The 64,598-nt window shown below is 44.7% G+C and overlaps 2 protein-coding genes across 2 annotated transcripts; one reads left to right on the top strand and one right to left on the bottom strand.

The window, feature by feature from the left end:
- Nucleotides 1–3,619: 3,619 nt before the first annotated feature.
- Nucleotides 3,620–13,689, bottom strand: LOC130889144 (gametocyte-specific factor 1-like). Its single transcript, XM_057792707.1, has 8 exons — nucleotides 13,632–13,689; nucleotides 11,619–11,670; nucleotides 8,445–8,542; nucleotides 8,137–8,257; nucleotides 7,704–7,802; nucleotides 6,180–6,246; nucleotides 4,354–4,415; nucleotides 3,620–3,662 (listed from the first exon to the last, which is right to left on the bottom strand). Exons 3-8 carry the CDS (start codon nucleotides 8,535–8,537, stop codon nucleotides 3,649–3,651), a joined length of 456 nt encoding a protein of 151 aa, XP_057648690.1. The 5' UTR covers nucleotides 8,538–8,542; nucleotides 11,619–11,670; nucleotides 13,632–13,689; the 3' UTR covers nucleotides 3,620–3,648.
- Nucleotides 13,690–14,315: 626 nt separating this feature from the next.
- Nucleotides 14,316–58,732, top strand: Nckap1l (NCK associated protein 1 like). Its single transcript, XM_057791627.1, has 31 exons — nucleotides 14,316–14,454; nucleotides 15,475–15,585; nucleotides 16,583–16,675; nucleotides 21,058–21,114; nucleotides 22,633–22,775; nucleotides 24,375–24,465; nucleotides 24,551–24,688; nucleotides 26,106–26,154; nucleotides 26,252–26,408; nucleotides 31,962–32,018; nucleotides 32,285–32,381; nucleotides 33,828–33,937; nucleotides 34,077–34,209; nucleotides 34,548–34,629; nucleotides 34,797–34,855; nucleotides 35,060–35,205; nucleotides 36,552–36,684; nucleotides 37,073–37,192; nucleotides 39,493–39,638; nucleotides 39,854–39,985; nucleotides 42,743–42,961; nucleotides 44,315–44,445; nucleotides 47,532–47,629; nucleotides 47,716–47,809; nucleotides 47,942–48,024; nucleotides 48,254–48,334; nucleotides 50,663–50,756; nucleotides 51,926–52,042; nucleotides 52,733–52,842; nucleotides 54,420–54,509; nucleotides 58,298–58,732. The coding sequence occupies exons 1-31, from the start codon at nucleotides 14,353–14,355 to the stop codon at nucleotides 58,427–58,429; spliced, it is 3,405 nt and encodes a 1,134-aa protein (XP_057647610.1). The 5' UTR covers nucleotides 14,316–14,352; the 3' UTR covers nucleotides 58,430–58,732.
- Nucleotides 58,733–64,598: the final 5,866 nt, after the last annotated feature.

Consider the following 64,598-nt stretch of genomic DNA (forward strand, 5'->3'; position numbering starts at 1 on the left):
TTTTCTTTTCAGAGATCTGGTGCAATTTTTGTCACTGTTGCTATGACCCACCCATAAGTACTTTTCATTTAGATACTTACAGATTGAAGTTTCTGAGAAAGCTGAGAGCTTGAGAGAATGGGAGCAGGGAGAACCTCAAGTAGGCTTTCCTGCAGTCTGATGCCTTCCTTGTCACAATGGCAGAGTTCTCAGGTGACAGCTGCTGCCTTTAGCACCACCGGACAAGCCCACTGACTCAACAAACAAAGGTAAAGCTGTCCTTCAGTGGTGACTTGGAAATAAAGGTGCACCACACATCTGTCCTGTTCTTCAATACTTCGTTCATTTTCTTTCAAGGCAAAAAAATTTATGCTTTATCTGAGGTCCCTGCTGAGTTTTCTTTCAGGCTGTTTTTTTTTCTGCCTAAGTTGATAATATTTGAAAATGGAAAAACAATGAGACCAAGTAATTTATACCAGGGTTATTCTAGGAGTTAGCTGAGATTATTATGCAAAATTGAATATATATCTACACACACAAATATGTGTATATCATAAACAAAAACCCCAAACTACAACACATTGAAATGTGTAATTCCTTAATTAGGAAATAAGAGCAAACTGAGTACAGTTGGAAATGTCTATAGTCCCAGACTACTTGGAAGTGAGGAGGCTCACTTTAATTTGAGCTCAAAATAAGGTTGGCTAACAAAAACAAAGTGGCAAACAACTGTGATTCTAGTGCTCAGGAAGCTGAGACTGGAGAATTTAGAGTTTGAAGCTAGCTTGTACTATGTACTGAAAATTCTCAAAAACAAACAAAAATGTTAGTTATACAAATTTAAGGGTGAGCATCAGTAGGTCTCCTTTGTGTAATGTATGTAGGAGGACATGGGGTATTAAATAGCTAGTTCAGCTTCTTTCTGGTTTTGCCATAATTGGAGAAAAAAGATCATTTGAACAGACTCTAGGAACCTTGTGCAGGGCTGAGCCTCAAAAGGCGGTAGGTATTCATTTGACAATGATAATATTTTTTTCCTGGGGCAGGAGATTCAAGACAGGGACCCTCTGCATAGCCTTGGCTCTCCTCTAACTTGCTTTGTAGAGCAGGCTGGCGTCGATCTCAGATCCGCCTGCCTCTGCTTCCCAAATGCTAGGATTAAAGGCGTGCGCTACCACTGCCCCCACGCATATTTTTAAAAACTTATTCTTTGTGGATTTTACATCATGCATCCTGATCCCATTAATCTTCCTGTCTCCTCACCTCTGCCTTCTGCCCCCAAACAAAATTTAAAAGTATAGCCTAAAAACAGAACAGTAACAGCCCCCCAACAAAGAAAAAAAAATAGGAAAGAAATAAAGCTTTGGCATGGAAGCTGTAGTGTGGTCCAGTGAGTCACACCATATACACCTAAGTCCATTCATCTTTACTTATAAGTGTTCTTTGCAATGGATTATTGGTCTGGCTCTAGGCTTCTGGTTCTGTTACTCTATTGATACTGGGCCCTTACTGGGACTCCTTCTGGGTATCCTGTTGTTCTGTATCAAGGGGTTTCTGTAGCTTTGGATCTGTAGATCCAGCCCCTTCACATGCTCCAACAATTCTTAGCTGAGATGGATGTTTGGGTGGGCCAATTTATAGCCTGGTTCTGGGCCTGAGTGCTAGCTGGGTTGCTCAGCCCGCCAACTGTCCTTCATCGTTGTCACCACCAGGGTGAGCTCTTCAGCACTGCCCCAGCTAGCTCACCCAATGTAGCAGGCAGCAAGGCCTAGGGCCAGTTCTCCTGCTCTGCCAGCAGCATGTTTTTAAGTCTGACTAGGTCTAGATTACTCAACAAACTAGAAAACCCAAACTAAAACAAACAAACAAAAACTCCCAGTGTCATTATTTTTAAAAGATGGGTATTCAATAATGAGATACAGCTGAGCTGATGGCTCAGAGACCTAGGGTAGAACCAAATATGACTAACCCTCCCCCCCAAAAAAAGTCAATGTAATGATTCCTAGCGATATTCTGGATACCCATAGATTGGTGCCTAGCCCAATTGTCATCAAAAAGGCTTCCTTCAGCAGTTGATGGGAGCAGATGCAGAGACTCACACCCAAACATTAGGTGGAACGCTGTGGAAGAGAGGAAGGGGGGATTGTAGAATCCAGAGGGGTCAAGAACACCCGAGAGCGCAGCCACAACAGAATCAACTAAGTAGGGCTCACAGGGACTTACAGAGACCAAGGCAGCAATCATGAAGCTTGCATGGGTTTGCGCTAGATTCTCTGCAGACATGCTAGGTTTATCTTGGGGTGTTTGTGGGACTCCTAACAGTGGAAGAGGGGCTGTCTCTCTTTTGCCTGCTCTTGGGACCTTCTTCTTATTGGGGGCCTGGTTCAGCTTTGATGTGAGGATTTGTGCCTTGTTTTATTGCATCTTGTTGTGCAGTTGATATCACTGGGAGGCCTCTTCTTTCCTGAAGGGAAATGTAGCAGTGGACCTGGGTGAGATAGGAGGTGGGGTGAGGACTGGGAGGAGTGGAGGGAAGGGAGGCTGGGGTGGGGATGGATTGCATGAGAGAAGAATAAATTAAAAAATATTTTAAAAATACAGTTTAAAAGAAGTCGATGTTGGCTTGCCACCCTGGATTACAATGGGACCTTGTATCAATAGAAAAGCCAGCATTTGGGTTTGTTTTACACACAGTACCAGGCAGATGCAGAGACTCACACCCAAACATTAGGTGGAACCCTGTGGAAGAGGGGAAGGGGGGATTGTAGAAGGGAGGGTTGTATGGGAAATACAAAAAAAACCCCACACAATTCGCACCTTTCTTGAGATTGATGGCATTAAGTAGGTAGAAAGGAGAAAATTGTCTAACTGCCATGTTAGAAATCACTGAAGGAGGGCTGGAGAGATGGCTCAGCGGTTAAGAGCACTGCCTGCTCTTCCAAAGGTCCTGAGTTCAATTCCCAGCAACCACATGGTGGCTCACAACCATCTGTAATGAGGTCTGGTGCCCTCTTCTGGCCTGCAGGCCTACACACAGACAAAATATTGTATACATAATAAATAAATATTTAAAAAAAAAAAAGAAATCACTGAAGGAGACAGTGACAAAGGAGATGGACTTGAAGAAATCCGGAGCAGGGTTTTGACTAAAGGGTGGAGGGGGACATTTAAAACTGAGCAGAATGAAAAGTCAGGAATAATAAGCTGAAAACAAACTGAGCTGGCAGAGGTAGGAAGGTAGATTTAGAGTCATGTTCCAAACTCAGCTTGCCATAAAAACTGTATCCTTTAAAAGCATGGAATATCTGCATAGCAGATTGAAGAAGGGTGACTGGAGGGTCACGATATGTGACATAAGTGAGGAAAAACTTGGGGAATGTGTAATCTAATTGTGGAATAGTTTCAGAGCCCACAGACTGATGGCAATTCCCCTTCTAATAATAGAAATAGGCAATTGAGCTCTGTAGCCTTCAGGTGACTTATGCATGCAGATATGAAAACAAGGATGAATATAAAATTAAGTAAGTTTGTCAAAAGAAAATATTCTTTATTTAGATAAAAACATGTTAAGATGACAAACATAAGAGTTTATTTAAAAGTTGAGATTTTTCCTAACGTTTAAAAACAACTTCTATTTGTTTGCTGGCGCTTTAATTTGCAATGTCTCCATCAGTTTTTCTGACCTGTAGGGAGAAAGAAAAAGATTGAGATAGTGTCATTTTCACAGCTTGAGGTGTGGCAGAAGCATTTAAAAACAGCTTTTCACAGCCTTTTCTCCAATGTCTGATCTGAAGTCCCTAGGACTTTCTCTGTACCCTATTGTGGGTTGAGGAGGAACAGAATAATATGATTTTTTATAGGTGTTGAACCTGTACCAAGTGTATATGAGACAGGAGCACAATCATTGAGCTGAATCCCCAGACCAATATTTTTTTTAATATTTATTTATTTATTATGTATACAATATTCTGTGTCTGTGTATGCCTGAAGGCCAGAAGAGGGCACCAGACCTCATTACAGATGGTTGTGAGCCACCATGTGGTTGCTGGGAATTGCACTCAGGACCTTATGCAGAGCAGGCAATGCTCTTAACCGCTGAGCCATCTCTCCAGTCCCCCAATATTTTAATAATTTTTTGAGATGGGGTCTTATTGTGTAACCCGGACTGACCTGGAACTCATTATGTAGACCAGGGTGGACTTGAACTCACAGAGCTCCGCCTGCCTCTTCCTTCTAGGTTTGGGGCTTAAAGGTGTGCGACTATACCCAATAGCTTTTCTTTCTTTCTTTTGAAGAAAGGTTTGTCTAAGAATCTTTGAAAGTTTAGATCACAATGCTAAAACTTTGATATTAACTTGACAAAGGTTACATTACCTCTTCCCCAGGACTTGTAGCTGCTAGGATACTTATCAGCCTGTTGTAGGTCTCTTGAGTCACTATAGGAGAGAACCACAAGAAGCAAGTTAACAGGGAAGCAGGAATGGGGAATGAACGGATATATCCAGTTCCAGGCAATCAGAGCAACATTATCCAGCATAATTGATATTACTCAGGGTTATAGTAGGAATCATTTAATTTCTGTCTTTTGTTTCATATTGTCCTTTATGCCTTCACTTCTCATGTGACTCCACCAGTGGCCTCTGGAACCCTAGCTTGCTTGGCTAGGGACACTGAGCTGTTTGTGCAGAGCTGGTCCCCTTAAGTCTGAGAAGTTGGTCTTCTATTCTTTACACAATTATTTTGTATATACAAGGCCTTGATTGATTATAGTCCCAGGTGAACTATTGAGAAGGAAAGTACCCAGAACCATGCACATATGTGTGTATGTGGTAATATGTAATTGTATGTGTGTGTGTGAGCACATCTATGTGCTACAGATCAGTGTTGGATATTTCAACTGTTTTCTACCTTGCTTATTTAAAAAAATGTAAAATTTGATGTATATGGGTGTTTGTCTGCATTTATGTCTGTGCACCAAGTGTGTGCTTCATGACCATGGAGGCCAGAAGGAAATGTTTGATTCCTAGAATTGGAGTTACAGATGGCCGTGATCTGCTGTGGGGGCCGGGAATCAAACCTGGGTCTTCTGGAAGAGCATCGAGTGCTCTTAACTGCTGAGTCATTGTTTGTGTCTGTGTGTGTAGGTCAGAGGAAAACTTATGGGAGAGTTCATCTATCACTTGGCTCTTAGGGAGTGAATGCAGGCTGCCAGGCTTGGCAATAGGCACCGTGTTCATTGGAACATATCACTAGACTACCACCTTGTTATCATTTGCTTTTTAGATACAAGATCTCTTTTTTTTTTTTTTTTTTTTTTGGTTTTTCGAGACAGGGTTTCTCTGTGGTTTTGGAGCCTGTCCTGGAACTAGCTCTTGTAGACCAGGCTGGTCTCGAACTCACAGAGATCCGCCTGCCTCTGCCTCCCAAGTGCTGGGATTAAAGGCGTGCGCCACCACCGCCCGGCCTAGATACAAGATCTCTTATTGAACCTGGAGCTTACTGATTTGGTCAGGCTATCTGGCCAGCAAGTTTCAGGGAACCTCCTGTCTGCTTTCTCAGTGCTCTGATTATAGGTGTACACTACCATTCCTGAGTATTTTACATGGGTCTGGGATCTAAATTCAGGTCCTCTTGTTTGGACAGCAAGCATTTACTACCCGAACCACTCTATAGCCCTGATCACCAATCTTTTAAGTTAGTGACTAAAGGTCAGGCATTTTGAGTCTATGGTCTAATGGCCATCTTCTCTCTCTCTTTTTTTTAAATATTTATTTATTTATTATGTATACAATATTCTGTCTGTGTGTATGTCTGCAGGCCAGAAGAGGGCACCGGACCTCATTACAGATGGTTGTGAGCCACCATATGGTTGCTGGGAATTGAACTCAGGACCTTTGGAAGAGCAGGCAATGCTCTTAACCACTGAGCCATCTCTCCAGCCCCGGCCATCTTCTCTTTAAACATTCATCTTTGGGACTGGTGAGATGGCTGAGTGGGCCAAACCATATACTCCCAAGCCTTAAAACCTGAGTGTAAAACCCAGAATCCATGAGGTGAGTGGAGAAAACTGGTGGCAACAGGTTGTCCTCGGGCTTGCCCACAAATACCCTGGCCATTCTAAACAAGCAAGCAAACAAAAAACATTTTCAAAAGTCAACTTATTACCTTGAATGATGGTGATAGCATACAGTCTGTCTTACCTTTCACAAACCAGCTTTTTCGGAGCAAACGTCTCAAGAACAAATGAAGGAGAATGATGCATATGATCTAGAAAGCGAAGAACGAGGAAGAAGAAACACAAATCCTGAGCATTATCAGCTTGTTGGTAGCAGGACTTAGTCTCCCTTATGTAGTTGTTGCTGGGAAGCAGCTGCTCTTCAGGGACCACAAGTCCACCACCTTACTTTTACCAGGGGAATGTAAACAGAAGTATCTTCTCAAACTAGGTAGTTAAAGACAGTTGTACCTTTCCATTCTCCTTTGTGTCATCTTTGGAAGCTAAATTTGGAATGTTGACAGCAGTAAGTTTGTATTCTCATGTTGTTATCCACTGAATTTCTGTCTTAGGGTTTTTATTACTGTGACAATGAACAAAATCACCTTGGTGTAATTCCCATTACATTTCCAGGTGACAGTATACCAGCGAGGGGAGCTGGGACAGGAACCTGGAGACAGGAGCCAAAGCAGAGGCCATGAAGGAGTGCCACTTGCTAGCAGACTGTACTCGCTCTCGCTCTCGCTCTCGTTTTTGAAGACAGGTTTTCTATGTGTAGCCCTGGCCATTTTGGAACTCTGTAGACCAGGTTGGCCTTGAATTCACAGAGATCTACCTGCCTCTGCCTCCTGAGTGCTTAAACACATGTACCACCACTGCCCGGCCTTCAGCCTGTTTTCTTATAGAACACAGAACCACCTGCCCAGGAGTGGTACCACCAACAATGGGCTGAACCCTTCAACATCAATCACTAATCAAGAAAATGCCCTGCCGGGCGGTGGTGGCGCACACCTTTAATCCCAGCACTTGGGAGGCAGAGGCAGGCGGATCTCTGTGAGTTCGAGACCAGCCTGGTCTACAAGAGCTAGTTCCAGGACAGGCTCCAAAAACCACAGAGAAACCCTTTCTCAAAAAAAAAAAAACCAAAAAAGAAAATGCCCTGCAGGGTCACCTACACTCTGATCTCATGGAGGCATTTTCTCAATTGTAGTTCCCTCTTCTCAGACGATTCTAGCAGTAATAACGTTACCGTAGCACAGGCTGTGAACCACACGGGGAGCAGGTGGGAGTGTCTCCAGCTGGGGATGTACTGGTTTAGTTAGGGTCAGTTTGTGGTAATTTCCTAGCATGCTATTTGCATCATGTGACTGAAGGTCGTCTAGCTCGGCCAGTGACACTAGGACCTTAGTGTGAGCTGCTGGGTCTGAAACTCCCAGTTGCACAATTTCTGCTATGCGAATGAGGAGGTCGTACAGAGTATGGCCACCTTGGCTGATGAAGCTCAGTCCTGGTCAAAGGCTGCGGCCATGGGATGCTGGCCTGTAGCTCAGTGAGACTACTGTTTTTAAGTGGGCCACCCCTCTAGAGACAGGTCTTAAACTTAGTAATCTAATGTAGCGAAGGGTTGTGTGATAAGCATAAAGATTTATTACTCAGGGTTGTGTTTACTGCCTGCTAGTTCTAAAGAGTACTTCTGTTCACAGCTGTATTCAGTTTCACCCTTGCTCACCCACATTCCAGACGTCAGGGTCAGTGATCTGATCACCAGCACTGGAGTTTTCATTTCCTTCAAAACTTGGGGGAGTGACCTTTGGAAGATTAAAGGGCTCTGAAACAAAGCAGAAAAGGTGCTGAAGTAGAATAGACAATTTTTAACAGCTGGGTGGTAGCTAAGGCTTCTAAGTAACTCTGGGCTGTGGGTGTAGGAAACAGAATCTGGTATTGCCTACACGCTCTCGAATGAAAAGCTCACCGTCCGGCGGTGGTGGCGCACGCCTTTAATCCCAGCACTCGGGAGGCAGAGGCAGGCGGATCTCTGGGAGTTCGAGTCCAGCCTGGTCTACAAGAGCTAGTTCCAGGACAGGAACCAAAAGCTATGGAGAAACCCTGTCTCGAAAACCCAAAAAAAAAAAAAAAAAAAAAAGAAAAAGAAAAAAGCTCACCGTCATCAACTGCACTTCTGTTGACACAGTTGGCCTCATGTTCCTTGAGCCTTTTGATTGGGACCACATGACAAGCGTTATACTTGCAGTTAGCCATCTTTTTAGCTATCTTCGGATTTTTCTAGAAGGAAAAATTCATGTTATATTTTGCCTATATTCTATCCTCCACTCGTTTCTGAAAATGCTGAAGAGATATTATGTCTCAGCTTTAAGAATGATTAGTTTCTAGTTGTGAGTGGAAGCAAAAAACCAAACCAAAGAAAAACTATTCTGAAAAAATTTCCTCAGCTTTTATTGAGGAAACTTACCTTTTTGCATGATGCCAGATGGTATTGTAACCTGCTAGCTGGTACCCTGTGGTTTGGGTCATAAGGACAGAGTTCTGTGGCTTCCAACTCCATCGGTCCTAAAAGGTAGGCGTCATAGGTTGGAAAAGAGAAGATTACCACTTGAGGTTGTGTTGTCTTGACATAGACCTATTTTCTATTCTTTGGGTTTTTTGTTTGTTTGTTTTTGTTTTTGTTTTTCGAGACAGGGTTTCTCTGTAGCTTTGGAGCCTGTCCTGGAACTAGCTCTTGTAGTCTTGTAGACCAGGCTGGCCTCAAACTCACAGAGATCCCCCTGCCTCTGTCTCCCGAGTGCTGGGATTAAAGGCGTGCGCCACCACCGCCCGGCTATTTTCTATTCTTAAAAGCAATGTGGTATGGGGGCTGAAGAGATAGTTCACAATTAAGATTGGTTTCTGCTCAACATGAAGTTAAGGAGTTCAGATTCCAACACCCAAACTGGGTGACTGACAAATGCTGGTAACGCCCATTCCTAGGGATCCCACACCTTCTTACCATCTTGGGATACCTATGTGTGTGTGTGTGTGCATGCACACATATACACACCACTCACAAAGACATATTTGAATAACAAAAGCAATAGTTTAGCTGGTTAGACGATGGATTAAACTCTCTGCTTCCTTGTTTTGGGAGGCCAAAATTTGACATTCTACATACTAATAGGTTGCTTTAAATAGAACGCTTACTTCACAAATAGACTATTAAGCAGGTAAGAATCCCTGGAAACATCACAGACCCGACTATGATGAAATTCAACATTTGTGCACTATTTAATCAAGATCTGGGTAGCTGGTTCCTTTAGTGTTCCTCACTCTCCCCCACGCCCCCTCCAGCTTTTCTAAAGCTGAGCTACTTTCAGTATAACCACTGAGAAAAAAATCAGAAGAACCACAATATCATATCTGAGCTTAGGCCACTTACATTTACCTAAGAATGTTAGCCTGAAGTGTCTAAACTTATGGATGTTAACTCCTAGAAGTGAGCTAAAAATAAACCATCTCAAAGCTGCTGTGTTTTACTGCCAATAGGAGGCCCACTCTCCCCTATGGCTAGCTGTCTTTAGCTATCTAAGCAGACATTTATTTCAAGGGCTTCCAGGTTTCCAGGCAACAGTTATAGCTGAGATTTCTGCAAAACAGTGATGTATAGTTTGGTGGTGGTGGGTGTGACGGAAAATAATATCAAGGCAGAGTGGCATAAGCAATAGGACTAGAAAAGTGCCCAGAACAGCCCGTTTTAATGTGACTGTGCGTCATGCCTAGAGCACGGGCAGACAGAAGGCACAGAGCTAGACTGTTAGACAGCAGATTTTCCTGACAGCATTTTGGCGATTAAATCAGGGATTTAGACTTACGTAGTTTTGGGGAACACAAACCAAAGTGATTCTTTATGCCTTCACTGCTTACTAATGATGTTATTTGAGCCACAGATACTTAAAGTTAGTAGACTTTCTGGAAAATTAAAGCTAGTAAAATTCATTACTGTATATGATTATCTTCAGATTATAAAAAGATAATGGATTTGGGAAGTGGTGGCACAGGCCTTAAAACGCAGCATTTGGGGGGTAGAGGCAGGTGGATGGAGACTAGCCTGGTCTACAAAGGGGTCTACAAACAGCCAGGGCTGTTACATAGAAAAATCATGTCTGGAAGGAAGGGCGGGAGAGAGGGAAACAATAACAACAAAAAGAAAAAAAGAGAAAAAATAAAAATAGACGGATAATGGAAAATGTGTCTTAATATCTATATGTAACCTTCAGAAAATCTGTTATTTCAGCCAGTGACCAAGGAAAAGTATGAATTTTGGTCACACTGATAAGTCTGGTGTCAATAAACAAAGATTGCTGGAGGATTCAGTGTCAACAGCTGATATTAGTTTGTTCATTAACCAAAACATTTCCCATAGAGGGTGGCCATGAGCGTGATACAGGTAGACTCCTCAAAGCTTCCTTCGTACTTAAACCTGGTAGAAGGACAGTGAGACTTACCCAGTTCTCCAAGCACTGTCCCTCAATCCCAAGGGAAGTATCAGTGAAAGAAGTTTGAAAAGACAGAAAGCACAGCACTCTCCTCCGGTTACCCAGGGAATCAGTTGCTGTTCAAGCCTTCTGCTCAGTACACGTTTCTCAGCATGTTGGGAAGTTTTGATGTCATAGTAAAGTCTCAGAGAAGTGGTTCTCAGTCTGGTTGCCACGTGGGAATCATTAGGAATTTTAAAGGGACAGATCCTTTGGGGCCATTCCAGAACTATTGGATCAGAGTCTTCAGAGTGCAGGTTGGCTGACTGTGGCTTTAAGAGCTCCTCAGGGAATTCTGGTTGATAGCTACTAGGCTATGCTCACCATTGCTAGGCCTTGCTCTGGGATAAATAGATATTTTTGGAAGGGTTCTTCAAGTTCACAGAATCTTTTTGATATGTCCCCAAAGACTACCTGTTGCCACAATAAGTCCTATCTTTTAACGTGCCCCTTTTCTTTATGTGGAGCCAAATACAGAATTCTGTAACTGAAAGGGCAAGCTCAGCACACTTTCAAAATTCAAAATTTGAGTTTATTTTTGTTATGCTGAATCTAATCTACTAGGCCCTGGGCTAAACATACACATGTAACAAATCATTTAATCACTTCCATAGTTGTATAAGGGATTATCATTTTTATATATTTTTATTGATATTTATTGAGCTCTACATTTTTCTCTGCTCCCCTTCCCGCCTCTCCCCTCCCTGCTTCAACCCTCCCCCAAGGTCCCCATGCTCCCAGTTTACTCAGGAGATCTTGTCTTTTTATACTTTCTAATTTCCATGTAGATTATATTTATCTAAGTATCTCTTAGTGTCTGCATTGTTGTCTAAGTTCCCTGGGATTGTGGTTTGTAGGCTGGCTTTCTTTGCTTTATGTTTAAAAACCACCTATGATTAAAAACATGCATTACTCTTCCAAAAGACCCAAATTCAACACCATCACCCTCATCAGACAGCCCATAACTGCCTGTAATGCCAGCTCCAGAAGGACCTCACTCCTGCACTCACTAGTGCACATACACACACACACACCTTTAAAATGAATCAAAAAATGCTGAATTTATTTGTAAAAGTTTTTGCTGGTAAGGCCTTGAACTGTGCTTAAAGAGTTCTTACCTGAGGTTAATTTCCTTTCAGAGTCACTGTTTCCAATAAAAATATTCACTTTCTGAAAAAAAAATCCACTTATGAGTGAGTACATGTGATAATTGTCTTTCTGTGTCTGGGTTACCTCACTCAAAATAATGTTTTCTAGTTCCATCCATTTTCCTGCAAATTCAAGCTGTTTTACAGGCTTAGTGCTGTCAAGCAAAACTCTGAAGTTTGAATAGGATTTGGTTTAGAATAGGAAAAGCATATACAAGTGAAGGCAGAGACAAACATAGCGCACTCTCAGAAGACAGAAACCATGGTACCCATTTGATTAGGGAGTATATATTAGAGGTGGCAGAAAACAAGATTGGTTTGGCATAGAGAATCTTTATCTAATTTGTTTGGACAAGGACAGAAATATAAGTGAGAAAGAGACCACAGAAAGATACTGACCCTGTGGAGGCTGTGGCTGGGCTGCTTAGCTGCCTCGGACAGCCTGTTATTTATCCTTCCCTGTCAAGATAAAAGACCAATAGAGGCCAAAGACTTCTTCAGTAGAACCTGGGCTTCCTTGGTAACATCAGGTGGTTTAAATCTTCAGGGCCCTCATCGTGTTACTCCAGGCTCATAGCATTTGAGGCCCTTCTAAATAAACGAAGACAGTCTCTTTTCTAAAAAAGCAAAGCCTCCCTCAGAGATGTTTGAAATTTCATATCTTAAGCACTTGATTGTTTCTTCAAAACAAAACCTTTTCTCAGGAGCAAGCATGCTAACTTCTTTGGATGATAAACGTTGATCATTCCTGACTCCTTTCCCTGACCCCCACCCAGAATTTCGGGCACACATGAAAGCTCTGGGTATGGAACTAAATGGGATTATTAAAGAGGCAGAGAAAAGGCTGCAGGAAGGAAACAGGTGCAGGATACCTGACCTCGAACTTCCCAGAATCTTTTACTCTCTAGGGTGAAAGAAACTTGAAGTAAGTTGAAAGCTTCTTTAGGTAGAGAGGTTTGAGGGTTGGTTGGGATGTAAGAATTATCTCAGTGCTGAAATTTATCCAAACAGCTAAGATTCAAGAATCATTGTTAATTTTCTCTTGCTAATTAATCTGGTTTCTCATTGTGGGGCTTATTTTTTTAATCTAACTTGATAAAAAAGATTAAATTGTCTTAATAATTCAATACATTTTTAGTGTTATATCTGAGACAGGTTCTGAAGGGCTCTAGCAGGCCTGCTTATGGCAAACATGGTACTGGCAGGCCTTGCCTTTTACCTTGCCCTCTCATTATAAACCATAATTACACCCTAAAGTTAGCCATCAGGGTCTATTCCCTTATTTGGATACTTTGTGTGTGTGTGTTTGATACAGGGTTCCACTGAGTACCCTAATTGTCCTGGAACTCACAGAGATCCACCTGTGTTTGCCTCCTGAGTGCTGGAATTAAAGGTGTGTGCTACCACCACCTGACTAAGATTTTGCATATTTAGTATGTTTCTTTTAAAACATTTTATTTTTTGTATAATCTAGCAAGTTTCTAAGGTGCTCCTGCTGGATCACACTTCCAGAATCACTGAACTAGATATTACAAAGGGTATCAATATTAGGTATCATACCTATCATTAGGGAGGAGCATCTGATGTGGGTGGGAGAGAGAAGGCATATGCTTAAAAATATAACAAGGAAGCTAGATCTGATGGTACATGACTGTAATCTTGGCACTCTGGAGGTGCAGGCAGGCAGATCAGAGGTTGAAGGTCATTCTCAACTACACAAGGAAATAGATTGAGTATAGCCTGGAGTTCACAAGACTTTTTTTCAACCCTCCCAATCATGTATATGTTGTAATAAGAGCGGCCGGGCTGCGTCCCTGGCACCCGGCCGCCCGCATGGCTTACTTATGCCCCGAAATAATTACATGGAAATTGTATTCTTTTAATCATTGTCTGGCCCATTAGTTCCAGCCTCTTATTGGCTAGCTCTTACATATTGATCTAACCCATTTGTAATATTTTGTGTAGTACCACGAGCTGGCTTACCAGGGAGGATCTTAACCTGTATCTGTCTGGAGTGGGAGAATCATGGCGACTCTTCACTCGGCTTTTTTCTCCCAGAATTCTGTTTTGTTTACTCCACCCACCTAAGGGCTGGCCTATAAATGGGCTAAGGCAGTTTTCTTTATTAGTTAACCAATGAAAGCAACAGATAAAATACAAGAACCACCTCCATCATGTATATAAATAGATTTATGCATAAAATAGAGTAGAATAGAACACAAAATTGAATGGAATAGTTAGAGATGGGATCTGACCCAGGTCCTAAAGGATGCTGGGCCCTAAGGGTCAGTAGCAAAGAAGAGGCATTCTTGATAGGGATATAAAAGGGAAAGTGCAGAGGTGCATGGGGCTGGCAATAAATATCTGTCTGGGTCACTTGGGGAGGGGTAAAGTCAAACAGCTGCTTTGTGAGAAGCCTTGAAAGCCTGTTCCTTTCCGCAGCCTCCGCCCACTGCTTACCAAAGTGCTGCACAACCAGAAAGAGGAAGTCTCCTCTGCTGAGGGTGCAGGAAGCACAAGAGGCTGTGAAGGCCTGTGAGCCGTCATGACCGCTATTCCCCATTAACCAATTGCAGAGGCACCCGGAAGCCCGTTACACCAACTAGACTGGGTCCTTCTACAAAAAGGGCGGTGCCATCCAGGCTGAGATTATTTGGGGCGATTGGGTCTTCCATCTGGATGTTCCTCTTTCTCGGTGGCCATCATGTCTTTGACCTCTGCCTACCAGCATAAATTAGCAGAGAAGCTCACTATCCTGAATGACCGAGGTCAGGGGGTTCTCATCCGTATGTACAACATCAAGAAGGTAAGTACGGGTCATTTTATTGAATCAGGGTAGGAGCCTGGAGGCCTGCAGGCCCAATAGTCAATCCTGTTTCTCCTCCACTGCTTTAAGTGGCTCTCAGCCACTCAGACAGTATAGGTCCCTCAGTCTGGGGAGACAGAGGGAGGCTTCTTTTTAAGGCTAGCCCTTTCTAGGTATGGCTTTTTCCTGTTCGAGAGCATCATCTTCCCCTAAGGACTGAGGGAGGGGTGGGGATGGGGGTGAGAGCATGTTTTGAATGACTTGGATAAGGTCTTGGATTTAGAGTTTTGGGTCTATTTATTGCTAATTCTTCTACTTTTTGAGTTTTCAAGTTGGGTTTCTGTTTTTGTGGAATCATTTCCCTAAATGGATGTTTTTAAAGGAGGTAGGTGTCTTCTAAGGTACTTTATAGCTATACATGCTGTGTGGTGCATGTGTGTGTCTGTGTTTAGGGCAGAAACTATGAAACTGGGCAAAACAGATGTTGAGAAGTGAGCCAGGGGCTGGGCAAGCTGTAGGAAGTAGAGATATAGGTATAGATAATTTTGAGACTCTCCTGTGAGAGAGAAGGGCCTTATGGGAAAGGACATTTGTGCCCGTGTAGTGGCACACCAGGAATGTGGTTTCTATGTCCTCATGTCATCTATAAAAGCCTCTTGGGGCGAGCCCCTCACATATTGGAGGGAACTGTGACACTGAGCTTTATATAAAGTCCAACTGAGCAGGCACTTTTTTTTTTTTTTTTTTTTTGTGATACTTCCGGCTTCAGTGCAGGGGTGGGGAAGCAGCTTCCTCTCTAGGTTAGAATCAAGCCTCTGTTAAGACAAGATGACAAGTTGTTAGCTCTTCAGGGTGCTAGTTTGCTGTCTGGAACTTGGTTCTAACCTACGCTCATGCTTTTATAGTGAATTCCCAGACAACCATTCCCAAGAAAGATAGTAGGAATGAATGATTCAGATAGAGGTTTGTATCTAAGTGGAAATACAGTATGGTGGTTATATTTTGTTTTTGTCTGTGCAGACCTGTTCAGATCCAAAATCTAAACCACCTTTCTTACTGGAAAAGTCCATGGAATCAAGTCTCAAGTACATCAACAAAAAATTTCCCAGCATAGATGTCCGAAACAGCACGGTGAGAACTTGGGCCCGTCCCCCTGCTGTGGCATTATTCTTGCATGGCTCACATTCTCCACTTTCGGCTGCTTGCCTTCAAGTGTTGCCATCTCTTAGTTTTCCTCGGCTCATATACAGGGCTTCAGGTATTGAGGATTGTGAGCTCAGATGGGAGTCTCCCATGGGCACAGCCTTGTGAGCCACGTTCATGAGGACACTGGTGCTTACAGAGAGGCAGCTCCATTAGCCTCACAGGGTACATCTTTTACTGTAGCTCTTGATACTCAAGCCTTGTTTCTTTACTGCTAGAAGCTGTGCACCCAGTGGCAGATCCTATACTTCTCTCTGTCTTAGCCCTACTTTCTTACAATCTATGCAAAGTATTTTTATAATCTCTTTTCTTTTCCTATTGATTTATATAGCAAAAGGGAACTGGGACTCTCCTTTCAGCTAGCCTTCTGCTCTAGTCAGAATCACATGTGGCCATCAGTTGAGATGGAGAGTTTCTGTGTAGACTGGAGAACACGGGCAGCTTCTGATTCCTCCCCAGCAAGTGTTGTCTTTTTAAGAATGATTGGGAGCCGGGCGGTGGTGGCGCACGCCTTTAATCCCAGCACTTGGGAGGCAGAGGCAGGCGGATCTCTGTGAGTTCGAGACCAGCCTGGTCTACAAGAGCTAGTTCCAGGCCAAAACCACAGAGAAACCCTGTCTCGAAAAAACCAAAAAAAAAAAAAAAAAACCAAAAAAAAAAAAATGATTGGGGAGCTGGGTGGTGCTGGCGCACACCTTTAATCCCAGCACTCGGGAGGCAGAGGCAGGCGGATCTCTGTGAGTTCGAGACCAGCCTGGTCTACAAGAGCTAGTTCCAGGACAGCTGGGACTGTTTCACAGAGAAACCCTGATTCGAAAAGCAAGACAAAATAAAAAATCAACCATACAAAAAAGTAATGAGTAGTACTCCTAATTATAGTTACTTTTTTATTTTACTTGTTTTATTTCATTTGTGTTTCTCTCAGCAACATTTAGGACCAGTACATCGTGAAAAAGCTGAGATAATTAAATTCCTCAACAACTACTACCAGTCGTTTGTGGATGTCATGGAGTTTCGGGTGAGTCCTTTGTACCAGTGTCGACATGGGCCTCAGAGATTCAGCCTTCTTAGCAGTCGTTCATTTGTGTTGCTCACCTACAGTTCTTGACAGAAAGGAGGAGTGAGGCACTGACATGTAATGATGTCTAAGTTGTACTGTTGATGAGCCGTATATGAAATACCATATTTTTACTTCAAGAGTTACAAAAGTGGATGTGCTTGGTGGCATGTGCCACCACTATCCAGCATATTCTTTTTTTTAAAAAAATATTTACTTATTTATTAGGTATACATTGTTGACATCAGATCTCATTACAGATGGCTGTGAGCCACCATGTGGTTGCTGGGAACTGAACTCAGGACCTTCAGAAGGGCAGGCAGTGCTCTTAACCACTGAGCCATCTCTCCAGCCCCCAGATCTTGATTTTAATTCTTCTTTGAGATATCCATAAGTGGAACTTATCATTACCATGCGCGTGAACGTGGGTGCGCATTCACTGTGCTGTGTGCATGGGGGTCAGAGGAAAACTGCGGAACGTGGTTGCTGTGTTTTCTTTTTCCTTTTCCATAGTGGTTGTACATTTAACTGACTACCAACAGTGCATATGGGATATATTTTATCAGCATTCTGATATTGTGATTAACAATTGCTGCTTTTTGCCTTTTGGACAGTGTCAAACCTATCACAAATCCTAGGCAAAGCTCTACCTCTCAGCCACACGCTTGTTGCTGCTGTAATTGATCTTGCTAATTGGCAATGCTGAGAGCCTTTTATTATATTTGTTTGCTGGTTGTTTTTAAGTTTTTCAAGACAGGGTTTCTCTGTAGCCCTGTCTATCCAGGAACTCATCCTATAGACCAGGCTGAACTCAAACTCGGAGATCTGTCTGCCTCTGCTTCCCAAGTGCTGGGATTAAAGGTGTGTGCCACCATTGCCCAGTTTCTTTTATTGTTTTTATTGGATATTTATATATCTTCTTTGGAGACATATCTCCTTTAAGTTCTTTGTACATTTTAAATCAGTTTTGTTTAGTTTTTGCTGTTGAGTGTTAGGAGATTTCTATATAGGCCACACCTTTTTTACATTAGAATTTTTCTCCATATTTTATTATAAACATATTAAACATTTCAAATGTTAGTCTGGCATGGTGATATACACCTTCAATTCAGATCTCTGAGTTTGCGGCCAGCTTGGTCTACAGAGTGAGAACCTGTCTGAACTATCACCCTTGCCCCCCGAAAAGTAAATGTAGTACTGGTTGTTTATCTCTAATCTGAAAAGCTGAACTCTGAAATACCCTAACACCTGAAACTTTCCGAGCATTGTCATGACTACTTAAGCCTTTGTGACCAGTTACAGTCAAAATAGAAGACTATAAAAATTTCATAAAGTTATCTTTAGACTATGAATTTTCTATTGTATGATAAGACACCATGAGCCAGGCAATATATAGAAGATACTGTTCTAGAGGGATAATCCATGATAGCAAAGGAGGAATGGCATTGGGGGGAAGGAGCAGGAAGCCGAGAGATCACATCTTCAGTAATAATCTCATTCAAACCCACACAGGCCATGGGCATGAGCTGTGCATGAAACATAAATGAATTTTGTGTTTAGATTTGGGTTCAGTTCCCAAGATAGTCTATATATACATGTAAACATTTCCAAATATGAAATATAGGAGGTATGAGACACTTTTGGTTCTAAGCATTTTGGATTCTGCATCTCCTGATTGTTACTATTTGGCCATATTTCTTTTCTTTTCTTTCTTTCTTTCTTTTTTTTTTTTTTTTTTGATTTTTCGAGACAGGGTTTCTCCGTAGCTTTTGGTTCCTGTCCTGGAACTAGCTCTTGTAGACCAGGCTGGCCTCGAACTCACAGAGATCCGCCTGCCTCTGCCTCCCGCGTGCTGGGATTAAAGGCGTGCGCCACCACCGCCTGGCTTGGGCCATATTTCTTGTCACTCACTTTCTTCCAAACCATGCTGCTTGTTTGCGGATATCATGACATGTCCTTCCCAAAATATTCTAGCATACATCTGCTAAGGACAGGCATATTTTCTTATATAATCTTAATACACTTATCCTGCTTAGGAAATATTATATTCTGTGATATTATTGGGTAATACAGAGCCTATATTTGCACTCATTTTCTTATAATTCTTACTTTTGTCTTTCATGACCTGACCTTTTGAAGAGTCCAGAAAAGTCGTTCAGAATATGTCTCAGTTTGGGTATTTCTTGTTAAAAGCTTTTGGTAGCTGTAGCACATAAGTGATATTTTGTTTGTATTTTAAAGGATAATCATTTACTTTTTCTGGAAATTAAGGAAACATTAAAAATTATTTCAGATAGCATTCTGAAATGTAAATTGATTATGCCGTTCAAAACTACAAAATTAATATGTAAAAGTACTTCTAGAACTTGTCTTAAAGAGACAAAAGTGCAAAGTTGTTTGTAACAGTGTTAATTTGATAATTGGTATAGCCAATAAAAATAGAGATTCAGTTAAAAACTCAGGATATATGACTGTAAGCAAATATTATGCAGTTGTTTAAGATGATAATGTATGTTTACATTAGTTGTCATTCAAAAACATCCTTTATATATTCTTTAATGTTAAGAGAAAATTACAGTGCAGTTTAAGATGTAATCACTCTCTAAAATAGTATATTTACATAGATAAATAATATGCATATACAGAAGATTGGAATTACTGAATGATAGGATTATGAGAGTTTAAAAAAAATTGGTGGTAGAAGGGGCTGGAGAGATGGTTTAGTGGTTAAGAGTGTTATTGTTGCCGGGCGGTGGTGGCGCACGCCTTTAATCCCAGCATTTGGGAGGCAGAGGCAGGTGGATCTCTGTGAGTTTGAGGCCAACCTGGTCTACAAAGGGAGTTCCAGGACAGGCTCCAAAGCTACAGAGAAACCCTGTCTCAAAAAAACCAAAAAAAAAAAAAAAAAAAAAAAAAAGAGAGTGTTATTGTTCTTTCAGAGGACCTGGGTTTGGTACGCAGCACTGTAACTTCAGTTCTAGGGGATCCAACATCCTCTCTGGCCTCCACAGATACCTGCAAACATATGGTGCACATAATACACTCAGACACACACAAACACAAAGTGTTGTTTTTTAAAGGGGGAGGGGAGATGGCTTAGTGAGTAAAGCTCATACAAACCTGGGCACCTGAGTTGGGATCCCCAGAGCCCAGGGAAAGCCCACACTAAGCGTGTCTTTAATACTGACGTGTTACAGCAACACCACCATCCTTATTTAGAATTAAGCTTGTCTGTAGTTTCTAATTTTTTATGTTGAACATGTGTTATTCTTTCTTTCTTGCTTTCTTTTTTCTTCTTTCTCTTTCTTTCTTTCTTTTTTTTTTGACAAGCTCTCTGCATAGCTCTGGCTGTCCTGGAACTCCGTCTATAGACCAGGCTGGCCTCGAACTCACAGAGATCCAACTGTCTCTGCCTCCTGGATGCTGGGATTAAAGGCGATGCACGCCTGCCTCTTGTCAGTTCTTACTTATCCTGTACTCCTGGTCTCGGGCAACTGTTAATCTGCTCTCTAGAATGTGGAGTCCAGTCAGCATGTGTCCTTTGCATTTTGAGATTCATCTATATTCTTCCATGTATTAAAGATCCACTGCCTGCTTTTGCCGAGAACTATTTCATTGTGCACATACAAACAGTTCGTTTATTTCCTGCTTTCTGGGTTGCTTCCAAATTTGAACCAGTTGTATAAATTGCCACTAAAGACCATTTAATCTTTGTAAGAATTCAACAACAAGGGTTTAATGTTTCTGAGCTTTTTTTAATTTTAAAAATAATTAATGTACATTATACAAATGTCTGGGGTATAGTGTGATCATTTGATAATGCATACAGTGTACTGTTGTCAAATTAGAATAATTAAGCAAATTAGAATAATTAAATAAAAAAGCATTCCTGTTTTCTTAAACACTATCATGTCTTTGTATGGAACTTTCAAATTCCTTTTTTCTTGTTCTTTAGAAAAGAATGTCAGTTTTATTTTTTAATGAATACCAAAGTTTTAGCTGGGCGTGGTGGTGCATACTTTTAATCCTAGCACTCGGAAGGCAGAGGCAGGTTGATCTCTGTGAGTTCAAGTCCAGATGGCCTACAAAATGAGTACACGGACAGCCAGAGCTATGCAGAGAAACTCTGTTTTAAAAAAAAAGCCAAACTCAGGGACCTGAAGTCAGACTTTCTGTTCATGAGCATCAGTGCCTTGTGCCTGTGGCCTGTGGGACCAGCAGGTGTCCTGACGAGGGTCACAGATGGCTTGTGAGGAGAGGTCGTTACCCCACTTCCTGTCTTGGCAGCACAAGTAAGACAAATCACCTGTCTCCCTCATTTTCTTTTTCACATCTGCCCCCAGGATCACGTCTATGAACTTCTCAACACCATCGATGCCTGCCAGTGTCATTTTGATATCGTAAGTGCCTTTGTAATGTTTTTCTATTGTAGAAGAAAATGAAAGAAAAGGCCTAGTGCACACCGAGACAAGGAAGGGTGGGACAGAGTGGACGAATGATTGTTTATCTGTTCCTTCTCAGGTCTACGATTCTTTTTTAAATTAAAATATGTGTTTATTATTTATTGTGTATATTTAGGTGGGAGGGTGTGTGTGTTCATGTGCTACAACACATATGTGGAAGTCAGTCAGTTCTCTCCTTTTAGGTAGCTGGGCTTGGTGACAAGTGCTTTTCACCTACTGAGCCACTTTGATGGCCCTACTAGGTACTTTAAATTTTTTTTTTTTTTTTTTCGAGGCAGGGTTTCTCTGTAGTTTTTTTTTTTTGGTTCCTGTCCTGGAACTAGCTCTTGTAGACCAGGCTGGACTCGAACTCACAGAGATCCGCCTGCCTCTGCCTCCCGAGTGCTGGGATTAAAGGTGTGCGCCACCACCGCCTGGCTTAAATATTTTTTAAGATGTGCTAAGGTTAAATGTTTTTCAATAGTAAGTTGATCTTCAATGTGATTTAAATAACACAAAATTATACAGCAATATTTTTACTTTCCTTCCTTTAATCCACCAATAGTACCTTATTTCCTAGTTTCTTTGTATCCTTCTTTGTTTATTTTTTTTTTGTACTCTAGGGCCCAGAACTCTGCTACTGACTTAAATTCTTCTATTTTTTTTAATTTTTATTTTTTTCAAACACGGTTTCTCTGTGTAGCCTTGGCTGTCCTGCAACTCACTATGTAGCCCATGCTGGCTTGGAACTCAGAGATCCTTCTGCCTCTGCCTTCCCAGTGCTGATATTAAAGATGTGCACCACCTCTGCCTGGCTCCGACTTCTATTTTTTAAACTTCTTTCTTTCTCTCTCTCTCTCTCTCTCTCTCTCTCTCTCTCTCTCTCTCTCTCTCTCTCTTTCTCCTTCCTTCCTTTCTTTTCTTTCCCCTCTCTTTTCTCTCTTTCCTTTCTTCCCTCCCTCCTTCCCTCCACTCCTCCTTCCCTCCCTCCCTCCTTCTTTTCTTTCTTCCTTCCGTTTTTGTTTTTGTTTTTTTCAAGATGGGGATTCTCTATTTTACCCTGACTGTCCTGGAACTTGATTTGCAGACCAGGCTGGCCTTTAACTCAGAGACCCACCTGTCTCTCTGCCTTCCAAGTGCTGGTTTTAAGGGTGTGTGTCACCATGCCTGGCTAAGCTTTATTTTGTAAGAGTCTCACTAATTTGTCTAAGCTGGCCTTAAATTTGTAATTCTCCTGCCCCAGTCTCCTGAGCAGCTGTGGTTATGGGCTAGTGATGTTCCAGGTTCCCCAGGATCTTGAACTCATCTTTAGCTCCTAACTTTTGTTTCAATTTTCTTCTGAAAACGTCTACTGCTGGTTCCTCCTTCTAGTAGACATTGAGTCTGTTTAGTGCTGTAGGGAATGGTCGGAGAAGCAGGGCTGGTCCAGGTTAATTGGCCATATTGATTTTGAGATTCCTTGTACTTTCCTTGTAGAATCTCAATTTTGACTTCACTCGGAGCTACCTGGACTTGATTGTGACTTACACTTCAGTCATCTTACTCCTGTCGCGAATCGAGGACCGCCGGCTACTCATCGGCATGTACAACTGTGCCCATGAGATGCTGCATGGGCACAGGTGAGTTGGGGAGGTAAAGAATCTCATATGTGGTTCTTTACCATGGTGGCACACCCCTTCATTCCCATCAGGGAGGCAGAGGCAGGCAGATCTCTGAGTTGGAAGCCAGCCTGGGCTACAGAGTAAGTTCCAGGACAGAGAGGGCGACACAGAAAAACCCTATCTCAAAACACAAAAACAAAAACAGAAAACAAAACAAAACAAAAAACCAACTAACCATCCAACCAAACAAGCAAAAAGAACCTCATGTGGTGCTGTAAGAAGTGGGTGGTCACAATCCCAGAGAACCTGGGCCACAGAGAGGACCCTAAGAGAGACATACATGGATCTAATCTACATGGGAAGTAGAAAAGACAAGATCTCCTGAGTAAATTGGGAGCATGGGGATCATGGGAGACAGTAGAAGGGGAGGGGGGAGGAAGGAAGGGAAGTGAAGAAAAATATATAGCTCAATAAAAACAATAAAAAACGTAATTGGTATTATATGATAGCACATGACAGTCAAATGCAGCCTCCTTATTTTGGGAACTGCTAAGCAAGTGCCCTTCCAATATGCTCAGCACCCAGTGGTTACTATGTGAGGTCATGCATGTGTCAGTTAGCTTTATTGAGCCATTCCACAGTGGATACATACTGGAAAACATGGCACACATGATAAATATGTATAATTTTGTCAATTTAAAAAATAAAATTGTATTAAAAGAAAAAATAACAATTGAAATAAAAAATAAAAAATACTTGCAATAAAAAAGTGAACGTAGACAAAGGTATTTGTTATCATGATTTCTCATATGAAAACCTATAATCCATGTTGTATCCCACGTAAAATAAGACAGCCTTTCACATACAGTTAACTACTGAATGCCAGAGGATTATCCACTCTGCATCATCTCTGATCTATTTATATTCCTGGACTGGCCTCCACTTTGCTTTTCAGTTATTATAAAAGGCAAAGACAATTGTTTTTAGTATTGGTAGGACAAATACCAGTAAGGTTAAGCCATTCGAGGTAAGAAATGTACAATAATTCCTATTAAGGATAATTGTAAACCAAATAGAAATGGATTTTGGATTATCTGCAATTCTGTCCTCCATCCATGTCTGTATGTGTCTCTTGACACAAGCTTTAGCCAATGGATAAGCTTTGGATGCTTAGCTCCCCTTTGGGATTTTCAAAGAATGGATCCAGGCATATTTGATACAGAGTAGCAAATGCAGAATTGTAGAGTAGCTACCATGTGTCCAGCTCTGTCTGCCCACAAGGGAGAAACTTTCATGGATCTGTCTAAAACCATGTCGTCTGTCCATTCTTCCTTCCTTCCTTTCAGTTTTTCTTTTTCCAAGACAGGGTTTTCTCTGTGCATCCCTGGCTGTTGTAGAATTTACTCTGTAGCCCAGGCTGGCCTCCTGAGTCCTGGGATTAAAGCAGTGTCACCACTGCCTACTGGTATGCCCATAGTGGGGCGTCTGTATGTGTGACTCCCAAGTTAGCACTTCAGTGGTTGGAGGGGCAGGGAATGTCTTCTTTGCACACATATACACTATCCTCTACATATTTATGGAAAATCCCATAACTCCTCTCTCTTCTGCTTCTTCCAGTGACCCCAGTTTTGCTCGCCTGGGCCAGATGGTATTAGAGTATGACCATCCTCTGAAGAAGCTGACTGAAGAATTTGGACCTCACACAAAGGTGAGCTCCCCGAGAGAGAGGAGAATCATTCAGGCAGAAGCATTCTTTCCATCTTTTACATTAAGGGTTTATTTTTTCCTCACAGGCTGTGAGTGGAGCCCTCCTCTCTCTATACTTCCTTTTTGTTCGGAGGAATCAGGGTGCTGAGCAGTGGCGCAGTGCCCAACTTCTAAGCCTCATGAGTAGCCCCCCAGCCATGATCAACCCTGCCAATTCAGACACAGTGAGTTCCCCTTTCCTTTCTCTGCTAAGGCCCTCTATCCGGAAGGTGCGCCCCAGGGCTGTTTCAGCATTCGTCTGGGCTCTGTTCTAGGTTGGTCCCTTTCTAAGCTAAAAAGTCATGACTGATGCTGTGCTTCTGATTGAGCCAGGGTTTGTATGTACATGAATTGACAAATGGGCGAAACCGAGCCAGTGTGGTGTGGTGGCTAAAATACTTATGACCCTGGCTCTCGGGAGACTGAGGCACGAGGACTGTTACATGGCTAGAGCCAGCTCTGCTGCGTAGCAAGTACTCAGCCAGCCAAGGCTCTAGTAGGGTTTTTGACTCAAAACCCAAACAAAAAAGAAATGGAGTCGTTAGGCATAAGAAGGAATTTGCATTAGGAGTGAATTGATTAATGAATGTTATTCATCTGTGATAGGCCTGGCCCCTTCCCTCAAAGAATTTATAGTCCTAAAAGAAAGATATGGAGTATTCTGTAATCTCAGCACTTGGCAGGCAGAGGTGGAAGAACTGTCACAAGTTTGATGCCAGCCAGGACTATATAGTGAGAACTTGTCTCAAAAGACCGAAAACAATGAAGCATGTGGGGGTGAGGTGTGGAGAGAGGATTGCTATGCAGATGTGAGGACCTGAATTCAGATTCTTAGCGACCGTATGAGAACTGGACACAGTGTTACGTGTGTAATCTCAGCACTGGGGAGTGGAGACAGGTCCCGCTGGAGCTTCTCGTCTGCTAAGCCAGTCAGCCGTGAGTTCTGTGTTCAAGGAGAGACTCTGTCTCAGAAATATAGAGAGTGATATGCACAAATTTACAGCTGAGGCTGAGAGGTCGTGGGTAAGTTCCAAATGAATATTTGCACTTCAAGTGTGATTAGTGTGCACAATGGAAGAAGAGTGAGATTTTGAAGATATCTCAGTATTGGTGAGATGTCATGTCGTTCATTTTATTTGTTCTTCCTTCCAGCCCAACCTTGTTCTTTGCCTCAACTATGTCCTCTGTCTCTCCATCCCCTTCCAGGGCCTCCTTTCCTTTATGGCAGGTTTCCTAGCTGTTGTCTTATCAAAGTGCCTTAATCCACTCTTGTAAAAAAGAATGTTTTTGCTTGTTTTTAGTGCTGGGGAATTCACCTTGGGCCTTGTGCATGCTAGGCATGAGTTCCCCCAGACTTTTATTTTAAAACATTTTAAATTACATTTTTATTTACTTTGTGATGTGTGGGTGGAGCACAAGTACAGAGGTCAGAGGACAACTTTTGGGGGTCAGTTCTGTCTGTCTGCTTGTGGGTTCTGTGCATTAAACTCAGGTTGTCTGGTTGGCAGCAGTCTCCTTTGCCTGTTGAGCCATTTTGCTGGCTCTGTCCTTACTTTTGACATTCTAAACAGCTACTTGGTTCTCTCTGCCTGCTTCTCATAGATGGCCTGTGAGTATCTGTCCGCGGAAGTGATGGAGCGATGGGTCGTAAGTGAGTTGTGGGCGCATCTGGGACGGGCATGCGGCACTGCTAGGACGGGCATGCGGCACTGTCTAAAAGCCTTCCTTCGTTTCCAATCCACTTGCAGTCGGGTTTCTTCTTTGTCACGGGTGCCTCAACTGCAACAGCCAGTGCCAACAGCTGTGGAAGCTGTGTCTTCAGGGCTCCCTGTACATCACCCTCATCCGGGAAGATGTGCTGCAAATCCACAAGGTCACTGAGGACCTCTTCAGTGGTTTGAAAGGGTGAGTGACTTGCAAACCAGTCTTCTAAGAGTTATAGCCTCCCAAAGTATGAGTGGTAAGGAGTAATTTTAACTTTGAAATATTTATCAAATATCTTCTCTTTGTTGGTGCCTCTCGGGATATTAAGGATAGATGGATTACTAAGATATGTGAGGCTAGACTGTCTGGTTTGAATTCAAGAGCCACTTTCTAGCCGTGTGACCCTGGGGAGGTTACTTAGTGTCACCGTGCTTGTCTTGATTTACTCACCTGTAAAATGTAAATAAAGCACTACCTCCCATCTGGTTATGGTCAAGGAGCTGGGAGCAGGAGAACCAAGAGTCTGAGGTCAGCCCTGGTTTGCTCCACAGTGATTTTATTTATTTATTGAAAAAAAAATTTTTCCCACTTCCTCCTCGCCTCCTATTTCCCTCCCCCTCCTCTCGCCCCTCTACCCCTCCCCCCACTCCTCTTCTCCTCCCTCTCCAGTCCCAAGAGCAGTCAGGGTTCCCTGCCCTGTGGAAAGTCCAAGGTCCTCCCCCCTCCATCCAGGTCTAGGAAGGTGACCATCCAAACTGCCTAGGCTCCCACAAAGTCAGAACATGAAGTAGGATCAAAACCCTGTGCCATTCTCCTTGGCCTCTCGTCAGCTCTCATTGTCTGCCATGTTCAGAGAGTCCGGTTTTATCCCATGCTTTTCCAGTCGCAGCCCAGCTGGCCTTGGTGAGCTCCCAATAGATCGGCCCCACTGTCTCAGTGGGTGGGTGCACCCCTCATGGTCCTGACTTCCTTGTTCATGTTCTCCCTCCTTCTGCTCCTCATTAGAACCTTGGGAGCTCAGTCCGGTGCTCCAGTTCCACAGTGATTTTCAGGCCAGTCTGGACTATACAAGACCCTATCTCAAAATCAAAGCAAAATCAAGTAGGCACAAACAAAACACCAGACCACAACAAAATGGTGTCAAATCTGTGACCTCATAGTGTTCTGAAGAGTCCCAGTATGTAAAGCATATGGAAAAAGATCTGGTATATTGTGTTATACACTTGATTTTTTTTCTAATGTTTTTAACTGAGTTTGGTGGCACATACCAGTAACCCCAGCACTCAGCATCTGATCAACAGATCAACAGGTGTTACACAGTGAGACCATATTAGAACAAACAGTAGCAGCTGGTGAATTACTCTTTAACTTCTTCTTTTCTGTTTTTAATGTGCTTTCCCTAACATTATGAGCTTCCCTACTCTTTCCCTGAAGTTTAGTCTCACTCCTTTTGCCATGGGGTTGCTTGTTTACTGTGTGTCTGACTTCTAACTCAAATGGCCTGGCATTTTCTGTTCCTCATACGGCTTTCCTCCCCGTAGCTGCTGAGATTTACAGCTTGCCTGACTTGTTCCCCCTCCTGCTTCTTCTTTTGCCTTCTCCTCTCTCTAAAACCCTAATAAAGTTGTCCTTGACCTTAAAAAATAAAAGTTTGCAAATTGTTGGAAAATAGGCAAACTTGTGGTACAGTAGGGTAGGGGTTGTGATACGTGAGCACAAAGTATTGTGTAAGCAGGAAGGGTGTGAAGGGCATTTGCACTGGCTTTGTGGGATCTAAAGAAAACAGACAGGCAGATGTGAGTTAAAACAATTGCAGCAAAGAAACTCATCTCCCCCCACTTTTCTCTCTCTCTCCATGTTGCCATCTCTCTCTTTTTGAAGACAGGGTTTCCCTATGTAGCTCTGGATACCCTGGAACTTACTGTGTAGACCAGGCTAGCCTCAAACTTAACAGAGATCTTCCTGTTTCCTGAATGCTGAGATTAAAAGGTGTTCACCTCTCTACCGAGCTTGAAGCTTATAGTCTTTGAGGCAAATGAACAATGCGCTTAGAGGTTCAAGTTGCTCAGCTGGGACAGCGTGGGTCACGAAGGTGGGGCTGTGAGTCAGTTTGGAGCAGTGAACGGGAATATCATAAGCTCTGCCCTAGAGTTTGAGTCTGGGCTCCAAAGGATCCGGAGCCACTGAATGAATTCAAATGAGGTAGTTGAAAGGATCAGATTCTCATCTTAGAGAAGATTTCTGTTCCAGGGGGAAAAGAGATGGGCAGTGCTAGAGACAGGGATTAATTTAGTAAATGAGGAGAAATTGAGCTCTCTGGATTGAGCATCTGATATTCCTTAGGGTAGAGGCATGAGAGCTACAGTAAGTGTGGGGAAAGACTGTGATTCAATTTTTAGACTTTTAGTTTATTTTTATTTTATGTGTATTAATGTTTTACATGAAAATGTGACTGTGTACCAAGTGCGTACCAAGTGTACCAAGTGTACACACTGCCCTTGGAGGCCAGAAGAGTGTCAGGTCTTCTGGATAGGAGTTGGAGGTGGTTGTGAGCCTGTATGTGGGAGGTGGGGCCCCCCAAATTGCACTGCTCTAGCCCTGTGGATTCAATTTTGAACAGACTGAATTGGAAATGTATGTAGGACACACAGGTTATGTATGTTGGGCCTCTTGCTATGTGATTTAGTAACTAATCATGCTATCTGGACTAGATGACAACTGGTGACGTCATAATCAAAGCTCTGAGAATGAATAGGTCTGATTGTTTAAGAAAAGGATTGGGGACAGAACTTTTGAGAACATTGATATTTAAGCGTCAAGCAGAGGCAGGAAAATCAAGCCACTGGAAGAAAGTGTGCAAGAAGGAAGGACCGGCATCATGTGCTGGACGGTGTGACGAGAACAAAGATGAGGGCTGGAAAACTCACTGGGCTTGGCCACAGAGGCCGTCTTTGCGTGCTGTGAGCAGCATCAGCTGAGTGGTGAGACTGAAGGTTTCGGTAGGTGTAGGAGGAAGTGGGAGCGAAGGAATGAACTCGGTGTCACTGTGAAGGGAGAATGAGTTACAAGAGGAGGAAGGTACAGGATTAAGGGAAGGATTGGGTTCCTACATTTATTTCTGCTGGCAAATACTGCACCTGGAAATGTAAAATAATGAAGCCTTACCCCCCAGAATGGTCTGATGTGTGTGCTACGTGTGTGTGTGTGTTTGTATGCGTGTGTACATATACATAAGTATGCATGTGTTTTCAACCTTATGTAAGAAGTTTTGGGAAAGCGTTGGCTCTACATTCTACTTTATATCTACAGATTTATTTAATTATTACTATATTTTAGATATCTTTGAATATCAGTTTATAGAGACTCTCTTTTATTGTTTGTGTGAGAGAGGTCTGACTTTATAACTCAGGCTAGCTTCAGACTTGTTGCAATCTTCCTGCCTCAGCCTCTGAATACTAGGATTCAGGAATGAGCCATGGCACCTGGCTGAGACTTATTCTTTTTAATAGTTGAGGGCTGGAGAGATGGCTCAGTGGTTAAGAGCACTGGCTGCTCTTCCAGAGGACCTGGCACCCTTATGGTAGCTACAACCATCTGTAACTCCAGTTCCATGGTATCTGACATTTCTGGTCTCCTTGGGCTCCATGCACACATGTGTTACACAGACATACATGCAGGCAAAACATCCATACACATAAAAATAAATTGAAAAATTTTGAACAAAATTCCATTATGTATTTATTTACCCAATCTTTCTCTGTCTTACACACACACACACACACACACACACACACACACACGAGTTTTTTGAGACATGGTTTCACTGTTTAACTCTGGCTGGCCTGAAATTCCCAAGTATACCAGGTTGGTCTTGAACTCACAAAGCTCTGCCTGCCTTTGCCTCCTGAGTACTGGCATTAAAGGTGTGTGCTTTATAGGGCTTAAATTTCCTATTGTGTGTGTGAATATGGTGGATGTGGTATGGGAGAGGTCAGAAGACAATTTCGTGGTGTCTGCTCTCTCCTTCCACCTTTGCCTGATGGGTTCCAGGGACCCATCAGAGGTCACCAATCTTGACGAGCAGGCTTGAGCAGTTCCCTAATTTCCTGTTGATGAACATTGAACTGTTTCCATTTAAAGAGATCATTTTAAACAAATGCTTTTTGTTTGAATGTTTGTTTTTTGAGATGAGGTCTCTCTATGTTTCCTGGATATCCTGGAACTCTCTCTGTGTAGACCAGGCTGTCCTCGAACACAGGGAGATTCCCTGCCTCTGACTCCCAAGTTAAACAAATGGTCTAGAGACTATCCATTGACATATTTTTGTGAACATATTCAAATGTTTCTGGAGGGTAAGTTCTCAGATGTGGAAGGCAACACACTTCAAACTTTATTTCTTTTCCCCATCCCCAAGCTAGGGAACAAACCCAGGGCTTTGCTCATGCTGGGCAAGCATTGTACCTCTGAGCTATATCCCCAGTCTGTTTCTTTTTTAATCTTTTTTTTTTTTGACAGGGTTTCTTTGTGTATGAAGCCTGTCCTGGAACTAGCTCTTGTAGACCAGGGTGACCTCGAACTCACAGAGATCCGCCTATCTCTGCCTCCTGAGTACTGGGATTAAAGGTGTGCACCAGCACTGCCCAGCTAAATCTAGATTTTGTTTTGACTTTTAATCTTGTTTCTGTCCCTGTACTAGATGGAGGTTGAAGTAATTATCCATTAGCAGTGCTGTAGAGTTGAATCCTGATTTAATTAAGATAGTTTTCAATTTCAAATGCCTTTAATTCTAATGCTGTTCAGTATAGGAGAGGCTTGGAGAAGGGAAGCGAGAGGTTCTAGAATCTCCCCGTCGCTGCCAGTAGCTGCCAGAGGATGAGGAAGACAGTGGAGAGCGGAGGCCACTTCCTGTGGGATTCTGGGTGCAGGTCTCTAATAGGAAAAAGATATGGTCAAGTATTGCAGATGAACCACAACAATAAAAAAGATTATTGAATTTGGTGATTCAAAAGTTCACATTGACCTCAGAGGAACGGATTGCTCAGTGTTAAAGGCCTTGCGAGAAGGGAAGGGTCAGTGAGAGGTGAAGGAGAGAAGTCCTGGAGGAGCTGGTGGGTGGGGACGGTGAAGTGCAGGTTCAAGTGCGGGTTTCCAGAATCAGAGGCTTTGAACTTGTGTCACAGAGGAGAATAGGCCACAAGAGAGGGAGATAAAGAGTCACAGATAAGTGGGTGGACCAGGAGTAAGCAGGAGTGGGAGCGGTGGTGACGGTTTCTACTATAAACAGGGGTGGTATTTGTGACTCCCTTCCTCATCCCAGTCAAATTTGGAAGAGTGTTGACTGGCAGGAAGCCAGCAGAAGCCCGGTGTGAGAATGAGAAGTCATTTCCCTCCTGCAGTGGTGCGCTGTCTTCTTTCCTTTTTCCTTGTCTCTCTTCTCTCCCTTCTTCTCCTAGCTCCTGTACCCTCCCTTCATTCTCTTGACAGATTCTCTGTACACATCCCTGGCTGGCCTTAAACTCATGAATTTCCTGCTCTGCCTCCTGAGTGTTGGGATGACAAGCATGCATTATCACAGCCTGGCTTAGCTACTATAGTAATTGTCTTTGCAGAATGAAGCATAGAGCAGGATGGGCTCCAAGCTGAGTCTTGTTGGCATAGGGTGAGAAGAGTGGGTGAAAATGCTGCTTGTTAGGGTGCCCGTACTCTCCAGCTGGTGGCGTGACGCCCTGCTGTGCTTGATTTGTCGATCTCCAGGTATGGTAAGCGGGTGGCAGACATCAAGGAGAGCAAGGAGCATGCCATTGCAAACAGGTACAGTCGGGGTTCAGGGTATGTGCTCGGAGGGGCTGGGATAGGAGTCTCCCAGACTTCTGTTTTCACTGTGGCACCCTAAGATCTATCCCGACCTGTGGTCTCACCCCCACCAACTTCCTGCGGCCCCACGGATGCTTGTATTCTCTCTCCAAGTTTGAGTTTAGCACTGAACCTCCCCAGCTGCAGCTCTCTCTGCACTGCTTCTGGGGAGCTTGTGAGGGAGAGAAAGGCAATATTCCCTACTTTCCACTTTCCTCCCTCAGCGGCCAGTTTCACTGTCAGCGTCGGCAGTTTCTTCGGGTAGCTGTGAAGGAGTTGGAGACTGTGTTAAATGATGAACCAGGCCTGCTGGGTCCTAAGGCAAGAGAATTGTTCTAGGAGGGATAGTGACCAATGATGTGTGGGTGGTAACTTAGCATTCATGGAACTGCATTTCCAAGCCCCTGCCCCCCGTGTGTGTAAATGTGCATGTTAGCATACATGAGTGTGGAGGTCAGAGGACACCCTCAGGTGCTGTTCTTCAGACGCTGTCCACTTTTTTTTTTTTTTTGAGACAGAGTCATTCACTGGCCTGAGACTCATGCATTAGGCAAGGCTGACTGACCAGTGAGTTCAGGGATCTGGAAATCTCCTGAGCATTGGAATTATGAGTGCATGCCACCATGCATGGCTTCTTTTTTTTAAAAAAAATTGATTATAGCCGGGCGGTGGTGGCGCACACCTTTAATCCCAGCACTTGGGAAGCAGAGGCAGGCGGATCTCTGTGAGTTCGAGGCCAGCCTGGTCTACAAAGGGAGTTCCAGGACAGGCTCCAAAGCTACAGAGAAACCCTGTCTCAAAAAAAAAAAAAATTGATTATAATTGAGCTCTACATTTTTCTCTGCTCCCTTCCTGCCTCTCCCCTCCCTTTCAACCCTCTCCCAAGGTCCCCATGCTCCCGATTTACTCAGGAGATCATTTATTTATTTATTTATTTATTTATTTATTTATTTATTTATTTATTTTGTATGCAGTGTTCTGTCTGCGTGTATGCCTGCAGGCCAGAAGAGGGCACCAGATCTCATTACAGATGGTTGTGAGCCACCATGTGGTTGCTGGGAATTGAACTCAGGACCTTTGGAAGAGCAAGCAATGCTCTTAACCACTGAGCCATCTCTCCAGCCCGACATCTTGTCTTTTTATACCTCCCGCATGTTTTCTTTTTACATGGGCTCTGGGGACTGGACTCTGATCCTCATGCTCTTGTGACAAGCACTTTACCAATGGAGCTATTTCTCCTGCCCCCTTTCTGGGTCTCTGTGACCAGTCTGTATGTGCTTGTGCTGATTCTGTGACTCTCAAATGTGTCGTGTCCTCCTTGGCACCATCATGGAATGCCGCCTAACAGCTGTTTGTGTGCTTGGCCTGGCTTCCGTCTGAGTGTAATTGATGACAGAGCTTGCTTTCTGTTTTAAGTCATCTCAGTACCCATTAAATATTTCTAAAATTTAATTTTGTGGGGAGGGAGGAGCGCTGACTGCGAGCCAGGGCCAACATACGTCTGTCTGATTCTGTGTCACATGGCTTGGCTCTCTGTGCCTGTGTGCTTGTTTCTAGATGCTATTGGTATGGCTCCATAATTATATTCACGTACAGATTATTTCAGTCGTTTTCTCTGTGCTTAAAATTTACTGTTTTCCGTTCTGGGGACTGGACCCAGAGCCTTGTACCAGACAGGTAAGCACTCTGTCAACTGAACTATACCCCTAACACTAAAATCCAATTTTTTTTTAGTAGAAACTTCCAGTAGGCTTTGTTCTCTCTTAGGCCCTTTTTGCTTTCATGGCCCTGTCTTTCATTCGTGATGAGGTCACTTGGCTGGTTCGTCATTCAGAAAATGTTACCAAGACTAAGACTCCTGAAGACTATGCTGACTCGTTAGTATTTGCCCAAGAACCTTGTCCTTAGACTGGGAGAAGGGAGTAAGGGGACATTTTGATCCCTGCCATGTATGAGCGCGTGTCTCCACTCATAGTCTTGTCGATGTCTGTGTCTGCCCTTGTCACATCTCCACAGGTCCATTGCAGAGCTCCTCTTCCTGCTTGAGGAGGTCAGGGCTCTGGTCCGACGGCACATCAAAGTGATTCAGCAGTACCACATCCAGTACCTGGCCAAGTTCGACGTCCTTGTGCTCAGTGACATCATTCAGGTATGTTCCCCTGAGGACACTTTGGAGACTCCGGCATGATATCCTGTAGTTTTGCCTTCTGGAGCCACTCTAGCTGAATGACTGTAGTTTGGGTGTTAAAAAAAACTGGTGTACACTAAAGATGAATAATTTCACCAGGTTTGTTCCTCCTAAGCAAGAGGAGAGAAAACATAATGAGAAATGGGAGTCTGTATGGCAGGGGTGCTGGGCAGTGCTCTGTGTTCCTCTTCTGTTTGGGGCAGCCAACAGTTCCTCTGTCTTCATACACTGATTGAGCCTGTGGTTGCACTTCCCATCCGTGGAACTTGTGAGCACTGACAGTATTCTTACTCTTTTAGAATCTGTCTGTGTGTCCGGAGGAGGAGTCTGTCATCATGTCCTCATTCGTTAGCACGCTGTCCGCTCTGAGTCTCAAGCAAGGTAACTGGGAGGAGGTGTGCTTGCCAGGGCGCTTAGGAGGGCGGATAGAGTTGGTCTGTCCGCCAGAGCATTGGGTAGGAAAACTCAGAAGAGGCCTGCCATTCTGTGCAGCCAGGTGCCAGGTGCTGTTTGATTGTTTCCTTTTACATTTGCTTCTGTTTCTACAGTTGATAATGAAGAGAAATTTGACTTTTCTGGATTGAGGCTGGATTGGTTCCGCCTACAGGTAAGGCTCTTGTCCTGTAGCGGCCCCTATCCTCAGGTTCCTCATCTTCCACAAATCTCTCCCATTTTTAATTTGTTAAGCTCTGCTTCAGAGACTAAGTGATCCTGGGAAACTGCTGTCTAGACAGGACACAACACCCAGATCAGATTACAGCCCCAAGGCTCATCCCATTTCTCTTGTATTTCTTCCCCACCCCAACCATAGGCCTACACCAGTGTGCTGAAGGCGCCTCTGCACCTGCATGAGAATCCTGACCTAGCCAAGATCATGAACCTCATCGTCTTTCATTCCCAGATGCTGGACTCAGTAGAGAAAGTGCTGGTGGAAACCTCAGATCTTTCTATTTTCTGGTGTGTCTTAGTCTGACTTAATTGTCTGTCCCTTTGATCTTTCTGGGTTTTGTTGTTGTTGTTGTTGTTGTTTGTTTGTTTTTTTTGAGATAGGGTTTCTCTGTGCAGCCTTAGCTATCCTGGGAACTCACTCTGTAGACCAGGCTGGCCAGGAACTCATAGAGATCTGCCTGCCTCTGCCTCCCGAGTTCTAGGACTGAAGGCGTGTGTTCCATGTTCTCCTGTAAACTTCGTTAGTTTATTTTTCTGTTGTTTTGGTATTTTGAACTTTTAGGACTATAATTTCAAAGATTAATTTTCATTTATGGCTATGAATATATGTTTCCGTGTATATGCCACTTGGGTATGGTACCCACAAAGAATGGAGGAAGGTGCTGGGTCCTCTGGAGCTGGAATTAGAGGTGTTTGTGAGCCATCTGATAAGAGTGCTGGGAACTGAACCTGGGTTCTGGGGAAGAGCAGCAAACACTCTTTACCACCTAGGCATCTCTCCAGTCATGATATTTAGATTTAAAAACATGAAACCAGACATGGTGGCAGATATCTATAATTTCTGTACTTGGAAGGTAGGGAAAGGAAGATCAGGAATTCAAGATCATTTTTGACTACTTACAGAACTAAGGGAAAGAATAGGCTTAAGGAAACTTTCCCCAACAAAGAAACATGAGTACTTGGGAGCCTGTAGGAGGAGGATTGCTATGAGTTTTAGGTCAGCCTAGGCTATCCAGTGAGTCCCAAAAGACCTTGTTTCAAAACCCAAAATAAAATAAAATAAAATTGAAAAACTATAAATTTGTAGAGGTTTAGTATTGGGAAAGTAAGAAGTAATTGAGGGAGCTGGAGAGTAGGAGGCTGGAGAAAGAACGGATTGTCTTCATTGTCTTCCACAGATGAAACCTGGCAATAATTAGTTGACCACTGTGTTGTGGAACTCTAAAGATCGAAACACGATTGTCATGTCTGCTCTTTGCAGTGTATTGACATGGAAAGCTATAACTCGCACATGCTAAGCACACATAAACATAGTACTCGTGAAGGAAAGGCACGTCTCATGCAGTTAATCTAAGGAGGTTTCTGGAGCCCAAGTGTCATATTGTGAGGGGATGTGAATTTGGAACTTCTGAGTTAGAGGATGGTTGCCAGGGAAGAACTGTAAGTTTTGTCCAGGAAAGAGAAGGTTATCATCATGCTGCCCTGGAAGCCATTGTAAGACCCTAGAAAGGCTAAGATTCTTTGCTTCCCTCTTCCCTCTAGCATAGAAAGTAGGAGGGAGCGCAAATAGAAAGAAGAACATTGTTGAGGGGTCTGCTTTCTAAATCCTGGGTTTCAATCTTCTTTCTCTACAGCTTTCACCTCCGTACCTTTGAGAAGATGTTTGCTGTGACACTGGAGGAACCTTCCATGCTTCGATACGCCATTGCGTTCCCCCTGATCTGTGCCCATTTTGTCCACTGCACTCATGAAATGTGCCCAGAGGAGGTGGATATCCTGGCTTTCAAGTTCTGACCACTCTTGAGCCTCTTCTTTATTTCTCAAAGCACAGTTCCAGGGGTTGATTTTGACTGCACTCATGAAATGTGCCCAGAGGAGGTGGATATCCTGGCTTTCAAGTTCTGACCACTCTTGAGCCTCTTCTTTATTTCTCAAAGCACAGTTCCAGGGGTTGATTTTGATCCTAGGAAGGGAACAGGCATGAGTGTGTGGATGAGTCCCCAAATATCTCGGTTTGATAGAGATGTAACTTTTCTTTCTGGTCTCTGTTTCTTTTTTCTTAGGAGAGGATGGCTTAGGCAAGGAGTGAAGGGCAGTGTGGGAAAGGGGAAGTGGCCTTTATATGATTCAGTTCTCTCCTGGTCCTCTCCCACAGTACCCTCACCTGAAGAACCACAGTCTTCATCACTGCAACGCCTTCCTGGAAGAACTGGCCAAGCAGACCAGTAACTGTGTGCTGGAGATTTGTGCTGAGCAGCGGAAGCTGAGCGAGCAGGTAGCCCTCATCCTGGTCCAGTGTCCTTTCTCCCCCTCAGGGCCCTTGTTTCTCTCTCACAGGCCAAATTCTTTTTTTTTTCTTTTCAAGACAGTGTTTTTATTCTGTAGCTTTGGAGCCTGTCCTAAGTCTTGTAGACCAGGTTGGCCTCAAACTCACAAATTCTCTTTCTTAAGCAGGGGTAGGGATTTGGTTTATGGCAAGATTCCTCTCTGAGTCTAGTTACTCCAAGCACTCTCTTCAGATTAGAATCACAATGTACAACCATTTGATGTTGTGACCTGGCATAGCTATCTATGAAGTTCATGAGGATAACTCCATACCTGAGTTACAAAATAGCAGTCACACACACACAAAGCCCTAGTGTTTTAAGTGAGTTTGTGATTTTGGATTATCCTTGGTTGCACTGGACCTGTGGTGTGGCTTGGGTATGCTCAGTGGATGGAGACACTTAAAAATACTCTTACTTGAATGGTTAAACTCCACTCAAATCTGTGCTCCATTTGAAGACTTTGGGGAGATGAATTTTGTCTTCTTTGAGTGGTGCATACATGCTTGGGACAATGACCCCAGATCTCTGTCTTGTCTATTTTTTCTGCTCATCAGAATCCCAGTTTACAACTTACTGGAGATTCTTGAGCCCTTAAGTACTGATCCCCAGGGCTGCATTCCTGCCCTCTGGGTTTTTTTCCTCTTCCTGCCTTGACTGACTTGTAACACCTGGTCATGATTAGATCAACTACATTTCAGAAAATCAGCCATAATGAATGAGTTAGTTTTGCTCATCCCCAGAGCCTTGAATTTCCCAGACTACCTACCCTTCCTGTGTTTGAGTCAGAAAGTAGCAACTTTGGTAGGAGCGGAAATAAGGCGTGTGTGTGTGTAAGTGTGTGAGTACAGACAAACAGTTACCATACTACTCAGCTTTTTCATTTTCTAATGTATCAGGAAAAGATACAAATATTTTCTTCCCAGAGGTGTAGTAAGGGTTAAATGGGATAGAGCTCACTAAATATTTGGTATACACAGCAGTCGATAAAGGTTGGCTCCTGGGTGAAGCTTAATAAACACTAACTTGTTAGGCTAACGGTTTGGGGTGAGGATCAAGAAAGAAGGTACATGATCGCTCCCTTTGGCAATGTCCCAGATTAAGGGGAAGGGAAGTACAAATACAGGAGTGAAAGAATGCAAGTAACTGATGCACAGCGTACATGCAGATGAGGAGACTTACAGCTGTATTCCGTGTTCGCTATGACTCTACTACACTCACGGCAAACAGGCTTACTCAGTGCTGTGTCAGGAATGACAAAGCCATGTGTGAATAATTGTTTGCTCCCAGAACTGTTGTAAGCAAGTAAGTGTTGCCCTTCAGAGTTAACGTTTTGAGTAAATAATTATTGGTGCGATTACTAACAGGGTTACATCTTTGGGTATTGATTTCTAAATCAATAATAAATACTTTCATATTAGTGTATCTTTGTCCATCAGGGTGGATTTTATTTTATTTTATTTTATTGAACTGACTGAATTTGGAGGGGGCTGGAGAGATGGCTCAGAGGTTAAAAGCATTGACTGCTCCTCCAGCACCCACATGGTGGCCCACAACCATCTGTAATGAGATCTGGTGCCCTCTTCTGGCGTTCAGGCAAACATGTAGACAGAACACTGTATATAATAAATAAAATAAATTTAAAAAAAGAATAGGAAGCGTGACTACAAAATAACAAAAGTAATGTTCTTGTGTGGCTCTTTTCTGTTCTAAAAGTTCGAAGTGATTTCCTGAGGCTGGAGAAGGGAGAGAGGCAGGATTGATGTTTGAGCTAGAGCAAGGAATATACATATAGACATAATTAAGAAAAAAAAAACAAGAAAAAATATTGAACACATGTGAATTTTGAGAATTTTGAGCTGTAACTGTTTTCATGAGACAGAATATAAGTGGTGCAGCCTGTGGGATGACGGTTTTGTCTCGCAAAAAGTGTCGTTTCCCACATTGTGACTCCACAGAACAAGAATAGTGGAGCTCTCTGCTCTGCCTGTTTCCCTTGGATTTGTCTGTTAGGAAAGGCCGCAGGTGTGGGTGGGGGAGCAGCGCTCTCATCCTGGAAAGACACTGCCGTATGAGGACTTGAGGCTGTTCATGGGGAGATATTTGTGAACACTGAGAAAGGTGAACACATTCTAAAAAGGTCCCATTAGAGAAAGAGGAGCTAGGTGGGTGGGGGAGGAGTGGATCATGATGGAGGAACCTCGTACAGCTGTTAGCAATGACACTTGTCTCCCTCCATTGTGTCCCAAAGCTTCTACCCAAGCACTGTGCCACCACCATCAGCAAAGCCAAGAACAAGAAGTCCATGAAGCAGAGGCAGGCTCCCAGGAAAGGAGAGCCGGAGAGGGACAAGCCTGGAGCGGAGAGTCACCGGAAGAACCGCAGCCTTGTCACTACGTGAGGTCCTAGCCCCTGAGGGCCAGGAGAGAGAAAAGGGAAGAGGGGAGGTGATACAGGGGAAAAAGCAGAGGAGGTGTAGGGTTGATAGGTACAGAAAAGCTCCTATGTATGAATTTTCTACTTTGATTCTGAAGAACATCAGTGTGTGCTATTCTAGACTGAGCGTCCTTACCAACAGCCAGGCTCATAACCAAGTCCCACTTTATTTTCAGCATGGACAAACTACATCTAAACTTGACTGAATTGGCACTGGCAATGAACCATGTGTACAGCTTCTCTGTGTTTGAACACACCATCTTCCCATCTGAGTATCTCAGCAGCCACTTGGAGGCCAGGCTCAACAGGTAACAGGCTTTCTGATCCATGCTTGTACTCTGTGGCAGTCTTCAGTGCGGCTGTTAGAACCATCCTGTTGGTCATGTCACAGGCTAGAGACTGATGCACACACACACACACACACACACACACACACACACAAAAAAAAAAAACCCACTTTACTTCCTAGATTTTGATGAGCAGCTGGTCTATCCCCCTTGTTTGGTAGGGTGAGCAGAGAGAGAGGCTAGCACTTGGGAGACAGGCAGGAGTGACAGGACTTTAAGGTCATCCTTGGTTACCTAGAGAGCTCTAGGACAGCCTGACTACACAAGCCCCTACCTCAAAAAAGGGAGGAAGAAGTGCAGAGCCTTTGCAGCCACAGAGCTGTGCCCACATCCTGGCTGTTAGCACAACAGTGGAGCAGATTATCTAACTTATCTGAGTCAGTTTCCTTCCTATTAAGTCCAGGATAATGATATTTACCAGACAGGTCATTGGGAATGACCTGCAATTGAAGATTAGTAGACAAATACAGATTGCTATGAGTGGACAGTTCCTGCCATGTAATAAACTTTAGCTAAGTAAATTCCCTTCCTGCACTGTGCCCTTCATTCCACTGTTCTCTGAGAAGGAAGGATACCACTTACGTTGGATGCACTGTATTGGTTAGGGGATAGAGAGGAGTGTGAATAATTCATTATTCATTTGTATTTTGTCTTGGAATATGAGCAGTTAATGTAACAAGCACTTACTGAACACCTACTATGTGGCAGGACTGTTTTAGAGACTATTGATAAAGTAGCATACAAAACAGCCCTGTCCTATGTATGACACTTACCTTGCAGTAGGGCAGACAGATCAACAAAATAAGAGAGTAGCATATACGGAAGGTTAATAATAAAGGCTAAACAGAAAAATAAAGCAGAGAATGGAGGAGATGTCATAGGAACTGTGTGTGTGTGTGCGTGCGTGTGTGCGTGCGTGTGTGCGTGCGTGTGTGCATGCGTGTGTGCGTACATGTGTGCGTGTGTGTGCTGAGGAGCTGCTGTAGTTTTAGACAGTGTGTGCATTGACTGTGTCCAACACCTTGAGAAAATGATATCAGTGAGCTCCTGAAGGAACTATGGAGCCAAGTATGGTGTACCTGTCTGGGAGCAGTCATTGTAGACAGAGGAACCAGTCTTACTAAGGCTGAGATAGGGACAAGGAGGTCAGAGTGGTGGTAGAGAGAGTCTGGGTGAACTGGGTGGGACGCGAGGCTAGAAAGCAGAGTGCAGGCAGCTGTCATGTGTGCAGTGTACTGTAAAGACTGTATCTAGGAATGCAGCCTTGACTGGTCTGGACAAAGCTGTAATAAGATTTGTGTCCGCAGTTCACTCTGGCTTTATTAGCATGAATGAGAGCAGAAGCAGGAAGACCGGTCATAAGCCATGTTTATTTTCTTATTAAGGTTTTGCCTGGGCGAAGTAAAATAGCTCACTTTTGTTCTGTACACATTATCCCTAGGGGAGGAAGTGCTTCAGCTGTCCACACTGTCAAGCAGATGGCAGTGTGACAATTGCCCATGAACACCTTCAAAACCATGGTGGTTTCCAGGTCCTAGAGCAGGAAACTACTTTCCCCAAATCTCTTGATTCTTGCTTCACAAGGTCGTTCGTTATTCCAAATGCTCCAGGGTTTTGGCTGGAGGTTTTAACCTTTTTTTTTTTAATTTAAAGGAAATTTTATTTATTTTTATGTGTATGGGTGTTTTGTTTGCATGTGCTTCTGTGCACCACACATATGTCTGGTGCCTTTGGATACCAGAAGAATATACTGAATTCTCTGGAATTAGCATTACAGATGGTTGGAGCTGCTTGGTGGGTGCTGGGATTAGAAGCCCGGTTCTCTGGAAGAGCAATCAGTGCCTCCCTAAGTAGTATGTAGTCTGTGATCCTTCCTGCTTTAGACTTTTGAGTGCTAGTATCATAGGTATGTGCCACAACTGCCTGAAAATGCTGTGTTGAGTAGGCCTGTCTCTCACCTGTCCTTTCTATGTTATTTTCCTTTAAATGGTACACAGGGGTCTAAAATTTTCCCTTTATTTGTGGGAGCAGACTTTCCTGAACATCCTGCCATAAACATTTTTGCCAGAATACCAGCCAACCAACGAAAGAACTCCAAATATCTCGCAGCTTAGGGAGAGTTTGAGGAGTGTGCTTCTAGTGCGGTGCAAATGAATGACACCTATCCTGACTGTTATCTGTCTGAAGAAGCGCGTTGCAAGTCAAAGGACTGGTTGCAACATGAAATCTTAGCCCCTGGGGAAGAAACATGCTTGCACCCATGGCTGTATGCAGCAGACATTTACTCTGCCTTCTTTAGAGTATGCGGGCGGTGGTACTCTATGCAGTGTAGCATCCATAACCACAGGGCTGCACTGTTTCCAAGGAGTTCTAAGCATGATTTTCTATTGGTGGTGGTATCTGGGACTAATTCTTTCCTTAGGGTAGGGTGGCATTTGGGACTCAGGTCTTTTACAGCTGACCTAATTTCTCCAGAGAAAGAAACAGTTAGGACCCGAATGTCGGTGGACCCGAGTCCAAACTCTGTCACCACCAGCTGCATGAGCTCCAGCAAGTGGTTTGCTTACCCAATTTTATTACATACGAAATAGGGGTAGTAGTGCCTACCTCACTGTGTTGCATTGGGGTTTAAATGTGGTAGCATGTGCTGCACCAGGAACACAGGGCTGTTTCTGTGGTGTTAATATATTTGTAATTATTAAGGCTTTTGTCATTTAGAGCCATCGTGACTTTGGCTGGCTACAATGCCACCACACAGGAGATCCTTAGACCTTCTGAGCTGTTGGCAGGAGTCAAGGCATACATCACTTTCATTCAGTCGTTGGCACAGTTTTTGGGTACAGATGCTTCCAGAATTATCCGCAATGCGCTCCTGCAGCAGACACAGCCACTGGACTCATATGGCGAGCAGACTGTCACCACTCTCTACACAAACTGGTCAGTGTCCCATATTCCCATTGTCTCACCGCTAGTACTTTTGCTTTACAGAGTAGGACCCAAACCAAGCCTTTTAACCCCCAGCACCTCACTGAACCTGCAAAGGATGTTTCTCTGCTTGTGGATGAGCGCAACAGCTGGGGTAGACCCGGGCCCCTTCTCTTCTAGCCTTCACAGCACTACCCATGTATCAACCTGTGGTTCTTTGACACTATTTCTCTTAATGTCCGATCCTTAACTTGCTTTTGCTACATTCTTGCTGTTTCTGTTGAAAAGGATTTTATCACTTCTTTCTTGCATCCTTATTTCTCTTTTTGCTTTAGCTTTTCCCTCTGAGAACCATGCTGTCTACCCATATCTCCTGCACACTGTCTCTTCACTTTCAATCAAAGTGGTGTCAAGTTCAGTAGATTGTTCTGGATAGGGAAAGGAGCCTTTTTCTCAAACCAGAGAAAACACCACTTTTCTTTGACATTTTTAAGAAGCCAAGAGGCAGATTTTTCCTTCCCCACACCACAAGGTGGCGCTTTAAATCTATTATCAGCCTAGGGGAGTATTGGCTGGCTGGCCTGTTGAGATAGGTGGGTTTCACCAGATAGACTAGGCTGGACTTGTGCGTTTACAGCCGATTGCCCCCTCACAGAGACAGCTACCTTTTAGTACCTACTGAATACTGTCTCACTAAGTTAGTTTTTAATGTATTTCCAGTTCGAAAAGTTTGACAACTAATTGTAATTAACTGGGGAACTTGAGTTTGGCTCACTGGTGTTTAGCCCATGATGCTGTAAAACACATACTTAGAACTGGTATCTAGGTGAGTGCTGCAGTTGGTGGGCCTTCTTCTTCAGACTCTGTCAAAGCCAGCATCTCTGACTTGTCCAGAAGTTAGGAGGGAAGGTTTGGAGACTGGGTGATGGGTGTTCCTGTCGGCAGAGGTTTGATTTGAGACTGGCTTCTGGGATCCTGGGTCCTTGGTCTAGTGTTCCACTGGAGAGGATATGGCTTAACTGTATTTCAGAGGAACCTAGTTCATCTTTTTAAAAATGCCAGTGTGAGCCTGTCTGACTTACCCAACAGAGGGTAAGGACAAGCAGAGTACAGCCATTGGGAGAGAGCAGGGCTGCAGGCTGGGAGTGCAGAATACTGCGTTTACTGTACAGTGGATTAGGGGCCAAGTGGAGTCACATCCCACTTCTCCTGCAGCAGCTTCAGGTGTTAAACAGCTTGCGCGATGCCTTCTTTTAGTGTGTCTTCTCCACCCCAGCCCCTAGCAGACTTTCTCCTTGACTCCTGGGTGTTGGTGCAGAAAGCACTGGATGCTGACCTGCGTTTCCTTGGCCCCTCCCGCTGTAGGTACCTAGAAAGCCTCCTCAGACAGGCGAGCAGCGGAGTCATCGTCCTCTCCCCAGCCATGCAAGCCTTCATCAGCCTTCCCCGAGATGGGGAACAGAACTTCAGTGCTGAGGAGTTTTCAGACATCTCTGGTGAGCCCAGCACCCTGGCCTCCTTGCCACAGGGCTGAACTTCCTTCCCTCTTCAATATCTTGGCCCAAGTCCTTCTGCTTGTCAGAGGCTCGTTCAGCGCTCTTCATGCTGGTGCTGAACTCTGCTCAATGTTAGGAACACACAAAAAGAGATTCTAAAGCAAGGCCTTGGACGGAGAGGTGACTTGGGGGCTGAAAGTGAAGAGAGAAAAGGAGAGAGGTTTAGGAAGTAGGCGGACTACCAGTCATCGGAGGGATTCACTCTTTCCTTTCCCACACAGAATGCAGGAGCAACACTCACGGTGACTGATTTATGTGGGATAGATTAAGTGGTGATCTGATGTCTTGACATCTTCTTCCTTGGCCAGTGTTGATGAGATGATGGAAGGCTTTACTGTGGGCCGAGTTACTGACTTGCCCAGAGAATTCAGTTCACACCACAGCCTTGACACAGCTCCTATCGCTATCCCCATTTTTTAGATGAACAGACTGAGGCATTGGGAGGTTAGGAGGTACTAAGGTCACACATCCCTAAATGGTGGGACTGGGATTTTAACTCTGACAGTCAAACTCCAGAGCAGCGTGACACCGATTTTCTGCTTCCTTGTGCACGGTAGCATATTTATTTATTATCAATTTATTGGTGTGTGTGTTTAGATAAGGGAATTGCAGTGGACTGGAAAGCCACCCCCCTTTAGTTTTTTTTTTTTTTTTTTTTTCTTTTTCAAGACAGGGTTTCTCTGTGGTTTTGGAGCCTGTCCTGGAACTAGCTCTTGTAGACCAGGCTGGTCTCGAACTCACAGAGATCCGCCTGCCTCTGCCTCCCAAGTGCTGGGATTAAAGGCGTGCGCCACCACCGCCCGGCCCCCCTTTAGTTTTTCAAGATAGGGTTTCTCTGTGTGTCCCTGGCTATCCTAGAATTAGCTCAGTAGACTCAAGTTGGTCTCGAACTCACAGACATCTGCCTGCCTCTGCCTCCCAAGTGCTGAGATTAAAGAGTGTGCCACTACCACCTGGCACCATTCCTTTTTTAAAGAGGGCTTGAAGCCATATAATTCCGTCTTAACGTTTATATTACTAACTGAGTATTCATGAAGAATCCTATTTCATCCCCTTTTCTCTCACTTTTATGTAAATGATGAATTGTGCATGCCACCTAAGGGAGGTAGAGGTGTTCTATGACCCAGACTTCATTCTCCTCTTTTGGGGCTGCCAAGGAAGTCAAAGTGCACATCCCTATTTTCCAGCTCTGCCTCTCCCTGTAAACAGTCTACACTTTGCCCGCCGGAGTTTTAGATGCCCCCTTTCACCAGCTCCACCCACAGCTGTAGGCAGCCTGTAAAACCTGCTGTAGGTCTTGCTGACAACTGACAAGCAGCGGGAGGCAGTGCACATTCACCCTTCTGCCACCCCCACCCCAATTTCTCTGGGTTGCCATGGTGATGGGGCAATGTTACTTCAAAAATAGATAGATAGGAAGAAAAGGATGCCATAGGGTTACCAACTGGGGACAGATATGACTGGAGTAGGGGGTTTGCAGATCTATCCAGTAGACCAGCTTGCTGCCTCTTCATTAGCTCCAGAGAAGGCAATTTTGACCCTCTTCCCCTGAGGCAACAGTGTTAGCATTCTAAGGTGGCTACTTAATTATAAAACGCTTTCACATTTCTCGGCCTAGCCCTGCGATTGTCAATTGGTGACTCTAGAGATGTCCGGTATTTACCTTGGACCTGGCGTTGCATTGGCTACAGTGACCCAGGCTGTTTCCTCTGTGGCTGATGAAGGTGGATGGCGTGGACTGGTCCTGTCTTCAAAGACTGTACAAGAATCCCAGTTTCCCTTCCTTTCTGAATTCTAATTAATGATGTCGAACTTGTCTTTCCTCTGCTGCTCTCTTGTTACTTCTGGTCTTCTGTGGTGTCCCCTGCTGGAATAGACTGATAGCCAAAGATCACAGCCAGAGCCTTTTCCAGCTGAGCTTGTCACTAGGATTTCCAACCTGGGATTTCCCCCAGGCAAGTTTGATTTAACTCAGAAAGGGCAAAAGCAGGCTGGGTGGGGAGTGACAAGGCCTTAGGGGGTGAGATTAGATTTAAAAGAGTAAAGAATTTAAAGCAAAAAGAACTAAGACTCTGGGGGAATGTGTGTTGATCATGAAAAAAGAAAAGCCAACTTAAGAGGAAACTGGGCCAGTGAGATATTTAATACTGGACATCAATGGACGGATGAGAAATGAGACCCCAGATGCACAAACACCATCTCTTTGGGGTCAAAGTAAGGGCTGGAGGGCTTTGCCCTGGGTTTCAGACCGGCCCCAGGCGCGACTAAGTGACCTTGGTCAAGCACCTACTCTCTCTCTCTCTCTCTCTCTCTCTCTCTCTCCCTCCCTCCCTCCCTCCCTCCCTCCCTCTCTCTCTCTCTCTCTCTCTCTCTCTCTCTCTCTCTCTCTCTCTGCCTCTAAAGCTGGGTGGACGGGTGGAGTACTTCTGCCCCACACCTCACTGGACTTTTGGTAACTATCTCTTAGGAATTCATGATGTTACAGAGAAGCAAAGAGGCACTGAGGAGTGTAGTGACTTCTTTGAGGCCTTGCATCTAATAAAGCAAGTTCGACTAGCACAACAATAGCAAAAGTCAGAAAAAGGAACTGGAAAGTGCAGGTTCAGAGAGGAGGTAAATAGGGGCCTGGAAAGATAGAAGGTTCAGCATTTAAGAGCACTAGCTGCTCTTCCAGAGGACTGCAGCTTGAGTTTCAATATCTGCATGTCTGCTCATAAAAGTCTATGACTCCAAGGGATCTGATGCCTCCTTCTGGCATCTGTGGGTATTGCATGCTCATTGTGCACAAATACTTAGGTAAATAAATTTTGTTTTTAATAAAGAAGTAAATAGCTATGATAATTTGAGGTGTGCATGCTATAGGTACCAGTGGGAAGGGGGAATAGTCCCGTGGGCAGCCAGACCTACCTGTATGTAGGACTATGGATTTTTTTTGCTTCTCAGCTGCCTATATTCTTTCCTTCATGGACAACATTTATATATTCAAAGACTTGTGTTTCACTGAGAACTTTGAAACTTTGTTTCAGAGATGCGAGCCTTGGCTGAAATTCTTGGCCCCTATGGCATGAAGTTCCTGAGTGAAAACCTGATGTGGCATGTGACCTCTCAGATTGTGGAGCTGAAGGTATTGTGAGCGGCCTGGGCAAAGGTCTTGCCTGGGAGTGGAGTTGGAAGACAGCATCAGTCTCTTTTCTGTTTTCTTCAATGTAGAAGCTGGTGGTGGAAAACATGGATATACTGGTTCAGATCAGATCCAACTTCAGCAAACCAGACTTAATGGCATCTCTGCTGCCCCAGTTGACGGGTAAGCACTTTCCTAAAGGAGCTATGAGGGAAGCATTGTGATTGGTGGGGGCTTGGAGGAGCTGGGCCCCGAAGAAGTGAAACCCCTCACATTCTCCCTGTTCTCTTCTCTAACAACCCACTTTCTCCTCAGGGGCTGAAAATGTGCTGAAACGAATGACCATCATCGGGGTGATTCTCAGTTTTAGGGCCATGGCCCAGGAGGGACTTCGGGAGGTGAGTGGGAAGGTTGTTGTAGGGCTCTAAGCCTCTCTCTGGGTGGGATTTGCATGAAACAGAAGCATGGAGAGGAGGCAGCTGAGGTTGGCAGAGGTCCTTCAGATTGATGAGCTTAAGAGGCTTCCAGGCCTAGGTGATGGGAACTGAGAAGCTGGCTTCTCAAGGCAAGGCCCATTTCTGTCCATTTCTACCTTGTTTTGAACTCATTCATCTTCTCTTTCTCCAGGTGTTTTCTTCCCATTGCCCTTTTCTCATGGGCCCTATTGAGTGCCTGAAGGAGTTCGTCACTCCAGATACAGACATCAAGGTAGGGGTGCAACTTGCGGTTTAGTTAGGTGACTTGCTGAGGTCAAAGACTGTAGGATCTTGTGGGGAGCTAGGGCTCTGAAGAATTCTACAGGAATAAGAGTTGGACTTTGAGTGGGGAAACAGGTCAGGTCAGGCCAGCCTTGGGAGAGGGCAGAGCTGTGGAACCATATGGAGTACAGAGGAAAGTGGGAACCCTGAGAGACTTGGGGAAGCATTGCAGAGACAGGAGAGATTGGGGTTAGTAGCTGGAGGTTTTCATTTGAAACGAGCAATGTGCAAATTATATGCCAAGTTCCTTGCAAACAGGTTTCCTCCTGAGTCAGGAGTGCTTTTTGTAAGATTTGTTCCTTCCTTCCCACCCACCCTACCTACCTTAGAGTTTCCCAGCACAGCCTTTTATCCCTCTCAGTTCGTAACTGTCTTACCCCCTCATCTGTCTCAGCACTCATGGGCATAGGAGAGGGCGAGTGGGAAAGAGGAAGAGAGAGTAGGAGAGAGGGGGAGAGAGAAAAGCTTCTGCAGGCAAAATAAACTTAATGTCCACTTCCTTTGCCTTGGAATTAGCTTGTCTTTTGAATCCTCCGTATAAACACGTGTGCTAAGCAGGAAATATGGCCAAGGCCTGGGGACAAGTTCCTTCTGGGACGCGGAGCAGGCTGTTTCTCCTGTGACTGATTCCTTTAAAGGAAAGAGGTCTGACGTGGTGAGCAGGAAGAACTGAAATGGATGTTAAGGAACTTCTTTAGTTGGGAATCAAAATAGTTGTGACGTTTCCTCCTTTTTATGCCTCAAATCCCCTGGAGTTCAGGGGATGGGAGATACTGGGCTGGGCTGGCCAGCCCTGTTAGGTGATTTTGATTTGGTGCACAGCCTGGGTTTCTGGCAGTTGCTGATGTTGAGGCTGGGTGCTCCATCCTGTCAGGAGCTTGTCAAGCTCACATCATCTGGACAGTTTGATCCTTAGGTTAATTTGCCTGGGATTAGGCAGGAGGGTGGAGAAAAGGGATGACCTGGAGGAAGGTCAGGGGAAAATGAGACCTGTCAATTATCCCTTTCTTCCTTTAGCACCACAGGTCATTTACTATGTCCCTGATCTACTTGGCCTTGGGGCAACAGACAGGTGGGTCTAAGGGATTAGCCTCCTGAACAGAAGGTGGTTTCTGTATTTGTACTATACACAATCTATAACATCTGTGGGGCCTTTGCAAAAAGATGTGCTTAAAACAAAGCAAAACAAATCTTCAAAAGAGGTCCAAGTACTTGGGATTGGAGTCAGGTTTTGAGTTACATCCTGAGAACTCAATTCTAAGTACAGTAAGGGATCCAGGTATCAATCAGACAATCCTTATTGGTTTGTATATGCTCAGCCTTATGTGAAATACTAGGAAGCTGAAGAGAAGTGGGAAAGCATAATTCTGTTAGTCACTGGGGTTGATGATTTACCCGTATGGTCCAATATAAGTATCATTGTCCTGTTTCTACAGATGAGAATCTTAAGGCTCAAAGAGGTTAAAACCTTTTAGACACAGTGACTAAGTTATGGTGTTAAGATCTGTGTCACTGTCAAAATGCCTTCCCCCTTCACTACACCATAGGATTTTTGAGACTTAGAATCTGTTTGGGGAGAAGGCACATGTGGAATGGGTTCAGACTGTATCAGGGAGGCCAATGAGACTTGAATTGAGCTGGATTTAGATGTGAACAGAGAAGAGGAATCGATGGTAGAGAAAAAAGGACCTGACCAAAGCATGAAAGAAAGGAAGTAGTAACTGGGGACAAGTGAATAAACAACCCCAGCTGCTTTAATTAAATGAAGCATTTGGGAAAATAAAGCTGAAAGCCAAATAATGTATGTGTATTCATGTGAGTTTGTGCTAACAGAAGCCAGAGATTGACCAGGTGTCCTTGGTCCTTCTCCATCTGAGTTTTTGAGTGTTTCACTGAACTGGGAGCTCATTGATTTGGTTAGGCTGACTGACAGGGAGCTCCAGGATCTGCCTGGCTCTCCCCTCTGGACCCAGAGCTGGGGTTGTAAATGTGCACCACCATGTGCAGTTTTTTTTTTCTTTTTATGAGAGCGTTGGGATTCAGACTCAGGTCCTTATTCTTGTGCAGTAAGCACTTGATTGGCATCCATCTCTACAGCTCCATGAAGCATTTTCCTCCCTTGCAGGCTATGGAAAGCCATGAAAAGACTATCTAGAAAAATAATAGTGTACCGTAAGTTAAAATGCTGTGACCTAGGCCTCTTGGCCGCAGAGAGTTTCTGCTAAACACCTTTTGTACACTAGCATTTCTCTCAGGATGTTGTTTTGTCTTCTGTCAGGTCACCCTGAGTGTCTTTGAGCTGGCATCTGCTGCAGGGGTGAGCTGTGACATTGACCCAGCCCTGGTAGCTGCCATTGCCAATCTGAAAGCTGGTAAGATGGAAGAATGGGCAAGGGAGGGCTTGTGCCCCATTTGGGGGCAGGGAGAATGTCAAAATTAAAGAATTATTTATTTGGGGTTATGAAATCAGAGGATATAAGCTGGAGGTTAGGTAGTCCCTAACCTCCAGAAGACACTCACAGAGGTGACTTAGGTTTTGTCGATCAAGCAGAAGAAGGTTGTTCTGAGTGAGAATCTCTTGTTCAGCAAGTGCTCAGGGAACCTATGGTGTGGTTGGGGAAATAAGATTCACACACATGAGCAGTCCTAGCTAGTAGATGGTTTCACACTAAGTTCTGTGGATGGCATCTGAGTTCCCCACAGATCCTGTGCAGTTTCCAGTCCTCCCCCAGGACCACTCTCACATGTTCCTGTTTAGGTACTGGTGTCGCCCCAGTCCCTGGCACCCAGATATCCAAAGAGCCTCCACCCCAAGCCACCTCTCCTCCAGAATTGCCTCAGTCCCAGCTTCACCCCAGAAAGCCAGCCAAATGGCGGCCCCTCCCCAGAGATGCTCAAGACCACTTCCACGGGGTATTTAAACTTCCCCCAGAGAGCAAACACGTGGTTTTCCAGTCTTCTTTACTGTCTCCTCTCTGGGGGTATGGAAAGCCATCTAGGACTGTGGTATTCATTAAACCTGGGCTTTTTTTAAATTAAGTTTGACTTGGTCAGATTTGAATTATTGTGTTGTCAGAGAGTGCAATTGGAGTGTGCAATTGGGGTGCAGAAACTTTTCGGTTCCATTGCACATTTCTCTGATTGGCTCATTTGTTGGCTCATATGAGTCTCAAAGAGAACTGACCCGGGAATTGGTATTAAGTTATTCAGATTTGCCAGATTTACCCATTTTCTTCTCTCTCGGCTAGTGAGGATTTTTTCTTTCCTTCTTGCCTCTCTATCTCTTAAGCCGCAGGTGTCCTGTTCTCGTGTCAGCAGAGCGCTTGAGCCACCGGCGGGGTTGGGACTCTAGGACTTGGGCCTCGCTATAACTGGGTATTAATCTTGTTTCCTCAGTCATTTCCAACTTGCCTACAGTACATGCTAAAGCATGTCAGAAATATTTTCTCATGTGATTATGATTCTGTAAAGTAGGACCCTTGCAGGAGATAATTTCAGTTTGCCGACCTTATTTTCCCTCATGTCCTTTTCTTCCCCCCAGATAACTCATCTCCTGAAGAAGAGTATAAGGTGGCATGCCTACTCTTAATCTTTCTTGCTGTTTCTCTCCCACTCCTTGCCACTGACCCTTCTTCCTTCTACAGTATTGAGAAGGATGGTAAGTAAGATGTAAGTTTGAAGGACCAGTGCTATTCAGGTCTCTACTGGGGAGGAAGGTGGAATAAAGATAAGTCACCAACATACAGACTGCTTTTGAGGGGAGGGGTTGAGACAGGGTTTTTCCTGTGTAGCCCTGGAAATCATATGTAGACCAGGGCTCACAGAGATCCACCTGCTTCTGCTTCTCGAGTGCTAGGATTAAAGCATGTGCCAACATGCCTGGCAACATAAGACTTCTTTTTTTAAAAATATTTATCTGTCTATTATGTATACAATATTCTGTCTGTGTGTATGCCTGCAGGCCAGAAGAGGACACCAGACCTCATTACAGATGGTTGTGAGCCACCATGTGGTTGCTGGGAATTGAACTCAGGACCTTTGGAAGAGCAGGCAGTGCTCTTAACCTCTGAGCCATCTCTCCAGCCCCCCATCAGACTTCTTTAAAGGTGTAAATTTCTGTTTCAAAAAGCAATTGAGAATGATGTATGCATAAAATACTACCCTAATATAATACCATAGGAACATACTTCTAGTCCCCAAATATCTAGTTATTGTGCTGTCAGTTAGGTTGGTCCAATCTGAAGAGAGAGAGACAGAGACAGAGACAAAGAGATTATTTTCAGTTAGGGCCAGCCTGGGCTGCTCACTTTGCTGTTCTCTTTGTGTTCCCTCCCCCATGCTAACCCAGGCTACAACAACAACATCCACTGTTTGACCAAAGCCATCATACAGGTATCTGCTGCCCTCTTCACTCTGCACAACAGGAACATTGAAACCCACCTCAAGGAGTTTCTGGTGGTGAGTGGATCTAGGCCCTGAAGAGTGGTTTGACTTTAGCCCCTAGACAGTTGCTACTGGAAGGTCTTTGGAGTCTAACCTCCCACATCATCCATACAGGAAGAGTGGAGGCTACTTTGTGAAAGGCAGGAACTCTTCTAGCTTTCCTGACAGCCGGGACTTCAGCTTCTGTCCAGTACTTGGGGAGATTGTTGGACAATGAGAAAATCTGAGTTCTGCCACTGTGAAGTTCTGTCACCTCTGACAAACTTTTGAGGCTTCAGTTTTCTTATTTATAAACTAAAGAGATTAAATTCATCACATTGATGCACATCAGAATATCCTAAGGAGCTGGTTAAATAAGACTCCTGATCTCTACCCCAGACCTCCTGAACTGGAATACAGGGTGAGGGCTAGTCTTGTGTTTCTAATTTGGTCTCCAGGAGATGGGAGATACATTAAAGTCACAGCGATGCTGAGTTTCCTGCTCTCCAAGGGCCTTTCCCACTCTGTATTGTCACTCACCAGTTCTCAAACTTGGCTTGAAATCATGAAGCAGTTGTATTCCCAACAAGTGGGCTTGGTCTCAGGATCTTACTTTGGGTTGGGTTTCCATGGACTGGAGTTTATAACCAGGCAGTATAGGTGAGGTCCATTTTGTTTGAAAATATTTTTAGCCAAAGTTTGACTCCCTGTAAATATCACCATTGATCTTAGTTTTGCCTCTGGGGAAATGTAAATAAATAATCTCCTTCCATAGTTGAAAGAGGCCCTAGAGCTTTCTGTTCTGGGTCCCCATGGATCCTGTTCATATGCTCTGACTCATGGCCGATCGCCTTCACCCTGCCTGAACATTCCTCAGCGATGGGGAACGCCTTCCTTTTTGAAGCATGGTGCTGAGTTTCCTCCTCCCAGAAGGAAACAGCAGATCATATTATTATTATTTTTAGGAATTATACCCTTATTCTGAAAAGTATGCAGCAGGGACAGTAGGCTGGTTGGAGGGTCTTTGTTTAAGCAGGGACAACCAACTAGATAGAATGGGCTCTGACAGCCTTAAAAATAAAGAGGGTTCCTAGTAGATCTCTGAAAAAGGGATCCCTAACCCCACTTTTTTTCTTCCCCCTTGCCCCATTTGTTCGGAAGTTGACGTAGCCTGGGCCTGGGCTGTGACTCATATTTCTGCCTAACCCCTTGACCGGCCAGGCCAGATGGGAGGTGGTAGCAAAGAATATTAAGTGCTTGAGGTCCGTCCTGGCTCTGGGGTACAGGCTGATGAAGGAGGACCTGGAGCCTGCCAAAGAAAAGATTAATCTCTTTGTGCGCTGCATCACCAGCCTTTGTTCCGGGTTCTCCCTGCACCTTGTGCCCTCTTTCCTGGCGTTTGAAGGGCTGCTTCTGTCTGCACTGGATTTAGTTTGCAGGCAGTGTGTGTTTCTCAAACGTAGGGACCTGACACTTTCCCACCATGAGCTTTCAGGAACAGCCTAGCACTTCTCAATGCTCCTCCTTGATCTTTTCTTAAGTTCCTGTAGCCTGAGGCTGTTTTATTCTGACCTCCATAAAAATCTGTTTCTTTACAAATGCTTCCTCTGCAGGTGGCTTCTGTCAGCCTCTTGCAGCTAGGCCAGGAGACTGACAAGCTCAAAACCAGAAACCGTGAATCCATTTCTCTACTCATGCGATTGGTATGTATCTTGTGTAAGTTGGTCTAGGAATGGAGAGGATGGGCCAGCAGGAGACTCCTTTTTAGGGTCTTTGGGTCCCTGCCATGTCATCAACCAAAAATATCAACTAAGAATTTGAGTCTGCCCGGATCCTCTGGATTTGATCTCATATTTTGGTGAACGTTCTAGGCTTGTCTTGTGATCTCAGAGCGAAACATTCAAGGACTTCTAGGCAGAATGGGACCTCCGGCCCCTGGCTCGAAGGTTCCTTGTCTTGCAGTGCTCCTGAGTCTGACCTGGCGAAGGGCAGCAATCCCTTTTTGGGTGGCTCTTCAGTATGCTTTTGGTTTTCTGTGACAGCTTCCTATCAGTTTCCTGTCTTCAGGGTGCTATGAAGAGAATACTGGATAGTACAGAGGGGACTTAAAGAGCTTTGGTTATGGGGCTCCGAGGAAGGAAGTCATTTTGGTTATAAGGCAGGAGCTTGGTTCGTGCTATCTCTTCTCCCTGCTTCTCAAGCCCAGTGCTTGCATCTAATCTGGCAGAAAGTTCCAGGACCTCTGACTCAGTTGACTCTTTAAAGTACTTTCCTTAGGACCTTGCTCCCCTCTCAGCACGTTTGCTTCCTTTCTCACCGGCTGCTCTGTTTCTCCAGGTTCGACAGGTAGGGCTACTGAGTTTGTCTGAGGCCTTCCCCTAAGCCCTTTCTTACCACCTCCAACCTTCCAATTACCCTCCTCTGGCCTTAGCCAGAGAGGATGTACCCCAACTCATAGCATGCACGCAAGGTGTCTATGGCTTAGAGCTCTCCCGCTCACCTGCAGAACTCCTTCCCCAAGATCTGGGTTGGACAGTTAATGCACCTCTGCTGCCCAAGGATGCGCAGGTAGGGAAGTCTGTGCGTGTGCACAGAACTCCTCAAATGGGGTAAGAAGGGAAGGGGGGACTGAACTAAAAACTGAGTTTCTCCTTCGTTTTATTAAGACACAGGACTGTAAGGAGTCTGAGAATTAAAAAACTATTTTTACATTTATTTATGTGTGTGTGCCTGTGTTACACACATGCCATGGTGCGTGTGTGCCCAGAGGACAACTTGCAGGAGATGGTTCTCTCCTCCTACCATGTGTCCTGGGGTCAAACTCAGGTCTCCAGGCTTTGCAACAAGTGCCTTTACTGCTGAGATGGTTGTCTGACCTAAGTCTATGCATTCTTAATTGAAGCCTAGACTTCAATGAAACTACAAAGGTATATTTTGAAAGTATGACATAATAGGCTTATTTATTTATTTAGAGAGAGGTTCTCGTGTCCCAGTCTGGCCTCAAACTCCATACCTAACTGAAGATGATCTTGACCTTCTGGTTTTTCTGTCTCTACCTCTGGAGTGCTATTATTACAGGCATATATTACCATACCCAATTTATTTCTTAATTTTTTAGTTATGTGGTATGTGGGCTTAGAAATTCAGAGACCCACTTTTCAGGCTCTTTTCTCTAAAGATGTAGGCCCTGAATTGTATCTGTGTCTGTTTCTCCAGCTAGAAAAAGCCTACCCATCTTCCAAATCAAAATGGCTCTGCCTCACTCTCTGAGTGCCAGGATTGCAAATGCCCAGCAACAGCACGATTCTTTATCTATAACAGTGGGTAATGGTCAGTGGGTTAGAGTCAGGAGATATTTGAGCAAGTGCATTGTAGACATTAAATGCTCAATAAATGGAGCTCCCTGTGCTGCTAATTTTAGTTTCTGCATGACTGAAGCATACCTCTGTTTCTTTCGGGAGGTGGGAGATGATTGTGCTGTGAATTTTGTTGTGAATTGTGTTGTGATTGTGTGTTTCTTTTGGGAGGTGGGAGATGATTGTGCTGTGAATTGCCTTTTAGCCCCACTTCCTCTGCTGTGATCCCCACCTCCAGGCCTGCCCCAAAAGATGGGGAGGTTCTCGCCCCTGGTAGCCTCTGAGGAAGAATGGCAGGAGCAGAGCCAGGACCAGGCACATTTTGCTGAGGTGAAGATTGGAGGGACTAGCTGCTGCAAAGCAATTTAAATGCAAATGTTTCCACAGAGAAATAGGAGATGACTGGAGAGAAGGCGTTGTGTTCTGAGTTAAAAGGCTATCTGTGTAATCCCACAATCTGGTCAGCACTTCTTTCCCTGGGGTCTTCCTGTTCCCACTGTTCAGCCTGAACACTGTCCATCCCAGAGGTGACAGCCTGTTCCTGACCTGGCTTTCCATCCATCAAAGAGATGGCATCTCAGAATCAAGAACTGATGTCAGTCCCGTTGGATCCTGGTCATTATCTGAGACTTAAAAGTTGATGGTGGGGAAATTGTGGAAGAGCAGAATGAAATTCAGGCTATATGGGCCTGATTTGGAACTACAGCTCAAGTCTATGGGCCTTCATTTTAGGGCTGCTTCCAGTGGCACGGACACTGTTATTCTCTTGGTGGAGAATAGGAAGTTGTGGGCCAGCGGCTCCTTCTTGAAGCTATCACCCATTTCTCTGCATGTGCTCCCATCTGCTAGTTGAGGGCTGGAAATCTCACTAAGCAGAGAACTCTCTGTTACTCTTGGTACTTACGAGCTATTTATTTATTTATTTATTTATTTATTTATTTATTTATTCATTATTTTAGTTTCCTTCCTTCCTTCCTTCCTTCCTTCCTTCCTTCCTTCCTTCCTTCCTTCCTTCCTTCCTTCCTTCCTTCCTTCCTTCCTTCCTGTTTTTGAGACAAGGTTTTGCCATGTAGCCCTGGTTGTCCTGATACTCAGTATCGGGATGGCCTCAATCTCATGGTGCTCCTGAATGTTGGGACTGCAGTTGTGAGTCACCACATCTGACTGGGGCTGTGGTTTTGACAGCAGATTTTCTTTTCTCCAGGCAGTGTTGCTGCTCTTTTGAGACTGTTGTGTGTACTGTGTGCATGCATTTGAGAATAGACTAATCTTACAAATGTGAAACTTTGAAGGGACTTTGGAGAGAGAGAGAGAAACATGTGAGGACAGACATGGTAGATTCTCTTTCCTTAATGGATTTGCAGAACTTGAAATAACCAAACATACTGCAGTAGGCCCACTGTGTGGCTTGTCAGAGGATGTGGGGATCCTCTCTGGAGCATGGGTTTAGGCTCCCACCCAGAAGCAAACTCCCGCACCCCTAGGTTGTGCTGCTGTTGTGAGCAGATGGCCTCTGCCATTTTCAGTTCCTCTTTCCTCCTTTAGTTCCATCCAGGCTTCCAGTCCTGTCTTCTATTTAGCTACGAGGACTGCTGGGATTGCCACAGCATGGAAGCTTCTAATTAAACTAATTACTCATGCCTGGTCCTTTATGTGGCATCCTTACTGCTTCCCAGGTGCTGTGCTGGGAGAGGGAGGAACCTGAGACCCAGGAGAAGAGGTTCTGTGTGGTTTTTGGACCCCCTTCCTTGGTCTTCTTGACGATTCTTTTCCTGACTGTAAAGCTTCGGGGCAAATGAGCACGGCCACTCATCTTTGCTCTGCTTGTGCTGTCACAGTTTAGTTCCCCAGAGGAGGAGAGACTCTTAGAAGACAGTCTGTTTGCTGCTCTTTCCCCTTGCTTTCTGTTTCTGTACCCTTCACATTAACCCTGATGGAGGGGATGGACCATTGAAATGGAGCTCAGGACACATCATTGCCTTTGGGAGCCAAATCAAGGGAAGGATAGGGAAAGAGTGAGTCAGAACCTGCTCACTTTGAACTCTCGGAGCTGCAAAGGGCCTGGGACCTGTATGACGAGAAACAGGGTCACAGGTGCCTTCTGGGAGTTCTTACCTCTTGACCGTCTCTTTCAGGTCGTGGAGGAGTCACCCTTCTTGACTCTGGACATGCTGGAGTCCTGTTTCCCTTATGTCCTGCTACGCAATGCCTATCGGGAGGTTTCCCGGGCCTTCTACCTGAACCGTCTACCAGCCAGTACCCACTGAAGGGCTTTTTGGAGGTGCCAAGAGCCACACCACAGTGAAAGCTGCAGCTTCAAAAGGGGAGAAGGGTGGGAGGGTTCCAGGGAGAGACAGGGTCTCTCCTACTGCTAGTGTCTGAATGTGGAGGAGTATCTAGGACTGAGGGATCATCAAGAAGGGGGACAGGCTGCGGCCATCAAGGACAATTTATGGACAAAGGGGTGGGGAGCCCCATGTACGAATTTTTAACAATGAAAAAAGCCAGTGACCTAAAACCATGTTGTCTATGTTCTGGTGACTCCAGCTTGAGCTCTGACAGGCGTGGTTCTCCCCACCTTCATCACTATTCTTGGATAATGCTGGCGGGCAGAGATGATCAATCATCATATTAAACCATAATGAGCTTATAATCCTCCCTCTGGAGCTGCTTGTCTCCTGCACATTCATTAGGACGATTATCTCCTCTCTTCCTTTTCCAAATGTGTTCAGCAAGTGTCCAGCCTGCTCCTACTGCCGCAGAGCAGCACAGGGACCTGCTTGACTGGCTCCCCTCTGGGGCGAGGTTTGAGGGCCCGGCTTACTCTCCTACCTACTATCACCTCACCTGCTTTTCCCTGTGTGTCTCCACAACCCAGTCTTAGGTCACCTGACAGCCAAGAGAACCAGACTCCTGTGGGTTTTCCCTCCTAAACCTTTTGGGGTTACTCTACCTCCCAATGGGTGGGACTAACTTAACTGTAAATCCCCTTGTCAGCCTGGATAGAGCTGCTGCTTCTTTTTTGGGATTGTGTATAAATGTTTGATTTTTTATTTCTTCAGACCTGGAGTTAGTCAATACTCCTTCATTTGACACCCATAATCAAAACCATTTTTGTTAGTAACAACTGTTTGCTCTTTTGGATAGATGCTACAGAGACTCTTGATTCAGGCCTTAGCTAATGGTCCTTCCTTGTTATGAAAAAGACATGTGCAAGGAGAGATTCCGTGTCAGACCAGCTGCAAGAACAGCTACTGAGGAGGAGAAAAGCTCAGGGGGATCTGATCAGTGACATCTCCTTTCTTTGGAAACAGAATCTTGCTATGTAGTTCAGGCTAGCCTCCAATTCATGATCCTCCTGCATTAGCCACCTAAATGTTGGGATTCCAGGCACACACCATATACTCTGCTGACCCTACACCCCTGTATCTCCACTTGGTTCTTCTGCGTGAGGGGGTATAAGACCCCTCCTCCATCTGTATGGAGACTTATGTTCACAGAACCTCCAGAGGATGGCTAGAGAGGTAAGCAATGGCGGTAGAGAAAATGTCCCTTTGTTAATTAAAGCAAATCAAGATACTTGATGTACATGTACTTGTTAGCAATAATACAGAAAAAGGTCCTGTCTGTCCTTACACAGGTCCTGTCTGTCCTTACACAGGTCCTGTCTGTCTGTCCTTACACAGGTCCTGTCTATCTATCCTTACACAGATCCTATCTGTCCTTACACAGGTCAGATCTGTCTGTCCTTACACAGATCCTGTCTGTCCTTACACAGGTCCTGTCTGTCTGTCCTTACACAGGTCCTGTCTGTCTGTCCTTACACAGGTCCTGTCTGTCCTTACACAGGTCCGATCTGTCTGTCCTTACACAGGTCCTGTCTGTCCTTACACAGGTCAGATCTGTCCTTACACAGGTCCTGTCTGTCTGTCCTTACACAGGTCCTGTCTGTCTGTCCTTACACAGGTCCTATCTGTCCTTACACAGGTCCTGTCTGTCTGTCCTTACACAGGTCCTGTCTGTCTGTCCTTACACAGGTCCTATCTGTCCTTACACAGGTCCTATCTGTCCTTACCCAGGTCCTGTCTGTCTGTCCTTACACAGGTCCTGTCTGTCTGTCCTTACACAGGTCCTATCTGTCTGTCCTTACACAGGTCCTGTCTGTCTGTCCTTACACAGGTCCTGTCTGTCTGTCCTTACACAGGTCCTGTCTGTCTGTCCTTACACAGGTCCTATCTGTCTGTCCTTACCCAGGTCCTGTCTGTCTGTCCTTACACAGGTCCTGTCTGTCTGTCCTTACACAGGTCCTATCTGTCTGTCCTTACACAGGTCCTGTCTGTCTGTCCTTACACAGGTCCTGTCTGTCTGTCCTTACACAGGTCCTGTCTGTCTGTCCTTACCCAGGTCCTGTCTGTCTGTCCTTACCCAGGTCCTGTCTGTCTGTCCTTACCCAGGTCCTGTCTGTCTGTCCTTACACAGGTCCTGTCTGTCTGTCCTTACACAGGTCCTGTCTGTCTGTCCTTACCCAGGTCCTGTCTGTCTGTCCTTACCCAGGTCCTGTCTGTCTGTCCTTACACAGGTCCTGTCTGTCTGTCCTTACACAGGTCCTATCTGTCCTTACACAGGTCCTGTCTGTCTGTCCTTACACAGGTCCTGTCTGTCTGTCCTTACACAGGTCCTATCTGTCCTTACACAGGTCCTATCTGTCCTTACACAGGTCCTGTCTGTCTGTCCTTACACAGGTCCTGTCTGTCTGTCCTTACACAGGTCCTATCTGTCTGTCCTTACACAGGTCCTGTCTGTCTGTCCTTACACAGGTCCTGTCTGTCTGTCCTTACACAGGTCCTGTCTGTCTGTCCTTACACAGGTCCTATCTGTCTGTCCTTACCCAGGTCCTGTCTGTTTGTCCTTACACAGGTCCTGTCTGTCTGTCCTTACACAGGTCCTATCTGTCTGTCCTTACACAGGTCCTGTCTGTCTGTCCTTACACAGGTCCTGTCTGTCTGTCCTTACACAGGTCCTGTCTGTCTGTCCTTACACAGGTCCTGTCTGTCTGTCCTTACACAGGTCCTGTCTGTCCTTACCCAGGTCCTGTCTGTCTGTCCTTACCCAGGTCCTGTCTGTCTGTCCTTACACAGGTCCTGTCTGTCTGTCCTTACACAGGTCCTGTCTGTCTGTCCTTACCCAGGTCCTATCTGTCTGTCCTTACCCAGGTCCTGTCTGTCTGTCCTTACACAGGTCCTGTCTGTCCTTACACAGGTCCTGTCTGTCTGTCCTTACACAGGTCCTGTCTGTCTGTCCTTACACAGGTCCTATCTGTCTGTCCTTACACAGGCCCTATCTGTCCTTACACAGGCCCTATCTGTCTGTCCTTACACAGGTCCTGTCTGTCTGTCCTTACACAGGCCCTATCTGTCCTTACACAGGCCCTATCTGTCTGTCCTTACACAGGTCCTGTCTGTCTGTCCTTACACAGGTCCTATCTGTCTGTCCTTACACAGGTCCTATCTGTCTGTCCTTACACAGGTCCTGTCTGTCTGTCCTTACACAGGTCCTATCTGTCCTTACACAGGTCCTATGGTGAATTTTGAAATGAAATTTATGCCCTGGCATTGCTGAAGCATGCAGTGGCAGCCCGTATATGGCAGTTCTGTTGAACTTGTCCATATTGGGTTTCATGGTCTAAATTGATGAGGACAACTGGCCAGGTCTCTTCCTTAAGAGGATACCAGATCTCATTACAGATGGTTGTGAGCCACCATGTGGTTGTTGGTACTTGAACTCAGGACCTTTGGAAGAGCAGGCAGCGCTCTTAACCGCTCTAGTTCATGGTCACAGCAGGATATGGGACGTTGTTATTTCCTGAACTCATTCAGGTGTTCCAGCTTTACCTGTACTGACTCCGTGTGTGTGCAGCCAGCCCTGTTACCTGCAGGGTTGTATATCCATAACACAGTCTCGACACAGAGTAGCTAATTCTATGACCACACAGATTTTATAAGCACTCCCTTTTCCCCCTTCTAACCCACCCACCCACATTCCCACACCATCAGATTTGTTTTCCACTCCTAAAATTTTGCAATTTGACATAATCTCTTCACCACCTCCATTTTTTCAAATCATTTTCTATACTCGCAACAGTTTTGGAAGGTAGCCAGGGAAGGCTTCCATATTGCAGGTCAGGAAACACAAGGAGCAACAATAAATGACTTGATGAGCCAGGTCATGTGTTAGACCGGAACTGAAACCCAAGTCTAATGTTTAGTCTTGGACTTTCTGCTTGCCTGCCTGTCTCTACAGAAAAACAAAACAAAACAAAAAAAAAACCTGTAGAAGGAACAAAGAGGAGAGGAGGTGAGGACGCAACCCCCTTCACTGGCAGGAGTGAAAGGTGAATGACCTGAAGTGAAGGGTTGCATGGAGAAACGGGACACTTAGCATTCCAGGTATTTGCCTCCTCAAGGAAGAGGGTCTCTGACTTCTTAGAGCCCAGGACACAATCAACTATGGACTGTTTTTGCTCTGAGACCCCTGAGTTTGTTTAACTTAGGCCCCAAAAGAATTGAGAGTGACCATCAGGAGGGATGCTGACCCCAATTGCTCTGACTTGGCAGGGAGAGTCAGGTCTAGCCTCAGTATTTTCATTAATGCAGTGCTTTGATTAAGTCTCCATCAACTTCTTTGCAGTAGTGAGATGGGATTAATTCCTCCCACCAGGCCTGGAGGGGATGCTCGCTGAGGCTGTCTTTGGTTTGGGCAGCAGAGACACTGCCTCTTCTGCTCTGGTTTTCTATCCAGGAGACAGGTAAAGAGGGCAGCCTCAAGGTGCAGACTGAGGCCTGGCCCAGGAAAGTGAGGGTTCCCTCTGGCATCTTATAAGAAGGAAACAAATGTGGCCTGAGCACAAGATCCTGGGTGGTCCCAGCTAAGGACCCAAGTGCCCGGATCAGTTCATTCTTCCCACAAAGTTTGACTTTGAGAAGAGCTTGGCACATGGCTGAAATGTGCTCACACGTCGTTGGGGGAAGAATGTTCTCCCAGCCTTCCTCCACACAAGGCCTCTTGCTTCTCCCAAGTATCTGTCATCAAAGGAGGTGAAGATGAGTCCCCTTCAGCCCCCACACCTCAGTGAGTTGTCAGGTATTCTCCCTCCCACCTGAACAGAAACCTGGAGCTGCAGGCCAGGTTGCAGACTGGGGAAGTCAGAAGTTAACTTGAGCTGAGTTTGCAGCATGGTAGAGACTGAAGAGCAGGCTTTTCTCTTGTCACTTTGGAAAGAGAGGATTGTGGGGCTGTCCCTTTAAATAGCATTCCCGTAGGAGGCAGATCACATCTATCCGTCATCTGCTGCCAAAGCATCACTTTTAGTCTTTGTCAAACTCTGAGCTTGTTGGAAGGGATTGTGGGGCAAGGTGTGTGAGGAGGCAGACTTTCCAAGGGGCAAGAGCCAAGCAGTTCTGCAGAAGCTGACTGGAAGGGCAGTGAGCTGGGCAGAAAGAGCCTAGGAAAGGTGTGGCCAGGGAGGGGAGGTAGAAAAGACAGGAGAGAATTAGTGTTTTTTGACTCTGCAAATGAGGCAAGTATACCATATTATTCCTGTCTCTTTAGGAGTTTATAAAGCTGAAATGTGATTGCCCTACGGCTGGAGGAGTGAGGGTGAAGCTGAACACCAGAACCGTGACTAAAGAGACTGAAGCCAAAGAGTGGAAAGGCCTAGAAGGCTGGGAGACTCGGCTCTGATTTTGAGGCTAACTTTTGTGGAACTGCATTATTTTTTTCCGGAGATACTTTTCTTATTAAATAAAAAGCAAAGTAGCCTTTTGTTTGTTTGTTTGTTTTTTGAGACAGGGTTTCTCTGTAGCTTTGGAGCCTGTCCTGGAACTAGCTCTTGTAGACCAGGCTGGACTCAAACTCACAGAAATCCACCTGCCTCTGCCTCCCAAGTGCTGGGATTAAAGGCGTGCGCCACCATTGCCCGGCTTAAAGTAGACTGATTTTATAAGTGACCTTTTTCTTAGGCAGGTCAGGAATTAAGGGCCTAGGAGAGCTGGGCATGCCATGGTGTTGACTAGAAATGCTGAAAGTATGCTCTGGAACCTTCCTCCCCCTTTAACTCCTCTGGCTGAACTGCCTGTCTACATCCAGAAACTCCTTAGTTCTAATGTAATTTTTGAGTTAGAGTTTTTTTTTTTTACTCTAATCCCATTTCACAATTAATTCTTGTGTAGTTTCCAGGCAATCCCTTCTTTAGTTGATAAAGGAGACAACTGCATTGTGTAAGCATGATAGGCTCTCAGAGGCAGAGGTCTCTTGGCTGAGACAGCTCCTCTGGAGTATGGGAAGAGTGATTTGTGTTGAAGAATGACAGAGTGAGGTCCTGAGACTCTTGTCACCCTAGGCTCTATCCTCAACTCTGCTCTAGCTTTCTGCCCTTGC

This window comes from Chionomys nivalis, chromosome 17, assembly GCF_950005125.1.
Source record: "Chionomys nivalis chromosome 17, mChiNiv1.1, whole genome shotgun sequence".
Taxonomy (NCBI): Eukaryota; Metazoa; Chordata; class Mammalia; order Rodentia; family Cricetidae; genus Chionomys; species Chionomys nivalis.

Bases quoted from the DNA above. Each gene is read 5' to 3' on its own strand.
- Nckap1l (XM_057791627.1), top strand. From the start codon at position 14,353: ATGTCTTTGACCTCTGCCTACCAGCATAAATTAGCAGAGAAGCTCACT. The intron at 14,455-15,474 runs GTAAGTACGGGT...TTGTCTGTGCAG, and splicing joins GTATGTACAACATCAAGAAG to ACCTGTTCAGATCCAAAATC. The intron at 52,043-52,732 runs GTAAGTAAGATG...ATGCTAACCCAG, and splicing joins CTACAGTATTGAGAAGGATG to GCTACAACAACAACATCCAC.
- LOC130889144 (XM_057792707.1), bottom strand. From the start codon at position 8,537: ATGGAGTTGGAAGCCACAGAACTCTGTCCTTATGACCCAAACCACAGG. The intron at 6,247-7,703 runs GTGAGCAAGGGT...TTCGCTTTCTAG, and splicing joins CCCTGACGTCTGGAATGTGG to ATCATATGCATCATTCTCCT. The intron at 4,416-6,179 runs GTAAGACAGACT...TCTCTCCTATAG, and splicing joins AAAAAGCTGGTTTGTGAAAG to TGACTCAAGAGACCTACAAC.